At 36.5% G+C, this 64091-nt stretch overlaps 4 protein-coding genes and 1 long non-coding RNA gene across 9 annotated transcripts; 4 read left to right on the top strand and 1 right to left on the bottom strand.

Annotated features, from left to right (window-relative positions):
- Positions 1 to 3515: 3515 nt before the first annotated feature.
- LOC103445432 (GDSL esterase/lipase At4g28780) lies at positions 3516 to 8061 on the top strand. Its single transcript, XM_008384440.4, has 5 exons — positions 3516 to 4019; positions 4125 to 4252; positions 6280 to 6522; positions 7095 to 7347; positions 7662 to 8061. Exons 1-5 carry the CDS (start codon positions 3770 to 3772, stop codon positions 7892 to 7894), a joined length of 1107 nt encoding a protein of 368 aa, XP_008382662.1. The 5' UTR covers positions 3516 to 3769; the 3' UTR covers positions 7895 to 8061.
- Positions 8062 to 9192: 1131 nt separating this feature from the next.
- LOC103445562 (uncharacterized) lies at positions 9193 to 14827 on the top strand. Of its 4 annotated transcripts, none has more exons than XR_011571986.1 (18): positions 9193 to 9301; positions 9410 to 9502; positions 9591 to 9693; positions 9806 to 9874; positions 9963 to 10079; positions 10186 to 10259; positions 10586 to 10688; positions 10853 to 10895; positions 11167 to 11229; positions 11677 to 11906; positions 12498 to 12618; positions 12708 to 12811; positions 12985 to 13098; positions 13180 to 13350; positions 13438 to 13581; positions 13670 to 13815; positions 14071 to 14322; positions 14403 to 14827. XR_011571986.1 is itself a non-coding variant. In XM_029109933.2 (17 exons), exons 2-17 carry the CDS (start codon positions 9433 to 9435, stop codon positions 14220 to 14222), a joined length of 1824 nt encoding a protein of 607 aa, XP_028965766.2. In that variant the 5' UTR covers positions 9193 to 9301; positions 9410 to 9432; the 3' UTR covers positions 14223 to 14423. The 4 variants fall into 4 exon arrangements, 2 of the variants coding, with proteins under 2 accessions (XP_028965766.2, XP_028965765.2); XR_003776807.2 differs by having other exon boundaries at positions 9404 to 9502; XM_029109933.2 differs by having other exon boundaries at positions 14071 to 14423.
- Positions 14828 to 17649: 2822 nt separating this feature from the next.
- LOC103445434 (CLIP-associated protein) lies at positions 17650 to 27726 on the top strand. Of its 2 annotated transcripts, none has more exons than XM_029109931.2 (21): positions 17650 to 18508; positions 19442 to 19597; positions 19699 to 19761; positions 19872 to 19940; positions 20109 to 20262; positions 20774 to 20935; positions 21251 to 21348; positions 21819 to 21893; positions 21995 to 22063; positions 22169 to 22254; positions 22347 to 22464; positions 22562 to 22660; positions 22744 to 23092; positions 23345 to 25062; positions 25310 to 25411; positions 26265 to 26369; positions 26461 to 26535; positions 26614 to 26682; positions 26832 to 26900; positions 27051 to 27152; positions 27271 to 27726. In XM_029109931.2, exons 1-21 carry the CDS (start codon positions 18176 to 18178, stop codon positions 27430 to 27432), a joined length of 4233 nt encoding a protein of 1410 aa, XP_028965764.2. In that variant the 5' UTR covers positions 17650 to 18175; the 3' UTR covers positions 27433 to 27726. The 2 variants fall into 2 exon arrangements, with proteins under 2 accessions (XP_028965764.2, XP_008382663.3); XM_008384441.4 differs by having other exon boundaries at positions 23261 to 25062.
- Positions 27727 to 38771: 11045 nt separating this feature from the next.
- Positions 38772 to 43208, top strand: LOC103422208 (chaperonin CPN60-2, mitochondrial). Its single transcript, XM_008360249.4, has 18 exons — positions 38772 to 39011; positions 39135 to 39159; positions 39249 to 39380; positions 39704 to 39863; positions 39953 to 40128; positions 40228 to 40323; positions 40467 to 40571; positions 40739 to 40825; positions 40916 to 41005; positions 41110 to 41190; positions 41288 to 41356; positions 41477 to 41554; positions 41654 to 41749; positions 41894 to 41993; positions 42078 to 42181; positions 42418 to 42523; positions 42628 to 42706; positions 42804 to 43208. The coding sequence occupies exons 1-18, from the start codon at positions 38974 to 38976 to the stop codon at positions 42907 to 42909; spliced, it is 1728 nt and encodes a 575-aa protein (XP_008358471.3). The 5' UTR covers positions 38772 to 38973; the 3' UTR covers positions 42910 to 43208.
- Positions 43209 to 63003: 19795 nt separating this feature from the next.
- On the bottom strand, positions 63004 to 63931 carry LOC139188872 (uncharacterized). Its single transcript, XR_011572241.1, has 2 exons — positions 63342 to 63931; positions 63004 to 63236 (listed from the first exon to the last, which is right to left on the bottom strand). It is a non-coding gene; the product is annotated as an uncharacterized lncRNA (long non-coding RNA).
- Between the last annotated feature and the right edge of the window lie 160 nt (positions 63932 to 64091).

Raw genomic sequence — 64091 nt, 5'->3', positions numbered from 1 at the left:
AATTAATTTATTTTAATTAAAAAAATTAAAAACAAAAATTAAAAATATTTCAGCGCACAAAGCTACTTTGCACAACGAAGATTAATTTTTGTTGCACAAACTCTATCGTCACAAGCTTTGCAAGACGAACCATGCACGACCAAACTTTCGTCGCGCAAAGTGTTTTTTGTAGTAGTGAACACCTCGCTGTGTAGACGACGACTACTCTAGGCCTCCAACCGTATGGGTGAATTTTTTCAGTTGTGATGACTGCAATGGATATTATTAATGGAGATTGAATGGCTTTGTGCTTCCTAAGATATGTTTTTGTAGACACGTAAATTTTGATGAAATAATGACTCACCAACACATTAAATCTCGTCATGTTAGGGTTTACGTGACATGCACGGTGTCTCACAAGTCGTACACATGGAACGCGACTCATCAAAACTAGACGAGTCAGCAAGAATGACACATGTCGACATTTGGTGCAAATTAATTAAGAAATTATCTTTTATTAACTCTTTGATTAATTTTAATTTAAATCAAGCATGGCCAATTAGGATGAATTGTGATTGATTTATTTGATTAAATCAAAGATGATTTGTTGAAGTCAAAATCACAAATCAAGCCACAAAATCAACTCTTTGTTCTTTCATCAATTAATCAAATCCACAATCAAGCCACAAACAAGACTTTAAGAGCATATAAATACGAGACTCCAAGACAAAGTAAGCCCTTAGAAATTCATTCTCATAACCGGACGCTCAAACTCTCAAGCCCCCAAACACTCTCAAACACTCAGAAGGCTCATAAAGCTCAATGTGTTCTTCGTCACACACGTGAAGGACCAGCAAGCACCCCTACACATGCCAATTCTTCCATCGCCACTAGCCTAATCCTTGCGGCATCCGTTCATTTGAGGCCAAGTCTCTATGACCCTTGGATCAACAACCCTATACCTACACTTGACAACTCCGGAGATCGAATAAGAGGATTCAAATTCTATATCAAATATTTGTAGCCCTGAACCTTACATTAATATAAAACATTTATTTTATACATGTTTTCTTATTTGATTTATAGCAAGAATTTCGCGTTTAGACTTTTGTTATAAGACCATCTCCAACCCATGAGATAAAACTTAAAATATAAGCTTTAAACCCCCCCCCTTCCAAAACCATCTCCAACTATTGGGCTAAAATAAGCTATGGGGAGAAAATATATCTTTGGGCTAGATTCCCCCAGGAATTATGCCTGGCTTAAATTATTATGAATCTACCAAACTGTCATATTTCAAACCTTATTTTGTTTTTTACTTATAATCTAACGGTTATGATCAAATAAGATCAAATCTAAGGGTGAAAAAAAGATTTGATGGCCAAAAATTAAATCTAACGTTTAAAATAATTTAAGAAATTTTTTTTAAATCAAATTTAACTTAAAACTTTATAAATACGTATGTATTTGTATGATTTTTTAATACTTACGAAATTTAAATATTTTTAGATTAATATGTTCATAAAAATAAATTAGGATAATCTACATAAATTTGATTTTCAAAACAGTTACCAAAACAAAAAAATTAGGCTAAAATCATTATTTAATAATCTCAAGCTAAAATTTTAAGCCATAAGATCATCTCCAACTCATGGGATAAAGCTTAAAATATAAGCCTTAAAACCCCCCCAAACCATTTCCAACCATTGGGCAAAAATAAGCCATGGGGAGAAAATATATATCTGGGCTAAATTCCCCCCAGGATTTAAGTCTGGCTTAAATTATTCTGAACCCACAAAACTGTCATATTTCAAACATTTTTTTTTACTTATAATCTAATGGCTATGATCAAATGAGATCAAATCTAATAGTAAAAAAAAAACGATTTTACGGCTCAAAATTAAATATAACGTATAAAATCATTTAAGAAAATCATTTAAATCAAATTTAACTTAAAACTTTTTAAATACCTATGTATTTGTATGATTTTTAATTACTTATCATAATTTAAATATTTTTAGATTAAAATGTTCATAAAAATAAATTAGGATAGTCTACATAAATTTTATTTTCAAAAAAGTTATCAAAAAAAAATTAGGCTAAAGTCATTATTTAATAATCTCAAACTAAAATTTTAAGCTATAAGCGTTGGAAGAGAAAAATAGTTTCTGAGTTATAGCTTAAAATTTTCTGACTTAAATTTTTAAGCTTTATCCCCAGAGATTGGAGATGGTCTAAAAGGGTTGAAGTAGAAAAATAGTTTCTGAGTTATGGCTTAAAATTTTAAGCTTTATCCCCAAAAGTTGGAGATGGTCTAAAAACGAACTCTGTTACTGGTATTTAGAAAGATTCACTAAAACTCATTGTGCACCCGCATGCTTTGGAAAGAAAAAAAAAGCCAATTTTTAGAAGCAGCACTCTGTCATGCTTCCGCTTTTTTTGTGTCGGTCTCTACAATTTCGAAAAAATACCAGCTCTCTTTTGATCTGCCAACTACCTTCAAACTGCTTTCTTTTTAAGTCATTGCAACCCCAAACCAGGACTTCATCTACTACAAGCCTGCTCATTTATGTTTCTCACATGGCGCCCTAAGTTGGCACTGTATCGACTGAAAATATTGCACGTTTCCAGATTCCAGAACACAAAAAAGTGTGAGAACTACGTTGTCATTTGAAAAGGACTTATTCCTACCATGTCAGGCTGTCAGATAGCATCTTAACAAAAATTAAAGTGAAAAAAATCCCCTCAAATATGTCCTCTGCATGGATTTGTTTTCTGAGAAAATACAAGCTCAATAACGTTTGAAGATATATTTCGGTCTAGACTACGTAGGGGCCGCAACAATCAGCCAAGGGGTCATGAACTTCTAATATATATCTTGCAAAAAACAATATCTTCCTGCATGCAATCTAACTTATTTATTGATAATTGTATAAGAGTAATGCTAGGGAGACTCAATTTAGAGACTAAAATTGCAAACTAAATGATGTGTCACCAATAAAAATGAGCACGTCCATCAACGCTTAAGTAATAAACCAATCCGATCAACTTCCATGTCCTTTAATCTCCAAATTGAGTATCCCTAGCATTACTCATTGTAAAAAGAACCACAGATGCATAGTACACCAAGCAAGCCATAATTACAATCTGCCCAACAGTCAGCCCTTTTACTTCATTATTTTGTAAATCAAATAGCATTAGTTGCAAATTTATAAGCAGCAGTCTTGTTTTCATAGAATCTATTGTCCAAAGAAATGGTAGTCGTTCGCCGTTCGAAGAAAAAACAGGTAAATGGTTTAATAAGAACATGCAAAACACAACTCTACAAGTGAAAAGAGAGAAGTTTGCAAGATTCCGATGTATATGCAGATTCACGTGATGTGAGATAAAAATACAACCAAGCTACATCTAAGTTTTCCTCACATAGACTGCAATTGTATTTTTGGTGATTAATTTCACAAAGAAAAGTATATTATGGTGCATGCATAATTTGTCATATTCATATTGGGATTACCTAATAGTGAGAGTGTGCATTGTGATAGATAAGAATACATTACGTTCAGGATTTGAAACTTTCTAATATAACCAAAAATAAAAAATAGCTCATTTATTTCCATGGCCTCAACAAACAAAACAATTAATAATTACATATCATGAACCTCCAAAATCTAGCCCGCAGCTTTTCACAACTTAAACTCTATATAAAGGTACAACTCTTGGAACTGATCAGAAGCCATAACCATTCGTACCAACCTGGCCTCAACGAAGAGAACTTAACCTAGAGAGCAATATGTCAGGTACAACTCCCAGCTGCAAGGTCTTTGCTGCTGTCGCTCTGATAGTGGCAATGGCGGCAATTGCACCTGAAGCCGAGGCAGCTCGTGCTTTCTTTGTGTTTGGGGACTCACTCGTCGACAGTGGCAACAACAACTACTTAGCGACCACTGCACGTGCCGACTCTCCTCCCTACGGCATTGATTTTCCGACCCACCGCCCCACCGGCCGCTTCTCCAACGGCTTAAACCTCCCCGACATTATCAGTACTATGATCACCATCGATCTAGCTAGCTAGTTTAATTGAATTACATTTCCCCCATTTCTCTTTCATATACCAACATGAATCATGTGACATGTGTAATACATAGGTGAGCAAATTGGATCTGAACGCGTGTTGCCCTATTTGAATAGTGAGCTCACAGGAGAAAAGCTGCTTATTGGAGCCAACTTTGCTTCTGCAGGAATTGGAATCCTCAACGATACCGGGGTTCAATTTGTAAGTCTCTACACAAGAACATTACACACATTTTCTAATTAGTACTTTTTTGTAACAAGTTTTATTTTCTAAAAAGAGGAAATTAGTTATAGCTTATGCTCAAGCTAGCTAGCTCTACTTTATGGGTTAATTAAGTTAGAAACTACTGAAAATGAGAGTTTCCCCTTAAAACTTATTTTCTCTCACTTAAAACCCATCCTCTTTATTTTTTTAGACATAAACCCCATTTACTAGAGTCCAACTAAGCAAATTTCCTTAACAAGCTTGGTATGTCAGTTTTTATAATTCTCGTGTTCCTAAAATACCCTCATAGAGTGTAACGTGGGTTAGGTTTGACTTATAATTAATAATAAATTTTGCATTTTATTATTTTCAATGCAATTAAATGTCAAATAACCTATTATTTGATTAGGCTTTTTTTTCTCAAATTTTTTTACCAAAAATTGTTTTATCGTGAAACTAGCTTACCTTATTAGCATGCAATATATGATATAAATAAAAAAATATTATGGTGATTTACGTTGAAACATGGACAAAAATAATTTCTGTAAAAAAATTATACAAAATAATGGTTGCATTTTTTTCTTTCCATAGAAAATAATTTACCTATCTATATGTTAGTACTCACTTAGAATAGAAATCCTGTAAAAATAATTTACCTACCCCATAGGTGTGATATTGTAAATAAAAAATGTATATGATTAATTTGGATATTATAAGTAATAATATGACAGTATTATTTGTATAGGTAAATTAATAAGTAGATATGTAAATTAGTATGTACTACAAAAATGCAGACAAATTAGCTTGTAACATAAGAATGTATGTAAATTAGTGATTTTTTTTTCAAATATAGGTAAATAGTTTGTGTCAAAAGAATGTAGGTCAATTAGTTTGTATCAAAAGAATGTAGGGAAATTAGTGAATTTTTAAAATATAGGTAAATAGTTTGTAATACATGGTTTTAAAACAGGAGCTCAATTGCTCATTGCTAGCATAATTGAAGGTGATTAATAATAATATTTATTGACATATTTAGGTCATTGTGGCATAAGTTGTAAATATTTTATAAGGATATGTCATTTATTTGCCAACATGGCAGACTATTTGAATTTTGGATTTTATTTGGATGTTTAATATGAGGTGGGTTTTTGTCTAGACAATATCAGTTACAAGGGTCTATATCTAAACAACCTTTTCTATGTGAAACCAAAAAGAAAAATAAATGAAATCAATAAAAAAAATTTGAGAAAATTCTTTTGTAATTTTTTTTTGTCAAACATCATCTCTTCTAACCATCAAATGTGTGACGGATCATCTTTTCATCAGAGTATAAAATGATAATCACCGTAAATTTGTAATGTATGTCATGCATTGTTGCATGCAATCTGCAAGTCCAGCACGCGTGCGTATGGTATAACGACAACTAGTTGAGTGTTTCTACAATAATTGAGACTTTTCATACTTTATTATCCTTATGTTTTTTACCTAAAATGGTCATTGAGATTTGTATAACTCCTCACTTTGGTATTTGAGATTTGAAATCTATAGAAGTGGTCTTTGAGATTATCCACCATCAATCATTTTGGTCCTTGGGTGAAAAATTATGTTAAATAAGGATCAAAATAACAAAATTACTCTCAATTTAATTAATAATAGGCCAAAATGATTTTATCAAAATTGAGGGTATTTTTGTCATTCTATCCTTATTATATGAAGATTTTTCACAGAATGACTAAAATGATTGATTGTGGACAAACTCAGAGACCAATTCTATCGATTTCAAATCTCAAGGATCGAAGTGAGAAATTATGCACATCTCAATGATCATTTTGGCTAATAAGTCTTATCCTTATTATTGTTGCCTATATTTATCTTCTGCTTTTGCCAAAAAAAGAATTATTTGACTTCTGCTAGGAAAAGAACTCGAAATATTGTGAGAGTTTTATTAAATGACAAGTATAATTGTTAATTAATTAATTAATCTGTAATGTTAATTGTGTTTGTGTTCTTTTTATTTACTGCAGATTACCATAATAAGGATCTCCATGCAGTTTGAATATTTCCAACAATACCAGCAACGGCTGACTGCACTTGTTGGAGCCGAGCAGGCAACACGGCTGGTGAACAATGCACTTGTGCTCATAACGCTTGGTGGCAATGACTTCGTCAACAACTATTTCATCCAACCTTTCTCTTTACGATCACGGCAATACTCCGTCCCCGATTTTTCCCGTTACCTCATCTCCGAGTACCGAAAAATTCTCCTGGTAATGTACTTATGGTTAAACCGCGTTTTTAGTCCCTGTAAATTTCACAAAGTTCCATTTTCGTTCCTATATTTTTAAATGTACTGAACTTGGTTCTTGTAGTTTGTAAGGGAAGTGATTTGCGGAGACTCTTTTCTCCACATGCACTCTTTATTTTATTTTTTAAGCCATAACAAATCAAAAGAGAGGTGAAGTGCACAAGAAGAAATGAGAGTGTGAAAATGACTAATCTTTGTAAATCGTTTCAAACTAAGTATATATGTCACTTATGTTGATTATTTGTATGAAATTCGTCAAATTTACTTTCTCATGTGGTGTGCATTTGACAATTATGTATGAGAAATTAACGCAAGTTGGCAGAATTGGTTTATAATTCCACGTAAAATTTGTCACATTATTTATTGAGGAAATTGTTCTACACAAGAACTTAAATAAATTATTGTGTGGTAATGGAATATTATCATATATTATCATTACTTACTAATCATATGTTATAACATGAACGAATTGATTACACCACGTGAAATTTTATTTTATTTTTGTTTTGTTGCAATATTGTAAATTACATGCAGAGATTATACGAATTAGGTGCCCGGAAGGTATTGGTAACTGGTACGGGCCCATTGGGTTGTGTTCCATCTGAGCTAGCCCAGAGGAGTCAAAATGGTGAGTGCAACCCAGAACTACAAAATGCAGGAGCAATCTTCAACCCACAACTCGTCCAGATGGTTCAAGGACTCAACAAGCAGCTCGGTTCAGATATTTTTATCACTGCTAATGCATTTGATATGCACATGGACTTCATTTCCGACCCCCAAAAATTTGGTTTGTCCCCATAACCCTCAAGAACCCTTTGTTTGATGGCTCAGTCTGAACTCAACCATGCAATTATATTCAGATTAATGCCTCGATCGTTGCTCAATGAACTGATAAATGTTGATAAGGACTAGTTAAATCAGAGGATAGTTCAACATATAGTGTCGTTCAAGTTAGTTTCATCTAACATATAACTTACACAAAATTGACTTGGACTCAATTCCAATCGTGTCTGGTCTTGGCCACCAAACGGAGTGTTTAGAGTCTTTTAATCAATATTTGGTTAGCCTATGAAAGTAATGTATTTGATTCATCTTTGACAGGTTTTGTGACATCAAAAGTGGCATGTTGTGGACAAGGACCCTATAATGGGTTGGGACAGTGCAATAGATTGTCAAACCTGTGCCCAAACAGGGATCTCTATGCTTTTTGGGATGCTTTCCATCCAACTGAGAAAGCAACCAGGCTAATTGTGCAGCAGATTATGTCCGGGTCTAGCAAGTACATGAACCCAATGAACTTAAGCACCATAATGGCCTTGGACTCCATGACCTAATTAGTATTAATTTACAAATTAATTAACCTCTTATAGTGGTTAATTACCTGCTTGTATTATGCTATTTTGTAATGATTATGTAGTGTTCTTATATGTTCTGGCTTTGTCAATAATTGACATGGGAACTTAAGATGTAAGAGCTTAATTAATTACATTGTTTATGCAAATTGTCTCATAGCTTGCCATACAATTCGACTGCATTATATTTGCTGGTCTTATGCTAAGCTTCGTTAAGTGTTACTTCTCTTCTCAATGTTATTGAAGGAAGTCTCAAGTTTTATTTTCTCCTCCTTTGTCGGTTGATAAACCGGACTTTCGACAAACGTATTTATCTTCTTTTCTTTTTTAACAAATAAGGTAAGTATGGTATATTCATCTAAGTTACGGAAAGAGAGATCCGAATTTAGGCGAGAATAAAACACCCTACTCAACCCAAATTTTATTGTCGGAATTGAAAACACCATTCCAACTTCCACCCCTATGTGCGAGTGAACAAAGTTCCTAATAAGCGAGTTAAAATTTTCTGTTTTCATTTTGTGTGTGGCGAGTTAAAAATTTCTGTATTCATTTTGTGTGTAACTTCTTTATGACATCTATTATTGATTGACACGTATTCATAAACTTAACTCTTTAAGCCTATCAGAAACTTAACACGTGTATGTGTTGATTAATAATAAAGAGCACAAAATAAGTGCAGAATATTTGATTTAAAGGTAAATAACGGCCCAACGCTGTCACAGCCCAATAGATTTCCTTAGCCCGCTTTCCGAACCAAACGACGTCGTCAACGTCCCCTTCATCTTGCAGCTTATGGATTTGACCATGGTCTAAAATATCCATAATATCCCGATATTTTCATCGAAATTTCCGTGTTTTTGGACTACCGATATTTCCGATATCATCGATATTTTAGACCTTGCTAAGTTACTCATGTATCTTATCATGCAATGTATAAAGTGTAAAATATTGTATTAATTCATTATATATAAATGATTATGGTGTGTTTAAATTTCTTTCATTAATTACTACATATTTTCTAACTCACAATGTTTGACAGCTCGCTATATAATCAACTTAAATCAGTTATATCTATCATGCAATGCATTTCCTTGCAATTTTTTTGTGATAAACTAATAGCTAATTGACTAAATAAACATCCTGCAAAGTTTTAATAAAAATTTCCAAGTTTTTCTTATAATTTTCATTGTTTTTATTCAATTTTTATCGATATTGATAATATCTCGATATTTCCATCGAAATTTCCGGTTTTGAACCAAGATATTTGCAATATCATGGATATTTAATACCTTGGTTTTGACTTATTTCTCCGTCTTCGACGTCCGACCAACCCCAGCCTTCTTCTTCTTCGTCTTCTACTTCCTGCGCTCAGCTTCTGGAAGCTTCCCGGTGAGTCCAATTAATCTACAATTCCAGTTAGTTCACAAAAATAATTAAAATTCGATTATCTTAGAAAAAAATTATTGAAAAATTATATATTTTTTAACAAAGTCGCAGATTCAGATTGGTTATTCTGAAGCATGAGTGAAGGTGAAATTCCATCGCTGCTCTCCTTGTGCGTAGACGCAGTAAAAAACGAACTGGTTCGCGGTAATTTCCTTGAAGCTTTATAAAATTCACATTATTTTCATAAACCCTGCATTTACTTAAGAAAATGGTTAATTTGTCGGTTTTGTAGGCGATGATCTTTTACCGATTGTCAAGGAGCTTCCATGGGACCTGCTCGATGCTCTCGCTTCCCGGTTGCCTCCGTTGGGGTTGGAAAAGCTACAGACCGCGATGTAAGTAAGAAAACTAATCTAAAGGTTTTAGAAATTTTGAATTTTATATTATGATTTGGTTTTCAACATTCTGGTTATGTTTGGATTTTTATCCGGTTTTGTGTTCGAGCAGGGCTTACGGTGACTGGGATGACCGTGAGTTTGCAGATGAAGGACTCCGGAATGGTAGAAAGCGCGGAAGGTGGGCAAGAATTGAGTTTTTTTGGTTTGTTTGGTTGAATGTAGAGAGGAATTGGAAGAATTATGAAAGTGCTTACATTTTGTTGCAGGAGTTGGAAATTCAATGCGGCCTGGAGGAATTTGTCGAAGGTGCGGTGGCCCGAGCTAGACATTGGGATTGAACCGCTGGACTGGCAACGAATTTATTGGGAAATGCATCTTCAAAAGTATGCCTTTCTTGTTGTTTCTTGGTGAAAGATTGATCAGCGATGATTGCTATTGTTTATTCATGGTTGATTCGGCATGTTTGTTGTATGAAATCATAAAGAACAGTTGCCTAGATGCCGTAGCTGAGATAGCTTCACTGCCGTCATTTGATGGGCGCCTCAGTGAAACCAGGATTCCAGGTACTAGCTAGGAATTAGGGTGCTTGGATTTTGTATAATTCCTATTATTTGAGGTATCTGGTTGAGGTTCTGTTGAAAGTAGGAAGATCAATTTAAAGTCGAGCTTCTTTACAAGCTTGAATAGAAGCTTTACCTACTTACTCAGTCTGAAATTTAATCACTTGAATATGCATGTTTTGCTAATTGCCACAAGCAAAAGTACCATTTTCAATGTCTCATTCGAAACTCTCTCCTTTATACCTCCATTAGGAACCGTCCCCTGTTGCATTTCTGATGGTTGTAATAATCTAATACATGGTGTATTTCATCATATTTTTTTTGTGCAGAATCTATATTGGGATTGATAGGTTGTGAGGGCTTTGTGCATAATTCAACTTGTGATTATTCCGAACTACATCATCATTGCCAACAATTTGGTTATTATGCCAGGTAAGTAAGTATATTAGGAGTGCAAAGTTCTTTGTTACTCCAAGAGTGGAGAGCGGGCTGCGTGCTCAAATTTTAATTACTTCACACTTTGTCTTTTTCTCTGTCCTTTTCTTCTTCCTTTATGTAAAGATTATCTTATACTTTCTGTTCTTATCTTTGTTCAGATGCCTGAGACTTCAGAATGTTCTCTGTGGTGCAGAAATTTCTGTAAGTTACTCTGCTTATGTTCATATGCTAATCACAAGTCGAAAACACTTTTTGTATTAGTTATTAACATTTGCGATCAAAGGGGTAACTAAGTCTTATTTATCTATATTGGTGCTCCGATTGTGCTGTATATGTAGCTGAACCCATTTAGTTGGAACAGAAAATGGTCTGAGTTGAAGTCAATCTATGTATTACATGTCCATATTTCTAACTTAATGGCTTGAGTTTCTTTATCCGCTAGTCACTTTGCATTAATGCTAATCTGTTGCAGCATTTATTGAGGAACAGCCGATTGCAGAGATTGGAATTAAGGTGGATCAGATCAAAGGAGCATGTAAGCTCAGTTCTTTCTCCTTCAATGTTACTAAGACGGAATATGTATCCTTCTCAATAATTGACCACTCCCCCATAAAAATAGAAATCATTTGAAAATTTCTGTAGGGTGCCTCAACCAGTTTCTTTTAATTGCCTTGTCTCATGAAAAACGTTTCTTTGAGTGGATGAGATTGGCTAAAGTGAGCAGCTACTCCTAGTTTATATAGATGTCATGTGTTAAATGCATAGAAAGATACTGCTCTCACGCTATGAAATACATGTTGTACATGCTATATCAAAACACAAACCTCCTGTCATTTTATTTTAAAGCTAGCAGCCAACTCCCATATTCAATAAATGATATACAGATTTGCTGTTTATGTGTAGGCTAAATGCTTCCTTTCAACTTCCTAAGTGTTGATTTAATCAAATGTCTGATTCCATATGCATTTCTAATTTTCTACAGATTGCTGGATTATGCAAACTTCTGAGCCAGAATAGTGAAAGTTTAACATCACTTGAGCTCATTCACTGCAAGCTTTCTTCAGCTTCTATCGATGAAATTTGTTGTTCTCTATCCAGAAACAGTGTGCAAACTCACGGCATAAAAAGCTTCTCAATCAGCACATCAAACTTCCTTGAAACAAACCCACTTTCCTTACCTCTCGGACTAGTGTCGTTTTTGTCATCGGGAAGGTATGTCTGTTATTCAAATTTCAGGCATAATTTAAATCCATGCATTTGTTTTATATGGTGTGTGCTGTTATTGGTTGAAGTGACATGAAAACTTGAATGTAAATAAATAAATGGGCAGTAAAAAAACTTTATGCTGTATGCTTACTTCTTAGTATATAAATAAACTGTTGCATAGTTGGTCGTTAGAGGCTTTGGCTGTTTAAATAAAACTTTATTATGATCCTTTCAGGATTCTAGTCTTGAAGTTTTATGTATTTGGAATTCAGTTTTGATGACTAAGGTGTCTTTTAATGCCTGTTTTTCTTTGGTGCACTTAATATATAATTCTAGTGGCAGTTAAAAGCAAGTTTAACTAAAGATGTACAGATAAATAGGAAAAGTTAGGTCAATTACTTCTACCTTAGACCTTCATTATTTACAATCATGAATCATCTGCGAAAAAGTTAGAAATCTTGATTCATGCTCATTACTATAACACTTTTTTTGTTCTTTCTGAATTGTATATCCATGGGCATTCATTTACATTGATGATAAACTAATTGCTCCAATTGTACATTCGTGCTTCTGACATTTGTCTTCTTTTGCTATCAGGTCCTTGTATTCATTAAAACTCTCTGACAACCACCTTGGCCGGAATTTTGCAAAAATGGTTTTTGGCACTCTTATAAATGCTTCTTCTAGTCTATCCATCCTTGACCTTTCAGATAACAATGTAAGATGATATTTCATTAACAAAGGTATTTTACATTTCTTTTTGAATCCACCATAAACTAACATGAAACTCGATACAAAACCATGCAGATATCAGGCTGGCTTTCTGAACTCTATTGGAGATCACCAAGTGGCCCTCCCATACCTTTGGGAACTGGAAAGTCCTTGCAATCATTGCGAGTCCTCAATTTAAGGTATAAACTTATAATTACTTTTTGCCTTCTAAGCAAATTTCTATCCCTTCAAATAAAAATTTGTGGCAGTCATAAATAGATCACCGAACTTCAAAAGGTGCATCACCAGTGCTTTACATTGATTACCCTGGGCAGAAACCTGATTTCACTCCTTGTATAACTTGTACTTTTAGGGGAAATAATCTAAACAAAGATGATGTTGATGGCCTTAGATACGCTCTCGTTCACATGCCTAAGTTGGAGGTCTTGGATATTAGTGATAATCCTATTGAGGATGATGGAATCAGGTTGGTTGAATTTTCAATCTCCACATATGCATTGAGCATTATAAGCACAAGGTTTAATATTCTAAGTCATCAATGTATCAGGAGTCTAATTCCGTATTTTGTCGAAGCATCTGAAAAGTGCACTCCTTATGCTGATTTAATGTTGGAGAGTTGTGAACTTTCCTGTGATGGGGTGACTCTACTCATAGATACCCTTTCAACCCTAAAAAGACCATTGAAGTCTCTGTCTGTTGCTGATAACGACCTCGGCAGGTTTGTCTGGATGACACTGGCTTCGACATTACATATCATTACTTATGTTTCTTTCTCAATACTTAATGTGTCGATACTCTTATGTAGCCAAGTAGCACCAGCTTTGGGAAAAATCTTGTCTGCATCAATTCAAGTACTCAATGTTGAAGGCATTGGATTGGGTTTATCTGGTTTTCGGGAACTGCAAGATGGCATAACTAAGGATTTGAAGCTAGTTGAGATCAACATAAGGTTCAAAATGCTAGATACTTTTTCTTCTATTTTATATATAAGATTGTAGTTGACGCCAGTAGATTGATCTTATTTTTAAATTGTGTAGCAAAAACCGTGGAGGAATTGAAGCTGCAAAGTTTTTGGTAAACCTGATATCAAGGGCACCAGAACTTGTTACAGTCAATGTTGCATATAATCTTTTGCCTTTAAACTCCTTGACCATCGTATGCTCTGCCATTAAAGCTGCTAAAGGTATTTATTTACTGTACCGAGTTTTTCTAAGTAGCTAATGTCATCTGATTATTAACTTTCTGCTGCTGCCAGGCCTCATCGTCTATATTAGCATTACCAAATTATTTAGACCTTCTCTGTTTATCACTCTTTCGGTTCAAAGACTGTTAGTGAATAAATGAAAGCAAAGTGTTCATGTGAAATCGTAGTTAATAGGAAGTGAAATAATTTTATATGCCCTTGTTAAGCCTGTTGCTGAATAAGTTTATCTATTAGGTCATCTTGAACATCTGGACTTGAGGGGAAATACTTGGGATAATCAATCAGGTTATGCCTCTATGCTTGCCGACGCCCAATGTAATGGAAAGCCCGTTTTCATTCTTTCGTCTTCACAAACTGTGGGTGCACCCTATGACGATGATCCTTAGATGGGATGGCTATCACACTGTAGTTTTATTCAACACTTGTTATGCAAATGACCCCATTGGATGTACCAAAATTTCTCAGCTGTGCGGCAAAGTTATGCAGGTATTATGCTTCAGTTGTTGGTTCTTTTTAAGGGGTTTGATGTATTGTAAAGTCTCTTACTGATGGATTATCCTATTAAGTGATGTGGGACTGTTCGGAAACTTTGGCATGCTACATAAACCTTTTGAGTTGGGAAATGCTATAGTCGATCACCTGCGCCCGTTGAATCAGCCTGTGCGCCAGCGACTGCCTGAACCCTAACCTTAGCACGCTCTTCTCACGTTTGGAGCTTCGACGGGAAGTTGAAGACAGTTCTGTCTTGTGTAGCAAGTCACATAAAGAAGTGGTTGCCACTACTCACCACCACTATAAGATACAAGGGTATGGGCTTCTACCTATTGTGTTTTGTTATGTATCCATCACATCCATTGCTCAAAACGGAACCATCACAAAAACAAGCAAATTGTTGCTGCTAGAACTAAAGGGCATATGGTGGTAATGGTAACTTGTACAACACATTTTCAACCAGACGGTTCCGTTTATGGCACGAGCATTTCGACGATCATGGTCGATTTATAAGTAGGGTGGGTAGAGAGGGTTCGAACTTGGGACCAAGAAATTCTAACTTGAACCATGGGTGAGCACGATACAGTTTTTGTACAGACTAAACCTCAATCGAAAACACAACCCCTCAAACCCAAAACAACCAAATGAAGCGCAACGGTTGGAATCGTTTCGGTTTAAGTCCTCCATTGTTGCACATCTACAAGTTCTACAAGCTCATCCAATTGATCAAAAGCTTTGATAAAGAATAGCATAATTTAGTTTCCAAATCTCACCCAGCAACCCAAAAAGGCTGAACCAGCCAACCTGTAAAGGTCAAACCATTTATACAACATATTGACACCATCCCCACTTAGATAGGGGTATTTTAGTATTTTCATACTATTAACCTAACATAATTAAGCAAACAAAGCAAAGGTAGGCCACTTTTAAACCTATTATTTTATTTTTAACTTTGCGCTGTCCAATTGTCGAAAAGGTTGTTGGCTAGGCTTTGTCATCAAGTTAGGCTTTTTTATTTTCTCTCTCTTTTAATAAATTATTTTCCTACCATTTAGTACTACAGTTTAGTAATATTTCTCTTCATTCGTGATTTTAAGTTCGACTCTCGTCAAAGACGAATTTGAACCACATTATTACAAGCTCATTGTGAAGCTTAGCAATTAGCACACTCCTCATCCCCTTAGTATAAATAATATCATTTGTTAAAAAATAAATAAATAATAAATCTCTTTCCTAATCCTCTCAATTAACAACAATATTATCATCATATTACGATAAGTGACCCGTGAGCTAACAATTAGTTACTCATTTTCTGGTTCAAAGTTGTTATCAGTTTTGGCTGCATCATCTCTAATCATCGCGGGGGAGGACTTTCTGGAAGACAAAATATGGGGTCCCAAATTAATAATCTTTTGGACACACCAACCTTTTTCCCTAATTTAGAGTTGGCCCGCAAATTTTTGGACTATAGTTGGTTATTAGGATCGGAATTTCCAATTCAACTTACAATTTTGCTTAAGATTGTGTTCAGCATATGAGTTGGGCTAATTGGTTGCGACGCTTTGTCAGTTTACTTTGCACTTAAGTTCGAATGTGCTTCTACGTAGATTGGTTGTCTTGGAAAAAATGTTAGGTTTTGTAACATTTTTCATACAAACTACGTAATGGCTTGTTTGGTGCCTAAAATTGAATCTTATCTAATAATTTGTGAAATTCGAACGTTGAAGGTAGAGGTGAATGGTGAATAGGTTTTGTTTTGTTTTGTTTTTCATTTCGAGGGTATTACAAGAGAATTGGAATATCCAATGAAGACAATTTATCTATTCTAATGATGCTATTTTGGACAATTAGCTAGAATGATCAGTTTTCGACATTTGATTAAAGAAATGATCAATTCTCACACGAAGCTCTCACAATCTTAGAACGGGCCCTGATAGCGATAAGCTATTGCCTCTTGGTGAGCAAACATTACTCTCGTTTGCTAATTCCTGTTCTTTTTTTATTTAATGATTTTATTGTATTGTCTATTATTTTGATGTATTTTTTGGGACCATGGTCCATGTGAAAAGCAGGTAGGAACAAGCTTATGCTTTGTAAGAGGAAAACTACTTATTCCGTGGGTTTGCCATTCTAATGTTAAACATCTTATGAATTTTCATCCGTGACGAAATATACTTTCCCATTGTCAATGTGTTAACATCTTACCAAGGAAAAAATTAAAAATATTAAGTTAGATCGCATATTCGATACGCTATATTTCATTATCATATCACACATCATGTGAGAGAAAAAAGAGTTTAAATATTCTAACACCGAAACATTTTGTGATAAAACTTTACAGCTTATCAAATTGTACAAGTGATAACTAACAAGTTGAGATCAATATCAATGTTACTGAAAACTGAACATTTGACATTCGACCATTTAAGCTTTGTCGTAACCTCAATCTTAACAATTTATTTTATTGTACAAGTCGAATTGTTTGTTTACCTAAATTTTCAATGCCTTGCATTATTTGGCTGGAAAAAGAAAATGACATTCATACTTATAAAACATTATTATACCTAAGTATGCATTACATAATTCTAACCCCGAAAATGAAAAAAATGTTACAGAAAACTTTTAAAGAGTGTTGCTTTCCCATACCAACATCTGTACCGAGATTGGGCTGTCCCAAAAATCAGATTAAATGACACGGAAACTCAGATATGTTTAGAACAAAAAATGTTAACAACACTCTCATGTAGACTTTCGTTTTATCTTTTTTATTCTTGTTCTCATATTGTAATGTTGTATAATAATTCAAACCGTCTGCTTTTTGGGTATTATTTAGTGATTTTTAATTTGGTTAAATTTTTGCACAATTGATTATTAAAGAGTAATATAAAAATTAAATATTACATGATGAAAATGAGATGAATAAAGATAAAACGAAAAGGTTCAGGTAATATTGCTAGCATCCTCACTCTAGAAATCTTATAAATAATATAATATTAAAGTTTAATAACATAAAATTTTAAATTCTTATTAAAAAAAGTGAAAAAACCATTTAGTCCTCTATCAAAACAAAAAAGTGAAGAGCAGTAAAATAATTTCATAAAATAAAATTTTGCTGTTTTTTGTTTAAACATCACTTACAGGTGATTTTAATATCTGTAATTTAAAAAATTTAAATAAAAAAATAAACTTCTCTCCCTCTATCCACTCTCACATTTTTTTTCTCACTCTCTTCCTCCCTCTTTCAATTTAAAAAAAAACAAAAAAAAAATTCACGGCATAGTACAATGTTGTTAAATCGTTAATTATTTCAAAAGGTGAAAAAAATGTTAATTAACAATAAATTAAGACAAAAAATAATTAAATATGCAGAGACTGTGACAGTTCACTAGTAACTACAAACAAGTAAGAACTAAGAACACAGTGGTAGACTCAGTAAATTAATCATAAAACAGGGGTAAAGTCTCGAACCACCCCTCAGCCACATGCTTGTTTCTCCATCTCCTTCGGTTCCAATCTAATGAAAAAGCCAAACTACCCTCTCTCTAAAACTTTCTCTCTCTAAAATCTAAACCAAACATCATCAACCTTCAGACTCGGGTGAGAGAGAGAGACGACCCTGTAAATTCAGACACACTCATCCTCCTCCGCATTTCTCTCCGCATTTTCTCTCTCTAACTTTCTCTCTCTACATTCCACTTTCAGTCACTCACTCTCTCACTCCACCAACTCCAAACGCCCATTCCTCTCTCTCCCCCCCCCTCCCTCCCTCTCTCTTATGCCCTAACTCAGCACCTAATTCACCAGATCTGAGCCCGACCGCACCAGATCGAACCCTAAAGTTTCTCCGATGGAGGAAGCGCTGGAGCTCGCGCGTGCCAAGGACACCAAGGAGCGCATGGCGGGAGTGGAGCGCCTGCATCAGCTTCTGGAAGCGTCCAGAAAGAGCCTGACTTCGTCGGACGTGACGTCGCTCGTCGACTGCTGCTTGGATCTTCTCAAGGACAACAACTTCAGAGTCTCCCAGGGCGCTCTGCAGGCCCTTGCCTCCGCCGCCGTGCTCTCCGGCGACCACCTCAAGCTCCATTTCAATGCGCTTGTTCCCGCCGTCGTTGAGCGTTTGGGCGATGGCAAACAGCCCGTCCGCGACGCCGCTAGGAGGCTCCTGCTTACTCTTATGGAGGTATTCTTTTTACTCTCTTCCTGTTTTGCCCTCTGCATTTTGTCTTAATTTCTCAAATGTAGTGCAATAATAAACTCGTGGCGAAATCGTTGAGGTTTCTAATTTTTATATTGATTCTGAAAAGATGATAACATGGTAATTACACTTGAAAATGTGCATGAAATTGTTGCCCAACAAAGTTCGTGGATTTTAGCATGTAGTTAGAGGCCAATTGAGTACTTTTAGAGGTGTTTTGCTGTGCGGTATGGTTTACCTTATCATAGATACACCTCAATTTTGCACTGGCTATTGTTTGTTGTACTTCGCGTATTGGGACCAATCAGGTTGTTGCTAATCCATCTAGACATTATCAGATTTTCAATTATTGTGGCGCACATGGATAAACAGACTCAGTGACCCGTATCGTATAAATACTTGAACCACTTTGCAGTTGAAGTTTCTTTGAATAGCATGAAGAAATGATAAGATGGGTTGTCATTATACGTAAGTATTTGCCTGATTCGGCAGCCGTGCACTTTAGAGTTGAACCAGTTATGTTGGATAGTGGAAGTCATTTCATCATGTTACAATACAAATCACAGCACATTTTTAGTATGACTCACTATTTCAGTCTGTGTCTTAAAATAAGAAACTACAATTACACGAGACATGCACAATACAGTATATCTTATCTGCTGAGTTTCCAACAAAAAAAAGTCGGAACCATTCTGCTGTTTTCCTAGCCTAATTTGAGAGGAGATTTTTTAGCTTTTAATGCAATTAGTACCTCTGACAGCCCCTTCTTTGTGTTCGTACAGACGGTGGAGAACTGGAGACCATAATAGCTCCTTATCTGATTTATTTGAAATATCATTATGTATCCTGGTTTGATCTCAAATCATTGTTTCCTTTAAGGATTAAAAAGGATCAAATCTCGTTTTCTTTCTGCTGCAGGTTTCTTCTCCGACAATAATCGTTGAAAGAGCAGGATCTTATGCCTGGGCGCACAAAAGCTGGAGAGTTCGAGAAGAGTTTGCACGAACGGTCACCTCAGCAATTGGACTTTTTGCATCAACTGAACTTCCACTTCAGCGGACTATACTTCCTCCGGTATGTGTGTTGAATTTTATGAGCAAAACATATTTTCTTCCTAACCAGTTCATATGCTTTTGAGAAACAAAATAAAATTTTCAATGTTTCTTTATAATTAGATTCTACAGATGTTAAGTGATCCAAACCCTGGTGTAAGGGATGCAGCTATAGCGTGCATTGAGGTTAGTAACTTAGTAACTTAGTAGTATTGGATGTATATGCAGGAGATGTATACCAGGCAGGGCCTTCATCTGACAATTATTCTTATTTATGCTTTCTTTTCAATTTCCAGGAGATGTATACACAGGCAGGACCTCAATTCCGTGATGAACTTCAGAGGCACCACCTTCCTATGTCTATGGTGAATGTCTAAGATAATATGCAGTTTACTTTCCTATAATTCCTTGCCCCTTTATTTTTTTTTTCGAGTGCAATGACCAATTTTCGTAGTTTTGTCGAACTAATCTGAATGTCATATGATGCGGGTTGCACTTTGGGTTTCATTTTTCTAAACAATGTGCAACTGCAGCTGAAGGATATTAATGCGAGGTTAGAGAGGATTGAACCTAAGATTCGCTCGTCAGATGGACTGAGTGCTGTAGAAGCGAAGCCTGTGAACCTTAACCACAAGAAAAGTAGTCCAAAGGCCAAGAGTTCCTCGAGGGAGGCATCGCTCTTTGGAGGTTAGGATGCTTTGCCCTCAATTCTGGGAAGTTCAAGAGATTACTTACCCACTGATTTATTCGGTGATAAATTAACTGTAGTTTACATATGTGCATTTATAAAAACAATATGTTGGCAAATTTTGAAGAATCTTTTGTTATGAAGTTTCATGACCCAGACATTCCTTCATTGCCTTAAGTTATAGTTGCGAAAGCCAGTTCATTTTCTTTATACCATATGGTGAAGCACCATATGCATTTTGGTTTCGGGATTAAGATGGGTTGGAATTGAAGATTTTTGACATTCCAATTTCATATCTATGATGTGTTGGTACTGGATACTGTTGAAACATATTGGCACTGTAGAAAATGGCCTAGACAGTATTATTCTCAGTTTTAAAAGAATTTCTGCATATAGTTATTTAAATGGTTTTAGCTATGCTTGAAATATTCTTTGCATTATCTGTGGAACTGTTAAGATTGTTGAATAATTGATATCTGTTGAATGGCTATTCTCTTCTGTCCCATGCAGCGGAAACAGATGCTTCTGAAAAATCCGTAGACCCTATTAAAGTTTATTCAGAAAAGGAACTAATAAGGGAAATTGAGAAAATTGCTTCTACACTTGTACCAGAGAAAGACTGGTCAATTCGCATTGCTGCAATGCAGAGAATTGAAGGACTTGTATATGGAGGTTTGGTTCCCCACTCTATTGCAATTCCTTCCTTCCTGATCTTAGACATGCATGTTCAATCAACTTATGTTTTATCATGTCATAAATTATTTTGATTAGATAAAACCATTGTATTGTTGTGTCAGTATGGTCATTATATTTCTTTTGTATTGTATCATTTGCTTCAAGCTCCCTCTTTTCTCACCTTTCTTAACCCTTTGATTTTTTGATGAATGGAAATTTAATTTATTTGTTACAAGTAATATTGCTGTGAAATGGCTGTAGCTTCAAAAAGATTATTGGCTTGTAATAGTTTGAGTTAATAAATACATGTAGGTGCTGCTGACTACCAATGTTTCCGGGGACTCCTGAAGCAACTTGTTGGGCCTCTGAGCACACAATTATCTGATCGACGGTCCAGCATAGTGAAACAGGTGCGCTAATATATTCTTGTATTTTTCATGTGCCTGGTTATGGATTTATTCTTGCGCTTCAGAAACCCCTTTTAGGAGATTAGTTCACAATCAAATTTTTAGTAACCTGCAGCTTTCTGTTGTGAACAGTTTGCTGTTTCAATTTATATTTTAGCTCATTACTTGTGGGAAATGTTCGCTAGTTAGCACAAGAAAATATGTTTAATAAAAAATCCCCTATAATAAACAAATATTTATAATAAAACGCTACTGAAAACAGTTATATCAAAGTTTTAAAATAGAGGCAGACACTGGTTGGTTCTTGCTATTCTTTGCAGTTGTCAGTGAGATATTTGGATTAGAAACATTTAGCTCTTGAAAACTTTGCATAGATTGCGGTACAAATGTCAAAGGCAGCTGTTCATACCTTCTTAATGCTTTGTGCTTGTTCATGTGCCTTGGGGTTGCTGATTAGTTTTTCTTCTTGTTAGGCTTGCCATCTGTTATGCTTTTTGTCAAAGGAGTTATTAGGAGATTTTGAGGCATGTGCGGAGATGTTCATTCCAGTAAGTTCATTTTTTGCCAAAATCAATCCTCAAGTATTGACTGAAAAGAAAATTCCTCAAGTGACAATTTTTTTTAACTAATTTTATCATATGGTAATCAGGTTCTTTTCAAGCTGGTTGTGATTACTGTGCTTGTAATTGCAGAGTCTGCAGATAACTGCATAAAAACGGTAATTCTAACTCTAATGATCTTTTACTTTTTTTTTTGTTTCTGAGTAAAAAGAAAATGATTTCTTAAAGCAGGATTTTGGCACTTTATCCTTTTTCCTTATCAGATGTTGCGTAATTGTAAAGTTGCTCGCGTGCTTCCACGAATTGCTGAATGTGCAAAGAATGACCGTAATGCAATACTTCGTGCAAGGTATAACTCTCGAGATCAATTCATACACAGGCAGATGCAATGAGTTATGCATTTGTTTTTTGTTTCATTTATTAATTTATTTTGTATTGTAGGTGCTGTGATTATGCACTGTTGATACTAGAGTATTGGGCTGATGCACCTGAAATACAGCGCTCGGCAGATTTGTATGAAGATCTAATAAGGTGTTGCGTGGCCGATGCAATGAGTGAGGTATTCATATCAAGGATTCCTATATTTTTTTCTGACTTGTTTGGAGTTTTCATATGTATTAGGATTCATATGTGGTACTTCCTGTGTATATATATAGGTCCGATCAACTGCAAGAATGTGCTATAGAATGTTCTCAAAAACGTGGCCAGAGCGTTCCCGACGGTTATTTTCGCTATTTGATCCTGTTATTCAAAGGGTATGCCATTTTCTTTATCGCAAGGAGGATTGCATTCTATTTTTATGGGGAAGTCATTGTTTAATTTTTAAAATTGTGCACAGTTAATCAATGAAGAGGATGGGGGAATACATAGGCGTCATGCTTCTCCTTCCGTTCGTGATAGGGGTGTGTCACATACTCCGCAGCCATCTGCTGCCTCAAATTTGCCTGGATATGGAACTTCGGCTATTGTTGCAATGGATAGAAGTTCAAGCTTATCATCTGGCAATTCTATCTCATCGGGACTACTTCTGTCGCAAGCTAAGTCACTTGGTAAAGGTACTGAACGTAGTCTGGAAAGTGTGTTGCATGCAAGCAAACAGAAGGTCAGTGCAATTGAAAGCATGCTTAGAGGTTTGGATTTGTCTGAGAAACATAATTCAACTCTCCAGTCATCAAGCCTGGATCTAGGTACCTAATGACTTTGCCTATATATTATTTTTCTTTTATTGGAATATAACTTGTAAATTTCAGCATATGGAGTCATTAGATAGTTATGGGAATGAACTAGCTGCTCGATTTAGCAAATTTGATTCCGTTGTGAGCGGCTAAATTGTTCTCTTTTTACCCCTAGTGCAGGAGTTGACCCTCCATCATCTCGTGATCCACCATTCCCTGCTGCTGCCCCAGCTTCTAATCATCTCTCAAACTCTTTAATGGCAGATTCAACTACCTCAAGTATCCATAAAAGTAGTAGCCGCAATGGTGGATTGGTTTTGTCCGATATCATTACACAAATTCAAGCTTCCAAAGATTCTGGTAAATCGTCATATCGCAGTAATCTATCAGCAGAAGCTGTGTCAACTGTTTCTTCATACGCAATGAGGAGAGCTTCCGAGAGAACTCAAGAAAGAGGTTCGATCGAAGAGAACAATGACACTAGGGAGGCTAGACGGTTTATGAACTCTCAAATCGATAGGCACTATGACACGTCTCACAGAGATGGGAACTTTAGGGATTCACATAGCAATCATGTGCCGAATTTTCAAAGGCCACTCTTAAGAAAGAATGTGACTGGAAGGATGTCTGCAGGCAGGAGGAGAAGTTTTGATGATAGCCAACTCTCACTCAGGGAAATGTCAAATTATGTAGAAGGTCCCGCATCTCTAAATGATGCTCTGAGTGAGGGACTGAGTCCATCGTCTGACTGGAATGCTAGGGTTGCTGCATTTAATTATCTACGATCTTTGCTGCAGCAAGGCCCAAGGGGAATTCAAGAAGTGATTCAGAATTTTGAGAAAGTAATGAAGTTATTTTTCCAACACTTGGATGATCCCCACCATAAAGTTGCTCAGGCAGCACTTACAACACTAGCAGATATTATTCCATCTTGCCGTAAGCCCTTTGAAAGTTACATGGAAAGGATCCTACCCCATGTTTTCTCACGGTTAATTGACCCAAAGGAGTTAGTTAGGCAGCCGTGTTCGACAACGTTAGATATTGTTAGCAAAACGTACAGTGTAGATTCCCTCTTGCCTGCGTTGCTCCGTTCACTTGATGAACAGCGATCACCAAAGGCCAAACTAGCTGTTATTGAGTTTTCCATTGGTTCTTTAAACAAGCATTCACTGAATCCTGAAGGTTCTGGTAATAGTGGCATCCTTAAATTATGGCTTTCTAAGTTGGCACCATTGGCCCATGAGAAAAATACTAAACTAAAGGAGGCAGCCATTACGTGCATAATATCCGTTTACTCTCACTTTGATTCAGTAGCTGTCTTGAATTTTATTCTTAGTTTGTCAGTTGAAGAACAAAATTCTTTGAGAAGGGCCCTGAAACAGTACACTCCTCGCATTGAAGTGGACCTTATGAACTTCTTGCAAAACAAGAAAGAGCGACAGCGCCTCAAGTCTTATGATCCATCTGATGTAGTTGGAACATCTTCTGAAGAAGGATATGTTAGCGCCTCAAAGAAAAGTCACTTCTTTGGGAGGTATTCTGCTGGTTCAGTTGATAGTGATGGCAGCAGGAAGTGGAGTTCAACCCAAGAATCAGCCATGGTCACCGGCCCTGTTGGCCAAGCAGCTTCTGATGACACACGGGAGAACTTGTATCAGAATTTTGAGACTGGTTCCAACACTGATGTTCTCAATCCAAAATCCAAGGATATGTCTTACACTATGAATTCCATGTGTCAGAACTTCTGCTCCTGGACTAGCCCAGTGGATAAAGTTGATGGTAGAGTAAATTTAGAAAGCTTGTCTACTTCTTGCCTGGACGTTAATGGTCTTATGAGCTTGGACCATATAGGGGTTGCTGAGACTCTTGGGCATGATAGTGAAGCTCCCACCGACTTGGACCCTAATCAATATAAACTTACAGCTGTGAAGGTTAATTCTGCACCAGAATCAGGTCCCAGCATTCCTCAAATACTTCATCTGGTGAGTTCTTTTGCTTAACAAGCTCAAAATTTTCCTTAGAGAGTAAGTTTATTATCAGTATTTTGTTATAGAACTTTTTACTTTTCTAGGCTTTTATTATTGTGATGAATTTTTTTTGGATAATTGAACCAGTAATCTACTTCTCTAAACAGTCAACTGTTGTGACAAAAAATGTATTGATATATTCTTTTACAATCGAGCTTTAATGTCATGTTATTTCTTTTCTGTTAATTGAATGTGTGTATAGATCAGCAATGGAAGTGAGGAAAGCCCTACAGCAAGCAAACGTGGTGCACTTCAACAATTAATTGATGCTTCCATAACTAATGACCACTCTCTTTGGACCAAGGTTTGTTAGCCCTGACACATGACACATTTTCTGTCTTTTTTAACGTATGTGTGTAATGTTTTAAAAAATTATTTAAACATTTATACGAAGATAAGAAAACGGGAAGACCAAAACTTTGTGGGGATCTCTGTTGATGGCCCTCTTCTGGAACATTTGGTTGGAGCGTAATAAAAGAGTCTTTGAGGATTACAAGGGAGTGGGGGTTGAGGAGCTTTGGGATAGAGTAAAACACTGGGCAGCCCTTTGGGCTTCGGTTTCAGTGGAGTTTAGAGATTACAATTTCTCTTCTATTTTTAGGGATTTGTTAGCAGCCGTTAATTGATTTGGTCTAGCTTTTCCTCTGTTCAATTAGTTTTCTTTAGGGGTCTTTGCTAGTTTTCTTCTAGCTCCAGGTGGATATCTTTTCCACGTGGTTTACTTTTTCTCTTTTGTAATTCTTTCGTTTTATAAAATTCTTTCGTTTCTTTTCAAAAAAAAAAAGAGAAGTTGACAATTGTTTGGTTATTGATCAAAGGAGACGGAGAGAATATTACAACGTGTCCATATTTTTATTGTTTTACCTTTCTTTCATTTGTAGAATGCTTGTAAATCTCGTCATAAATTTTGTAACTTTGAAATGGTGTTAGCTTTCAGGATCATAGTAGCATTGAGAATTGGCTTAATAGTTGATACGTAGACATGGATTTCAATGTTGATCCTGTTGACTGCACGGTGAAGTCAAATGGATGAGGAAACACATTTTTTATTGCACTAGAGAAACAAACTACTTATACACATTTTTGTGGGTAAACTAGAATTCTGTAATGTAATTACTCAATCGTATATTAATGATTATTCTGTGGTGCATGTGCAGTACTTCAATCAGATTTTGACTGTTATACTCGAGGTGTTGGATGATTTTGAGTCCTCGATTCGGGAACTCTCTCTTTCCTTGATTGTTGAAATGCTTAAGAACCAGGTTTGTTGTTTATTTTTTTGGATACGTATTGCCTGGAAATTGTATAGCTCTTACAAATTGTATTCCTGATGTTGCTTTCATTTGTTTCCAGAAAGATGCAATGGAAGATTCTGTTGAGGTCGTAATTGAGAAGCTGCTTCATGTTACGAAGGATGTCGTTCCCAAGGTAAATTTTGTTGCATTAATTATTTTATTCTGGACTTACACTGTTTTGATGGCTCAAACTATACAATATTCCTGTCAGGTTTCAAATGAATCCGAGCACTGCTTGAGTATCGTTTTGGCCCAGTATGATCCATTCAGATGTCTAAGCGTACGTACTTACGATCCAGCTCCCTACTAATCCAGTTGTTTAGAAGTGAAAAATAAATTAAGATATCAGAAACCTTTGAGTTATGTTTGGCTTATTTCCCCTGTACTTTGTTGCGAGTACTGTTTGACATTCAGTTGTCGATGCTGCAGGTTATTGTCCCTCTGTTGGTAACTGAAGATGAGAAAACTCTTGTTACTTGCATCAACTGTTTGACAAAGGTATTACGCTTCCGGAGCTGTATTAGCTTGTTTATGAACACTATTGATTGCACACATTAAATTCTAGTTTAGGAGTTATTTTGCATCATGCCATTTCATGCGTAGTTTTTATGAACTATCTTGCTAAGGCTCTTATGTTCCATTCTTCAGCTTGTGGGCCGGCTTTCACAAGAGGAATTGATGGCTCAGTTGCCATCATTTTTGCCTGCACTTTTCGAAGCGTTTGGAAACCAGAGTGCTGACGTTCGCAAGGTAACGGTTACTATTTGTCTGATCCCTTAAACTACACATTGGCCCATGGGAGTCAATTATGTTCAGCATATAGTCATCTGGTGCGGGTGACTGAATTTTTTCATTTTATGTTATACAGACTGTTGTCTTCTGTTTAGTCGATATATACATCATGCTAGGAAAAGCGTTCTTGCCATACCTGGAGGGACTCAACAGCACGCAGTTACGGCTGGTGACTATTTACGCCAACAGAATTTCACAGGCCAGGACGGGCACGTCAATTGACACCAACCATGATTAGCGCGGTTTGTTTAGGCAGGAATTCTGGGTTTCCGGTGTTGCGTCGTTCATCGTGTTGTGTATTTTTGTATATTGTGTGAATGCATTTTGACTTCAAATTTTTTGTAATTTTGTTATCTTCACATGCTTGTATGTTCTTATTCTTTCGTCAAATTCTCGTGTTTGTCTGGTTTGGAGGTAGAAGAACTGAAGAGTGCAATTTGTGGGAAGCAATTAGCGTCACAGCGCACATATTGTAATCGAAATTTCCCAAACAGCGTTTATATATATATAAAAGCAAAAGGTTTTGGAATTACCATTCATTTATGGAACGAATTTTGTAAATTTTTGGTTCTCTGTTTGGCCATTTTCGGTGTGGATTGGGTGGTATTATTGGCGTTCCAAAATAATCATTAGATTATATGTTAGATTAGAAAGCTGACAGATTCGAACTCATGTCGTGATGTAAGGGTAACATTCCTTTTTACCACTGTAGTAGAGGATCAGGGATTACAGAGAGATAATTAGGGTTTAGTGATATGTTTGGTTTTGTATTTGAGGAAGGGTGATGCTATCTATACTCCCTTTTTTACCTTTCACTCACTCTTTTTAATTTCTGGTCGTCAGATTGAATGAATTGAAGAAAATCAATAAACAAAAATTAACAACGGTGTGTTAAAAATAAAAACAGGTGTGAATAGCTCTACTCTTGAGGAAAAGTTTCTTAATGCATAAGGATCCATTAATGTTGATCTGGGCTATAAGGATCTATTAATCTGCAGGTGCCTACTTTGGGTTTTGAACTATGTTTGATGTTGATCTGGGCTCTATGGAAGCATTAAGCATAGGAATGATGTCCTATGGAACGGCACTGTGGTACCACCACAAGAGATTGTGCTTAGAACCGAAGGTTGGAAGCAGGAATACCACAAATGGCACAAGCCAGCAGCAAAGAGGTCTGTTCGAGAGGTTTAGAAGTGGCGGAAGCCTGAGGAGGGTTGGATCAAGTGCAATTTTGATGGGGCCTGGAGTCAAAGTGGGCGTCGGGGAGGTTTTGGGGTTGTGATGCGTAACCACATGGGGGAGTTTATTGCCGCTGCTGCAGGTCCAATTGAGAGACCACAATCTGCCCTGCACGCTGAGTTCATTGCAGCTCGCCGTGCTATGTTGTTGGCAAGGAGTCAGTGTCCGGAGGAGGTGAAGGGGATGCTAGTTTGGTATTGGACGCCATGAAGGGACAAGGGACTGACTGTTCAGTTTTTGGTCCAATAATAAATGATTTGAGGTGTTTTCTTGTGAGTTGGGCGTCTTCGGAGATCAGTCATATCCAGCGGGAAGGTCACTCGGCAGCGCATTGGTTGGCTCGGATGGGGATTAGTAGTGATCAGGAGGTATTATGGTTTGAGGAGCCTTCGGACTTAATTCAAGATATTCTATCTGAGGAGGGATTGTAATTTCATTTTTTATTGTTCATTTGAGGATAGGTTTATTGTTGTGTGGGATGCTCTTTTTCTTTGACCGGGTTGAAATTCCTAACAAGATTTTTATCAAGATCCATTATGCACACTACTCTCAGTTTGTACGTATTCTAATTTGCTTAATGAATATCGTACCTTTGTTTCAAAAAAAAAAAAGAAAAAAAAAAGATCCATTAATTATAAATTAGGGTCATACTAAATCTACAAAGTGCTATTGAGATTGCATTTTTGAAAGAATTTAGAACCTAAATGTTGGTGTGAACATCTAAGTTCAAATAGTATATTGTAATTTATTTATTTATTTTTTTTTTAAAGATCTTTTTCTACAAAAGACTAGATTTTTATATTTTTTTTATGTCTCCATGTAAAGAAGAATACTGTTAACGCTTAAAATTGGTAAGGTTAACAAAGATTAAGATAGCCGTGTATTAGCCGGGCACGGGATTTGCGAATAATAAGAAATTGATAGTAAGATTCAAGTGGTTCACTCTAAAAATTGAGCTATTGAGTCTCTTGGATTGATAGACTACATGATTACAAATAGGAGTCGGCTCGATACTGTATAATTTATCTTTCAATTCGTTGTATTCCTTCTAAGAAGTACTCGTCCTTATATTGGCTTTTCTCTTAGCCTTAAAACATTTGAGCTCAAACCTATCACTTCCTTTGCATTTAATGCACATGTTTGACTTGCTAGTTGTCCTTCCACCCTTTAGCCAACATGTCGCAACGAGGTGACGTTTGTGCATGTTCACTTGCGGGTTTTCTTGGTACAATGCAACCGAGCGCCTTGCTTAGCCTGAGGTTAGTGGAAACCCATACCCAAGTGCCCTATCTGTTAGTCTTATGTCCCTTCGTAGGCCTTCGACTCCTCGACTAGCTACCACGTGGCTTAGAGTTGATGTTTGAGTAGGTCTGCCCTTTTATTCCTGAAAACTCATACCACAAAGTTGTCAGTGCACCAACTTACCCCAAAGAGGTCGGAAAGTACTTAATGGGGAAGCAGTCGCCTTAATTGTTGATAGGACATCTGGAGGCCACGGGCTCTTGAGGCGTTCGACTTCTTCCTTCTAAGTTCATCAGGCCTTAACCTTCTTTGTGTTCCTTTTGCCCGGTGTTCCTTGGGCAAGTGTTCCTTTAGGCCTCTTGGGGTCAGAATGGATCCTGCGTTAGCAAATACATAACAAAAATATCATAGCTCTATATTTTAACAATAAAACCCTAAATCTTCCTCTAGTTATTGATCATGTCGATTCTCATATGAATACTCAACAAGTTTCCCACAACAATTTTGAAAAAATCATGAAGTTTGTCACAGGACTATTAAAAAAGATCTTCTTCATCCCCTACACCTTATCCATCTTGATCTCAGCGTTTTACTCGTGGGGATGTACGTCTGGTTGCTGGTCAACCTGAAAAAACTCGGCCACAACTAGGGATGGCAATTTGACATATCAAACCCGTTCCCCGTAGGTAACCGATCTGAACTGTTCAGTTTTGGGGATTAAATTTCGGGTATTTTACGGTTATGGGTAACCATCGGATAAATTTTTTCGGTTTCAGGTTTGGTTATGGTTATTGGGGTGTCCATCCCAAAACATACCTGAAACCGAACTGTTTTGAATTAATAAAAAAAATCAATATTTATTATATCGATAAGAGAGTTATCAATAATCATTAATAATATAAATTATATTCTTATCAATTGATTCAATTATTAATAGTATTAATCTCGTTTTAACAATATTTATCACATGCATTGTTTGTACCAATTGTATTAATAACACTATTTAGTATTTAATATTTAATCTTATTAATATATGCTGTATATGCATTGTATTAGTAATCTATTTAATTTTTATTTAAAATTTATTATTTAATTATTAATATAAAAATATAAAAATATTATAATGGGAAAACCGTTGCCCAATAGAAAATCCGTTACCCAATGAGTTCGGTTATGGGGAAAACCTGTTCGGGGATTCTACGGTTTCGGGTTCAGGAAAAATAAATGGGTTCAGCTATGGTGATGACACATCCGAACCCGATCCACCTCATTGCCATCCCTAGCCACAACACAATTTCACACTTAGGGCACATTTACTAAGTAATTAGAATGGGGAGAATTGAATTCAGGAGGAGTTAAATTGATGAGGAATCCAAATCAAATTCTTATAGAAGTTGTTTACTAAAATGTCTGAAATGGGAGTAGGACTAACGCTGACACCATACTAGCAGTTTACCAAACACCTACTTTAATTACTATACTGCCATGTTCTAAGTAAACTCTTTTATGTGCTAGTTAATAAATTTTAATTCTCAAAACAACATATACGTAGACTTGTTTGAATGAGAACAATCAATTACAGATTTTTCCATCATGAATAGGTGGCTGCGGTGTTGGGTGGTTGCGGTGGTCAGGGAGAGGTGGGAGTGGCACTGGGCTGGGGTGCTGCTGCTGCATGTCTGGGGGTAGTGAGGGGCAATCTTGGAGTTTTAAAATTCAAGTGGGGGTATAATGGGTGAAAGGCTTCTATTTCGGACTTCTCACATGCTCCTGAATTGGATTACCACCTATAACAAGGGAAAATGATCCTCTCCGGATCCCTTCTACCGAATTCTCCTCATCAAATAATTCGGACCCTTGAAATTTGATCCAACGGCTACAGTTATCATAACTTTTAAAGTGAGTCCGTGTTTTTAGCCGTTGGATCAAATTTCAAGGGTTCGGATTGTTTGATGAGGATGATAAAATGGAAGGGATCCGGAAAGGATCCCTTTCCTATAACTAGGGAGTCCAATTCCTCCCAAAAAAAGGAATTCAATCCCAAATTCATATGTCCTACCACCTTTTTGATTCCCTATTATTTAGTAAACATAAGAATACTCCGTAATCGGAATTCAATTACTTTTTTTTTATTACGATTATAGTAGTTACATAAACATGCCCTTCATATACTTGTTTATCCCCACCTTCTTAGGGCCAATTTGGGATTATTATATTCTTTTAAAAAAACTACTTATGTTGTGCTTTAAGAATAATCAGCTGTAAAGTAAAGCAGATGAGCATTTGGTTAACTGAATTTTAAAAGTGTTGTAAGTTTGAAAAATAGTGTAAAAGCATTTGGTAAATTTTAATGCAAATAGTTTTATATAATGACAAAATGGACATAATAGTAGGGGTGCAGGCAATGACAGCAATGGCGGGGACAGTGGTGGTAGTGGTGCTTGCAGTGGTGGTGATGGTAGCAGTAATGTGGAGGTATGGTGGTGGTGCTAATAGTGGGATGTGGTGGTTCGAGTGCGGAGGTGATAATGGTGGTAGTGGTGGCTATTGCGGTTATGGTGGCAATTGCGGTTATGGTGACGGTGGTGGTAATGATCGTAGTGACAATAGTGGTAGTGGTGATTGCGGTTGTGGTCATAGTGGTGGGGTTGTGGTTGTGGTTATGGTGGTGGTGGCGGTGTGGCAATGATAGTGGTGACAATGGTGGTAGTGGTGGTTGTGCTTGTGGTCACAGTGGTGGAGGTTGTGGTTATGGTGGTGGTGGTGGTGACAACATTAATGGTGGTGGTAGGTGGTACCGGTTACTTTGCTCTCTAAGAGATGGAAATGTGTGGAAGACTATATACGTCATTTTCAAAAAGTTAATGAAGGCATTACATCAATTGAAAATATTCATTAAAAGCTTAACTCAGCTTTTTATTAAAGTAACTTTTAAAAGCAACATACATGTTGCTTTTAAAAGCTACTGTCTGTGGGTTATTGCTTTTAAAATAAGCAAGATAATTTACTTTTATCAAACACATTTTTTTAGTACATCGATATTTACACTAAGGGGAGATATATATATATATATATATATATATATATATATATATATTACTTTTATCAAACACATTTTTTTAGTACATCGATATTTTACACTAAGGGGAGAGAGAGAGAGAGAGAGAGTTCGGCTAAGCCACACAGTGAGCAACCTAATTTGGTATCGGATTCGCTATTTACGAGATTCGAACCTAAGACCTCTTATTTCCGAGTGAAGATGAATACCATCAAACACATTTTAACTGCTTAACTTTAAAGTAAAGCAGTTTTTGGTAAAAAAATAAAAAATAAAAAAACCAAACGGGATATAGTCCTCTGCTCCTCGGAGATGTTATCGGTGATGTACCTGTCACCTAATTTGCATTACACAACCACCAATCCAAAACCGAAGACCGCTACAATGGAATCTCCATGAATGTACGCCTTCTTATTTGGACTTGGAATGGATATTTTTTCTTAATTCGATCTTAGTTATTTGAGAAGAGGATTCTCTTCGGATTCACTTTGTAGGGATCCTAGGGATCCCCACATCCTAGCCGTTCATCATACATCGTGCGACCAGTTTTCGTTAGGTATTATTTGTGTTTAATTTTAAATAAAAAAGTCAAATAATTTTTGACCACACGATGTACGATGAATGGTTAAGATGTGAGGATCCCTAGGATCCCCACAATTTGAATCGGGATGGGATCCAAATCGTTTTTTTTTTTTTAGCAACCTCCTTGGTTCTTATGTTATGATGTTTATTGTTTAACATGTTATATTTGATGTTTAAATTCCATAATATCTACGAGTACGTATTTTTGTTTTATTCTACTATTCTTTGAACTCTTGCGTTTGGTGTGAAATAATTTGTTGAACAATGTAAACAATCACACGTCCAAAACTTGACAATAGGAAATATGATATATAATGAATGATTTCAATGCTAATAACATTGAAATCTTTTGTGATAAAATGTCACAACCGTTAAGTTAGCAATATGGTTAATAAATGCATATTTGCGACAATGTCAATGTTGATTGGTGGAAGGTGCAAATCCGTCCCTATGAAATCTTGACAAAATTTGCCCATGAAAAATGAACAGTGAGAAAATATAAAACATGTGTGTTGGCCCCGTAAAAAACAACAAGGATCACGACATGAAAACTATTCTTTGGTCTCTAGAATCTCATGTGAGATTGCTGTTTAGATTCAAACACACAAACGGTACGAATATTGTATGTTGGCCTCTTAAAAAGAATTGTGACATGAAATACATAAGAAACCCACTCTACCACTGTTCCTATAACCCCACACAGTTATACATATGATCCAAATTAAGATTTCGGTGCATGTATATATTGGTTATGAAAAGGTGAATGCTAAAGGCACAGCTGTGTATTGACATTTTAGGATCATTGTTTGGTACAATCATTCCAAAAATAACTTCAGACTTCTGCACAATCACGCCAAATCTCTTAAAAGATTCTTGTTTAGTGTATTTTGCGCCTCTAGAATGAAGAGTCTATTTTTTTCCTTTTTACGCCTCTATGTGGGCGGCTCTGTTGTCTAATATACGAGATATTTTTGTTTGTCAACAGTTGTATATGGTTATGTCTGTTTCTCTTATCGTTGATTGCGTATAATATGAGATGGAAAACTGGCATATCTTAGGAAAACTAATGAAAATGGCTTGAAAACTTTAAGTTTTAATGATATGGACAAAATAAAGGGTAAAGTGAATAGTACCAGATTTGACTTTTTAGTGTAAAAATGTGGTTTTTCATTAAAGTGAACAGTACCGTGGGTTTTTCGTTAAAACTCCCTTTACTTTTTAGGTGCCTAATGGCCTGGTGGAGTTGTGAGCTCTTTTTTTCTTTCAAATTTTGTCATGCCAAACAACAAATGGTTTATGGCATCAACAGATATTTAATTAGTCCAACTACAGTGACATCTAACCATCACCATTAATGTCATATAATGATCAGGCAGAGTTGTGCATGTCTTTTTTTCAAGGTTTGTCAACCAAAACAGCAAGATGAGAAACTAATAGCACTACTATTTTACCAAGAACATAGAAAATGTATGCCTACGAATTTCTTTTGTACTAATAACGTTACTTTTTCACATGACTTGTTACGTGCACTCACTCTTTAGAGCGAAAACGCATTATGCATTTCCCTCACACTCAGAGCGTTATTATGTAGTAAATGCGTTACATGTTTCGCTTATACTCATAGCGTAATCGCATCACATGTTTCACTCACATGTCAAATGTAATGTACGATGTTCCGTCATGCACACACCTCGTTATCACTTAAAACAAATGGTTTAAAAGTAGGCGGAGAAATACAATTAATCTAAAAGCTAGTTGATGTACTACGAAAAACAGATAAAACCATAAGAGATGTTCAAATCTTGTTGTAAGCGAAGAAGATAGATCTCATAAATAAACTGCAGCTTAAGAAACAATATTCTTCATTACGAATTTATATTGACCATGGATTTTGAGACTCATTGTCCAGTCTAGAAGCTATATGATTCCTAAAGAAGTGAACCAGAAAAGGTGAAATTTCAAAGTATGGAAGTTGTGTACCGTGTTGGATCACATGGTAATGGCAATATCTTTGTACTTCTGATTTGGGTTATTAAATTAGACGAAAAGCAAATTTGAGGCTATAAATGCTACAAGGCGATTTCTAAAATCTAAATCACTATGATCTGATTTATGAAGTCGAAGATTCGAACTTAAGTGGAAGAGAACGAACATACTAACCTTATCAACTGACCTAACTTGCATCTTCAATAATTAAGTATACAACAATTTTCTTTTACCATGCTGTCATCCATATTTCAAATTTATGTAATACATGCCCCCGAAAGAAGGCAGAAGCGTCTGATTTATGCATATCAACAATTAAGGAAATAATCACCATCGTTAGATTTTTAAGATTTCCAACTGAATCCAAGTGATATTCTTGTGTATCCCCCACATGGCCACTTTTATCCTTTTCCCCCTTTTTTTGGTTTTTGGCATCCATTTTCTCCAGTTTCTGCTGCTGTTTTTTATAAATAGATTGGAATTGCAGCATGGAAAAAACCATCTCTCACTGCTCTCTTCTGCCTCACAATCATAGCAGAAATCTCACCATTCTTAACATCTCTTGCAGAAATCTCAGCTTTCTCTTGAGGTACGTACTCAACCTTTGTGTCTTCAACAATATTTTTAGGGTTTTTTGGTTTAGCACTTGACTTCGAAAACAATGTAAACCGCAAGTGGCGGTGATAGTGCGTTCCTCTTTCGCCCACTGCATTTCGAGTTTAAACGATCTCTCTCCTCTTAGTGTTGTAACCTCGATTGTAATAAAAAAAAATTAAAAAAAAAGCGAAGTTTCAACCTATTTTTGCAATGATAGGACAATAATATGAAGTTTTCAAGGCTTCAAATTGTATCTCTCATATGATTAACCTCTGATGTGCATATGCTGGGAATATTGGTCTTTTTTTGGTTCTCACAACTTTCTTTTTAACTTTCGTTTATTAAGTTATTAATTAATGAAGATTTTTTAACACCAGGAAAGCACAGATTTGAAAGAAGAAAAATGTTGAAGAGCAAAAACGCAACGACGAAGATAACGGCGCTAGTCGTAGACGATAGCATGGTCAACCAAATAATTCACCACAAACTGTTGGAAAATCATGGCATAGAAATCCAGGTTGTAGGGAACGGGAAAGAAGCCATTGATGTCCACTGCTCAGGAAAACAATTTGACCTTATTCTCATGGACATGGATATGCCTGTCATGAATGGCATCGAGGTAAAGTTCCCCTTCTTTTTTTTTTTCATGTAAATAAAGACACAAAATCCTGGAAAGTTTATACTAAATTTACTTGTTAAAGTTACTGGTTTTTTTTTGGTTTGTTTTTCCTTCTGAATTATAGGCAACAAGGACGCTGCGTGCGATGGGAATTCGAAGTACGATTGCAGGTGTTTCGTCGCATTCGTCTCTCAGTGAAGACGCACAAGAATTTATAGAAGCAGGCATAGATGATTACCAAGAGAAACCATTAACTCCTGCTAAGCTAGTTTCCATCCTCCAAAAGGTTAATCTCCATGTTTGAATTTCATGGATTAATTAGTATTAAGAAGGTAAAAAAAATGTCATGTACTCAAATGTAACCCTCTCCCCATCAAGTAGTTATTGAAATCAAGATTCTAAAAGACGATAGGCGCTAGTCGGGTGGCGGGCTGGGGCCTAGCGCCTAGGCGGGGCTTAAGCGGGCGTCTAGGCGGATGCATTATATTTCTTGTAAATAAGTGTCTATTTATACTTAAAATATATATAATTTCATCATAAACTACAAAATAGAATGACATATATATTATAAAGTATTGGAACATAATGAAAAAATAGGAAACAAGCATATAATGTGTGTTCATTTAAGTATTCAACAAGTCTCTTACAATTTATTGAGAAAAATAAAATGCAAAATGAAAGTTATCTATTTTCTGTCTAAGTGAGTCACAACTTAGGCGGGTGCCTAGGATGGTTTGGGCGGACTAAGAGGGTGCCTAGGCGGTCTAGGCAGGCGCCTCAGCATGTCTAGGTGCCCTTTCTTATTTTTCAAGCGCCTAGGAATTAATCAGGACGGTGGCCAGCCGCCTAGTGCTTAGGCGGGGCCTAGGCGGTGATTTTTATAACTGTGTGTTTAAGTGTGATTAACATTTGAGAGCAGCTGATTAATCAATATAGAAAGTTTTGCTTTTCCATTTCTTTCTTTCTTTGTTCCTTTGGTGTGTTGCTGTGCCATGATCTTTTTTTACTTTGAAAGGAATTTAACTGCTTTTTTAATTAAAAATGGTAATTGATTAGGCGAGTCAAACTACACATAAAGCTTAGTGGTCGAAATCTAACGCTCATACTTTTAGAGAGCTACTAGACCTACTCTATTGTCTTATTTTCCATTAAACTAGTTGGGCTAAGCACTAACCCATAGCTCACCATTTTTTTAATTACCAATATAATTACACCGAAGTATTAATTTTCAATTCTAACACCATTCTCATACAATATGAAGCAATCTTAATTAGCAGTTGAAAAATGACAAATTAAGATATTTTCTCCATACAAAAAAGTCTACGAATTAAAGGGTTGAAGTGTGATTTCGTACCAATGAGGTTGATTTTCATGCAAAAATAATATTCAGAAGAAATAAAAGAAGAATAAGAAAAATGCTCACATCAAAACTCAATGAATAGTACGCGGCGAACGAATTTCACCCAAATTTAAAATTATTCTAGTATTTCTGCAATCAAGAAATAAAAAACATGAGTTTGAAGACGATTTTGTAGAGTACGCTGGCAGTTCTTAATTGGTTGGTTTAAGCCCCTATTACCGCCCATTAAGCGAATTAAGGAGATGTGATGGGGGCAACAATTAAGAGTTTCCTTTAGGGAAGCCTACTGTGGCTTATGATTGGGTCACGATAATAAGGATTATTATATGCGGGATTATTCCTTATCTGGTTTTGTTGGGCAAAATCCTCCATCAGGCCTTGCTAGGTTTGAGAGGATCTTGGTTTTATTGGGTCACGATATATGATGAACGAACAAGATTGCAGGATCCTAGGATTCCTAGGAAATTGCTCAGGAGAGGATCCTGGTTCAAAATTTTCTTTGAAAGTGTCCTTTGCTAATCATTTGGCACTTTTATTACTTTAAAAGTTTATCACCCTAACACACTTTTCAAATTTTATCTTTATTTAATCTTTCCTAAGAAAATAAAACTTTGTTTAATCTTGTGGGCCTAAATTCTATTTTCAAATTCTTTACCAAACCATACGTTTGAATAAAATACCTTTGAAAATGCGTTTTTTCTACGTGGCATATCAAATTTAATTTTGCTATCCAACTGTTTCCTCCCTTGAAGATAATGTTGAAAGTATTTAATATAAATACATGATGTGAACGAATTTATGAATTTCTTTTGACTACACGATGAATTGAAAAGAAAAAGAAAATTCAGGTAAACAGGCCTGCGTAGAAAGCCCACCAGGGTCTTGGCGTTCGGCAATATTTCCTAGTTACTGGACCTTGCCGTCCCCGACCCGTCCCCAAAACCCTAAACCCTAACATAAACCAAATGCTTCTAGACCCTTCTCCTGCTGCTCAATTTATACTCTCCTGCTCTCCCTCTCTCTCTCTCTCTCACCTCGCTTTCGCCTGATTGCCATCTTCTTTCTCTCTCTAAGGTGCTCTGCAACTTCATCAATCATGTATCGCTTCGCCACTAACCTTGCCTCCAAAGCCAGGTATGTAATGCCATCTTGCCTTGTGTCAAAATTCGAACTTGTCCCCAAAAGTCACCGTCTTTGATTGTTTTCTGATCTGGGTCGCTCTCATTTTTCTGACTTTTCATTGCTTTGTGGTTGCAGGGTGGCTAGGAACAGTTCTCGACAGGTACTTGTTTTTCCTTATCAATTTGTAGTTGTGATTTGTTATTGCTTTAAGTGTGTTTTGATGTGGAGTTTTTGTTGTTTACTGTTCAGATTGGTAGTAAATTGATTTCGAGAAGGAACTATGCGGCGAAAGAAATCAGATTCGGTGTTGAAGCCCGGGCCGGGATGCTTAGGGGTGTGGAAGAGCTCGCTGATGCTGTTAAAGTCACAATGGGGCCAAAAGTGGGTGACTTTATCATTCTCGATTTGCTTATATTGATTGATTGCATATCTTGTTATGATTGGGAACAATGATCTGGATATTGGTGGGAATTTGTTGCGTTGAGTTATTGTTAAATCTTGTTGATCTATGGATGTAATTCCATTTCACTTCCGTATGTGTTATCTTATGAACTCTGAGATTTGTTGGATATCGTATTTTGTTTATTTATTTTGGTAATTCCTGCAATTTTAAGTAGCGAATGAAGTTTGTTTCTTTGTTTCCTCAGTCTTCAGTTCCATCTGACTTATTATGATGGTTTGTTGGTGATGCTTGATTTTCATAGGGACGCAATGTTGTTCTAGAACAAAGCTTTGGTGCCCCTAAAGTGACAAAGGATGGTGTCACTGTAGCAAAGAGTATTGAGTTCAAAGATAAAGTCAAGAACATTGGTGCTAGTCTTGTAAAGCAGGTTGCAAATGCTACAAATGATGCAGCAGGAGATGGTGAGAGTTCTTTACATTTTGTATTCAAGTGTGAAAAATTTTGGCTGATCAAGAAGCCATGATGCAAACGTTGTTACTTGTGTTTGCAGGTACCACTTGTGCTACAGTCCTTACCCGCGCTATATTTACTGAAGGATGCAAGTCAGTGGCGGCTGGAATGAATGCTATGGACCTAAGACGGGGCATTTCAATGGCAGTTGATTCCGTTGTTGCAAACTTGAAGAGTAGGGCTCGGATGATCAGCACATCTGAAGAAATAGCTCAGGTTTATTTTGTTTTAATTTGAGAATTGAGAGAATTAAAATGAATGGCTAAATTTTTAGCAATGACTTTGTAGCTCATTTGAATTCTTTTTCCTGAATAGGTTGGTACAATATCAGCAAACGGAGAGAGGGAAATTGGTGAGCTAATAGCTAAGGCTATGGAGAAAGTTGGCAAAGAGGGTGTTATTACCATAGCTGTAAGTTGTTTCCTTTGAATCTTTCTCTTTCCAATATTTTTCTGTGAGTAGTATCGTATTATGGTGTGGTGGCAACATTGGAGCTTCTCTGCATTCTCCAGACAATCTTATGCGAATGTTGTTTTCCTGTTGAATTGTTTTAGGATGGAAAAACACTGTATAACGAGTTGGAGGTCGTTGAAGGAATGAAGCTGGATAGGGGTTACATATCCCCTTATTTTATCACCAATCCGAAGAACCAAAAATGTGTAAGCACTTTACCATTATTTGTCAGCACTTTACCATTATTTGTCACTTTTCTAGTTTCATGGTTCTTTGAAGGATGTTTTCTTAAATTGTCCAAAAGGTTAATTATCACACTTTTTTTTCAAACTGCTTCATTGTGATTACTAACCAGAGGTCTTGATTTTTACAGGAATTAGAAGACCCACTCATCCTGATCCATGAGAAGAAACTCTCAAATCTAAATTCTATAGTGAAAATATTAGAGTTGGCCTTGCAGGTTAGGGTTCCTTCGGTGGTATTGTTGGAATCTTTTGAATGTGCTATGTGCTTCTCTGATTGAATTGACTGATTTTATGTGTTTTCTCAGAAACAAAGACCTCTTGTGATTGTTGCGGAAGATGTGGAAAGTGAAGCTCTAGCGACACTCATTATAAACAAGCTTCGTGCTGGAATTAAGGTGATGTTTATATTTTTGTTGTATACCAACTGTTTCCACTGTTAAAAAGTGTTAACTGACTATTATTTCATTGTCCTGATATGATTCTGTTGATGGGTTTGAAGGTTTGTGCAATTAAAGCCCCTGGATTTGGAGAAAACAGGAAGGCAAATTTGCAGGACCTAGCCATTCTTACGGGAGCCCAGGTAATTAATTTGTTTTCTTCACTTGTTCTCAAAAAGTTTCATAATTGTAAGGCTGACACGTGAACCACTTTGTTTTCTTTTTCTTTTGGGGTTCTAGGTAATAACTGAAGAGCTTGGTCTGAACATCGAAAAAGTGGGAGTAGAAACACTTGGAACATGCAAAAGGGTGAGATGTATACCTCAAGTTATCAACTGTTGTTTTAGCATATGTTACTAATCGTGGTGTCTAAGTTTCTGATCTAAATAAGTTGAAATATTTAATGACATGTGCGGTCTGGTATTGTAGATTACGGTATCAAAAGATGACACCGTCATTCTTGATGGGGCTGGTGACAAGAAAGCCATTGAAGAAAGATGTGAACAGGTTTTATGCTGATTCTTTCTCTTTAATCTATTCAACCAACCATTTCGTGTTGCATTGTGTTTGTTAACGTGATATGGTGGACCATGATTGTTGTGACAGCTGAGATCATCAATTGAATTGAGCACTTCTGATTATGACAAAGAGAAGTTACAAGAGCGCCTTGCAAAGATTTCTGGTGGTGTTGCCGTCTTGAAGGTTGGTTTTCCTTCCGAAAATTGGCTAATGTTTTCTGTCCCTTCTATTGGTCTAGAATTGAGGGTGACAGATTTTACTTCTAAAACATCTTATTCGAATCACTGTTTGTACTGAAAACAAGTCTGATTGAGATTTACTTTGTAGATTGGTGGAGCTAGCGAAGCAGAAGTTGGTGAAAAGAAGGATAGAGTAACTGATGCCCTAAACGCCACCAAGGCTGCTGTAGAGGAAGGAATTGTACCTGGTAAGTTGTCTTCTAGAAACGTATTTGAGCTTGTCTTGTTTGATTTACGTTATCTTATGGTAATTAAAAGCTCCCAACGTGCAGGTGGTGGTGCTGCCCTTCTTTATGCCTCAAAAGAGCTGGAAAAGTTGGTGACTGCCAACTTCGATCAAAAGATTGGTGTTCAAATAATTCAGAATGCTCTCAAGGTATTAATAAAGAAATGATTCTCTTATATAGTTTCTCGTTCTCTTGGGGTCTTGTTGTAATGCAAATAAACTTAGTTTAGCTTGAAGCTTCATCCAAGTCGTAATAGTTTCATAAATTAGGAATTCCAAATTCTATCGAATTACCAATTAAAAAAAAAAATACTTAAAGCTAAGTGATCAAGTGCTAATGTTTCATATACATTCTAATCTTATCATTTGGTTTCATTATCTATTAGATGCCTGTATCCACAATAGCTTCCAATGCCGGAGTCGAGGGGGCTGTTGTCGTTGGCAAACTATTGGAGCAGGACAATCCTGACCTTGGATATGATGCAGCGAAAGGTTGGTTCTCTTTTTAACCATCGAACAAACATGAATAAAGGGTGGCTTCATGTGTAGGTCTAGGACTACAAAAATTTTGCTTATTCATTCTCTATTCCTTTCAGGTGAATATGTAGACATGATTAAGGCTGGAATCATTGATCCATTGAAAGTCATTAGAACCGCCTTGGTAGATGCTGCAAGGTAATCCATACAGCCTTAACTCGCCTACTTTATATTGTTAATTTCCTTTTAAGCTGGCTGTAATTCCTGAAACGCCTGAAAATTGTCACCGTTGCAGTGTTTCCTCGTTGATGACCACTACTGAGGCTGTTGTTGTCGAGCTTCCCAAGGACGAGAAGGAAACCCCTGCAATGGGAGGAGGCATGGGAGGCATGGATTACTAGAAGTTCTATACCTGATACTTGTTCTGGCTCAAACCTTCGTTGATTATCCTAATTCAACCTGAGTTCTCCAATTTCTCAATTTTATAGCATATTCTTTTTGAAAGGCATTGGAGGCTGAACACGATTGTAATCTTAGTGAGAGATTTTAACCGTGCAGTAGCATTTTACACCAGTTTTAGTCTCCGGTGGGTATTTATTTCTCATTTGACAAAGGATTTTGTTTTCATCAGAAACTTTGTTAGTGTCAATTGTTAGTGAGGAAAAATTTGGTAATAAAAGTAATATGAATTCGTGGTTAATGTCGTATTAATTGGTTAGCGCTTGAGCACTACTATTGAATAGAGGGTTGGTAATTTTTACTCTCGTTTTCTTTCTCATTCATGTTCTTGTTTATGTTTCTTTTTTCTCTTTTAATTATCTAGTCTAAATGATAGATACAAGAGTGAATGCACACTTTTTTCTTCATGCACATTCTTGTATATTTTTAGTCTTTTTATTGAATAAAGAGTGAAATGACGATTTAGTCTTTAAAATATCATCTCAGTAAAAATTAGGTTCCTAAATTATTTTTTTTGGTAAAATAAGTTGTTAAATTTATTAAAAATTGCTAATTTCATTCCTACTATTATATTTAAAGCTATTTTATTCATTTTTTTTGTCAACTACACATTTTATATTGTAATACTGTTATTTTCTTGCCTATATACTCTTAATATTTCATATAGGTTGCAAATCTAATGTCTAATTTACCTTCCAAAGTTAACTCTATACACTATTTTTTTTATGAAAAACTATCAATCTATCTTCTAATGTGTATCACATGCAACTAACGTAACTTAAATTGAAGGAAAATTGGATATAATATTTTCGAATCTAATATTAGAGATGAAATTGACAGATTTTTATAATGCAAGGATTGATTTTTTTTTAAGAAATAGTTTAGAGACCTAATTTTCACTCGGACGATAATTCAAACACTAAATTGTCCTTGAATAAATCATAGATGAGGATAGAATTAACCAGAAGTGTACAAAAGTTGAAGTGTGCGGTAATTTTTGCCCAGAACAAAAATAAGAGTGCACTGAGAGACGGGAGTATGCGAAAGTCACTTTCTTGGGGAGTAATTTTTGTACTCATTTTAATTTTTCACGCTCTTTTTTTTTGGGGGGGGGGGGGTTGATTTTAGAGAATTAAATGACAAAACTAAACAGATTGAGTGCACAAATAAAAAATTGTGCAAAAACTTAAAACAAACTTTGTAGGCAATTGAAGGTGAGTGTTGAAGATTACAGGCACGTTTAGAAGTGATTTTAAAATGACTGAAAGCGTTTTTTGGTGAAATTGTTTTGGGGTTCCAAAAGCACTTAAAGTGCTACAAGTTTTTTTTTTTTTTGGGGGGGGGGGTTGATTTTAGATAATTAAATGACAAAACTAAACAGATTGAGTGCACAAATAAAAAAGTGGTTGGAAAATTGTGCAAAAACTTAAAACAAACTTTGTAGGCAATTGAAGGTGAGTGTTGAAGATTACGGGCACGTTTAGAAGTGATTTTAAAATGACTGAAAGCATTTTTTGGTGAAATTGTTTTGGGGTTCCAGAAGCACTTAAAGTGTTGCAAGTATTTTTTTGGGGGGGGGGTGATTTTAGATAATTAAATGACAAAACTAAACAGATTGAGTGCACAAATAAAAAAGTGGTTGGAAAATTGTGCAAAAATTTAAAACAAACTTTGTAGGCAATTGAAGGTGAGTGTTGAAGATTACGAGCACGTTTAGAAGTGATTTTAAAATGACTGAAAGCGTTTTTTGGTGAAATTGTTTTGGGGTTCCAAAAGCACTTAAAGTGCTGCAAGTATTTTTTCAGTATCCACTTGGAATTTTACTTAGGATTGGTTTCAAAAACATTTTCACTAAAAGTGTTTTTAGTTATTTTAAATGCACTTCCAAACAAGCCCTACATTTTTTGTGGATTCTATTATCATTCATAAGAATACAAAATGTTAATATGTATTATTCCAAAGAAATAAATGAATAAAAGTAGAGAATAAGGACTTTATTTTCTTTTTTGTTCCTTCATATCATATAGATGGATAGAGGATACAGGGTGGAGGGTGGAGGCATGACATTTTCACAGATTCACAAGTTGGATGTAGAATCTGGGAATAAGGAAAAGCTTATGTTATGTGGGCATCAAGCACTTGGTGTTGGTGACCACTTATTAAAGGCCAAGAAGACGCAAATTAAAGCAGTTTAGTGGTGACAAGTGAGCAACATGGGTAGCTCACCCGTTTGGTGCTTATTTGTCGGCTCAGCTCACCAACATGGCATGCTCTCTCACTGCCACGTCTGCATGCCTTCCGAAGAAGAAGGAAAAGGATCCCCTCCGGATCCATTCCTCCTAATCCATCAAATTCGGAGATTCAGGTTGTTGAAATTTGATCTAACGGTTAAAGTTATTGTAACTTTTAAAGTGGGCCCCTATTTGTAGCCGTTTGATCAAATTTCAACGATCCGGATTTCCAAACTTGGTGAATTAGGAGGAATGGATCATCGGATCCCTTTCTGAAATAGGAGACTCCTTATTTTCATGAGAAATTTTCTTCTTTATTTTCTTTCTTTAGCTTCATGTATTTGAAGATCTTTAGTAAAACTTTATACTTCCCTTGACACGATGCTACACTCTACAAGTTTTAAACTAAGCATTAGAAGAACTTTTATGGCATGAGCACATTATTAATGTGACTTATGTGTCAATGTATCCTTATCATGAAAGTTATTTTCTTTTAATAAGCAACTTAAGCAAGTGTAGAATCGAAAACTTTTCAAGTAGTCTTTAACATAGGCAATTGAAAATCAAACATAAAATCATGTATCACAAGTTTGATACAAAAAGAGAAGTGAAGCATAAAGGAAAGGTTTTAAGTTGTAATGTTTAAATTGTAGGGATTGTATGGTCCCAAACTTAAGTACCATCCAAGGAGTGTCCAATGTTAGTGATCAAGGATTCAAGTCGGCCACAAAATTTGCTTTCCTGAAAACATGTTTCCAAGAAATGCTAGTGAACGAGTTTTAGAGCTTCCAATTGTATTCAATAATTGTTTTTAATCTCCAAGGTGGTGCGGATTTTCTCTGTATACAGTCTATAATCAGTTGAACCTCCTTCAACATAATATCCTTTTTTTTCTTACGAGAAACAATAGAGTGATATTTCATTTATTTTCTCCACAAACAAATATAGAGGTGTTATTTTGGTAAATTGCTTCAGTGGCTAAAAAATTAATTTGAAGCGAGTTTGCACAAACAAACAAGAGTCAACCCCCAAATAGCCACGAGCGGAGCCATAAAGTTTTACCTGGGTGGGCTAAGCTAATTTTTTATGTTTTGGTCAATTAAAGTAAATTGCATAGAAAGAGAAAGCTATTACAAGGTAACTCCAAACGAGAGTTCAAAATGGCCAAGCAAAAGCCTAATTCCATAACAGAAAATTACAATGAAATAGGCCCAAAGTGAGCAGCCCATAGAAGCAAACAAACGGAAAAACCTAGACATGAGAATGTAAAGCAGCCATCTCCGCCAAAATAGTCGCACCACCACCTCAAATCCGTCGCCACCACCAGGAAGACGGGCCAAATAACTAAAAAATGAACGGAAAATGGGGTAGGCAAGCTATCCGCACTAAGAGCGCTCCCATAATCCTACCAAATAGTGCAATATACACTTTAAATACTACAAACCACCAAAGTACGCCTCAGGAGGAGACACCAGGCGAAACGACTAGCAAGGGTAGATGGTTGAAGATTGACGGTGAGGAGCGATGTTTGGAGAGGAACAAGGCATAGAAAGCAGATATGAGATAAGCTCATAGAAAACTGAGACCAAGCTTAGGGCAACCTAAGACACAAAATGCTCAAAATGAAAACAACCGAAATCTAAGTGCATAAAAAGAAAATCCAAATCACCAACCATGGTGGTTTGAAGAAGGGAAAAACTGGGGGGAGTTGGAGGAAAATGTGAGAACCAAGAAATAGGGAGATATGGGGGATAGGGAGGAAGAAAAGGGAAGAGGGAAGAGAGTGAGGAGGCTTGGATACTAGGTTGCCGCCAACCCTATGTATGAACAAGGGGCCAACGGCAAGAAGGCTTTTAGAAATTTAGGTTTTTTTTAGAGAGCGAGAGAGGCACGGTCCTAGAATCCTTTCTCTAAAAAAATGCAATATTTTTCTACATTGGCTAAGCTAATTATTGAAGGGTAAATCTTGGCTCTTAACAAGATTTTCTGCTACAAATCAATGAAAAATTATTATTTTACTACAAACTTGAGTATTACGAACATCTAATAACCATAGTGAGAATTGAGAATAAAACATTGCTAGCCTACAAACTTGGGTGGACAGTGAGCTATATTAGATCTAAATTTGAGTGGGCTACCAAGTGTCTGTGCTAGTTCACATTTTATAGGACAAGGATCCTCTCCTGAGCAATTCCTTAGGAATCCTAGGGATCCCGCAATCTTGTCCGTTCATCGTATATCGTGTGGTCAGAAATCATTTAAAATTTAAAATTTAAAATTCAAATATGAATAGTACCTAACGAAAACTGACCGTACGATATAAAATGAACGGACAAGATTGCGGGATCCCTAGGATCCCTAGGGAATTGCTCAGGAGAGGATCCTGGTCCCATTTTATATATATAAAACAATGATTAGGATTTTTCATTTATTTAAAAAACTACCTGTAGCCCATGATAGATAATAGCTAGCCTACCACACATGCACGAAACTACAGACGTCACTAATACAAACCTATCGCATAATACTATACACAACAAATCTGTATCGTCAACCACCCTGATCATTATTGAATAACATATCACATAAACTATGGTAAAAGAGTGAGACCACATAATTAATATCATCATTGAAATACAAAACCACATACAAAACTCATGGCTCAAAAGGAAAAACCACATAACTCAATACCACTATCCTTAAAATTAATGGCAAAAATATGAGAGTATCCCTAAGCGCTACTCCTTTTGCAGCAGGCACATAAAACATTGCCAAGTTTTCTAGTGCTCACGGGCGGAGCCACCCACAAGGCTAAGGTGGGTTATAGCCCAGGGTTGGTTTTTTTTTGTAAGTGTAGTGATATCCACTCATTATTTTTATTTCTCACATATTTCTCAGTTTTCGACATTCGGATTGCATGTAGCATATATAGCCCACTCAATTCCAATACAAATTATTATTTCATGTATATTTAGTAAAGGATAGGTAATAAATAGGGTAAATTATAAAAAACTACCTCAACTATTGGGCCAACCACAGTTTCATACCTGATCTTTAAAACATTTCAATGTCATACTTTATCTTACGAATTTGTTGCAATGTCATACCTCCGTTACTTTGTCTGTCAATTATCTGTTAAATGTTGACGTGACTTATGTTTGGTCCCACCCTCTCCACATATGGACTTCCATGTAGATTTCCTGCCAAAAAATGTTCATGTCATTTTAAAAAAATTTAATTTTTTTTTTAATTTTTTAACACTATTTTTTCCCGCCAAACCTTTTCCACGACAGCTAAAAAAATATTTTTTTTTAAAAAAAAAATCATTTTTTTAAAGGGTCCAATTTTGGAATAATATAACCTAAAATATCCAAATCCCACATCAACACATGATTTAAGATGAACACAAATCCCACATAAACACATGATATAACCAAAAGATGAACACAAATTCCACTTAACAACTCAAAACATTGGCAAAGACCAAAAGATGAATTGTAATTCATATAGCATCCTTAATCCATTTAACATTTACAAAGATATGCATTAGACATCCTTAAATATCCAAAAATGCACAGTGCACTGATTAAAAAAACCTACTGAAATCCATCCAGCAAAACAGTGCATTTCCAGGGTTACAAATCAGTTCAAAAAAACCAAAACAAATTCAATGTTTGTGATGTCTAATTTCAAAACCCATGTACCATAATTTAAGTTCCTATTGCACATAAAACATGATGCAAAAAACAGTAATTTGTTACAATTTCTGGCTTCTTTAGGTCTTGGTTTGCTTTGTCTTTCTTTGCTTGGTGGCTCTCGGTGAATGAGCTTCAGGATTTGCAGATGAACCATCCCTTGTTTGTGATGCCTAATTTCAATGTTCATTACAAAAGGTCAGATGCAAAGTAAGGTTCTAAACTAAACTTGATGTTGTAAACTACAAAGGAGAGGATTAGGTTTTTACCTTAGATTTCCTTGTCTTCTTTCTAGGTGCAGCTTTGGCTAATGATGATGCCCTCCCTTATGCTGATGTGGATACCTAGAACAAAGTATAAAATCATTAAACGATTAAAGAATTAAAGGATTAAGGATTAAAAGATGAAATGATTAAAGGATTAAAGAAAGTACAAAATGGTGCCTGTTTGTCCCTTAGAGGAAGATGTCGATGATGGGTCCTTAAATTATGTCATTCTTGCTTGCATATCGTACACTTCAAAGCACCTTGTCCTTTCCTTTCTAGCTGAAGTGGCCCAAGAGGATCTTCAGGATTATTTGGTGGGTTTGTGGGAGTTTGTTCACCATCTTTCTCCTATTCACCAGCTTCTTTATTTCTCTTTTTCCTTGGTCTTCTAGGTTACCTTGTATATAATAGAGGCAAGATTTGTGGGTTTTAGTATCCTCCCACAATGACATAACATTCATTGGCATTATTAAGTGAGAATAAACTTCCAAGTACCGTGTCTTTGAATAGTAAGCATCCACATAATCCTCAGGTTTTTCTCTCTTAAAATGGATGGCAGCTATTGCATGGTTGCAAGGTATTCCCCTCAAGCTATACTTCCTACAAGAGCATGTCTTCTCAATGAAGTCCACCACATATTGTTCCCCACCTCCAACATCCACTTGAAATTTGGTCCCTCCTGACAATTATGCAATGCATTAGCCACTTAAAAGTTTGGCTTTCTCCAACTTTTTCTTAATCTTAGGGTAGAGATCTCTTACTTGCTTCATCATTATACCTCATGTCATTTGAATTCTTTTCATCAACATAGTGTGAATCATTTGCAACATAGTTATAATAGGTGTTTGCCTTGGCACTAGTATGACTGCTTTGAAGGATTCGCACAAATTATTCAGCAACATGTCACACTTTGGATAGGTTTCAAAGTGTGACTTCCTCCATTGAGTTACAGGTTTCTTCACTAGCCAATTGTAAGCCTTCTTATCAAGTTTCTTCACATCCTTCATTGGCTTTTTTAAGTGTGGAACCGTTGTTGTTTTGGCAACTGCCCATAGAGCATCATTTAAAGTTTTCCCATTGAATAAATTCCTATAGTTTGTGTACAAATGCCTCACACAGAATCTGTGGTGGCATTTGGGAGAACCTTTTGAAATGCTGGAATTAGTCCCTTTTGCTTGTCACTGATAAATGTCCACCCATTTTGTTTTGGAATATCCACATCATTAGCTAAGAGTTCTAAGAACCAAATCCAAGCTGTCTTATTTTCCATTTCCACCACTGCATAAGCAATAACTCATGTCTCATCGTGTGGATTAATACCCATAACACATAACAATTGCCCTCCATGTAAAACCTTTAAGTGGCACCCATCTAAACCTATCAAAGGTTTACATCATGCCTTAAAGCCTTGTTTGCATGCCCCCAAACAAACATATATCCTCTAAAACCTTTGCCCATCCAACTTCAACTTCATAATGCTTCCAGGGTTAATCCTCCTTACTTCTTCAGCAAAATCCCACAGTTTTGTATATTTCTCTCATGTTTCCCTTCTATAATCTTCAAAGTCCTATCCAATTCCCTATAAGCCTTCATCTTTGTACACCCATGATTCCACTCAGATTCCACAGTGGCTAAAAAAGAATCTGTAGGCCATGTAGGATTGAGTTTTATCCGATCCAAGTACAAATCTGTGAGTAAAGGAGAAGTCATGTTCTTATTTGCCCAAGTCCTCTAACAAGTGTGGTGATCAAGGATTGTCTTGATTTGGATGCTATTTGATCCATGCATTTTGCCAGCAGCACATATCCAATGGCAATCATTTGTACACTTTGTAGTAATCTTTAACTTCTTATTCCTGGGAAAATTAATTTCCCTATTTCCTTTCACTAACACTATGTTTGGATGAAGAAATTTAAGATTACCAAGGAATTTTAAAATGACGAAAATTGAATTGACGAGATTTTATTTTCTAAAATTTGTGAATTTTCTTGTTTGGTTGGCCTAAAAGAACAATGGAATTGAATACGGAATTTGTTACTTTTAAGCTCCCAATCATAGAAATTGGGAAATGGCACCTATGTATATGGAATTTAAACTTGGGAATTGGAGGTCCCAAATTCCAAGTTTTTTTCTACGCGGAAATTCTAAATTTCTATGTTTATGAATCTGTTGATGCACAAAAACGGAGGTCTTGGAACAACGTAAATTCGACCGTGAATCTGTATGAAATGTAAATAATACAAGATGTATCGTGGTTCACCCCAAGGTTTGGGCTACGTCCACACTGATTGTATTTCTCTGAGAATATTTGTGAGGGAGAAAATGTGAGAGCTTTGCTCTAGATATGAGAGACCTAGGGTTTGTGAGGGTGAGGATGCCCTTTTATAGAATAAGGGCTCCTCCCCTAATTACATATTTGCCCCTTCCTTTATTACATAATTACATTTACGTCCCCTAAGTATTTATACGAGGTCTAAATACGAGGCCCTAAATATGGTATAAACAGTAGTCCCCCAAGTCTTCAGTCAAGAGAGTCTGTTGGCTGGAGACTTGAAATTCAGTCCATGTGTGGGCCGAAGTAACTAGATGCTGTCTTGAACTGATACTCGATATGAGGCAGTGCTCAATCTGAAATGACGCTCAACTAGAAGTAGCACACGTTGCGAGGCTACTCGGCTCATGGCTTATGTTGCCTTGGTTGGCTCGGCTTGCGGCGTTTGAAGGTGAGAGAGTCCCTTTTATTGAATAAAGGCTCCTCCCCTAATTACATATTTGCCCCTTCCTTTATTACATAATTACATTTACGTCCCCCAAGTATTTATACGAGATCTAAATACGAGACCCTAAATATGGTATAAACAGTAGTCCCCCAAGTTTTCAGTCAAGAGAGTCTGTTGGCTGGAGACTTGAAATTCAGTCCATGTGTAATTCAGTCCATGTGTGGGCCGAAGTAACTAGATGCTGTCTTGAACTGATGCTCGATATGAGGCAGTGCTCAATCTGAAATGACGCTCAACTAGAAGTAGTACACGCTGCGAGGCTGCTCGGCTCGTGGCTTATGTTGCCTTGGTTGGCTCGGCTTGCGGCATTTGAAGGTGAGGGAGTCCATTTTATAGAATAAGGGCTCGCTCCTCAATACATGAATGATGGGCTAGAGTTGATGATCTCTAATGATGGTGAGGGAGTCCCTTTTATAGAATAAGGGCTCGTTCCTCAATACATAAATGATGGGCTAGAGTTGATGCTCGTGGCGAGGTGGTTACTCAGTAGGCGGCGATGCTTTCTAATGATGGTGAGGGAGTCCCTTTTATAGAATAAGGGCTCGCTCCTCAATACATAAGTGATGGGTTAGGAGTGATGCTCGCGACGAGGCGGTTGCTCAGCTAGCGGCGTTGCTCTCTAATGATGGTGAGGGAGTCCCTTTTATAAAATAAGGGCTCGCTCATCAGTACATGAATAATGGATGCTCTCTAATGAAAGTGAGGGATGCCTTTTTATAGAATAAGGGCTCGCTCCTCAATACATAAGTAATGAGCTAAGTCCCCCAAGTATTTTTCATGAGGCCCAGTTGAGGCCTAATATATGGTACATAATGTAGTCCCCCAAGTCTTCGGTCAATAGAGTTTGTTGGCTGGAGACTTAAAATTGAATCCATGTATGGGCCTGATGCGAAAATAACTTAACACACAAATTAAACCCTCTTGTATCAATTGTAGTAAAGAATGTAAGTAGGGATCGTTCTGGACCGGGGATTAGGAGGGCTTGATAATGACCTCTAAACTGACTTAAAAACATATAAACAAAGTTAAAAACACTAAACTAGACTCAAAGAATTCAAAACAAACTCAAAGAACTCAAAACAAGCTAAAAACGCTCAAATCTGCCTAAAAACACAAACTGGGCAGATTTGGACTCTAAACACACTTTTGGATGAATTTTGGTTTTAACTTGGTTCGAAATACTTAAAAACACAAACTAAATCAGTTTCTAACTAATATGACTCAACAAGATAAAAGGGGTTTTGGTTTTGACGAATTTGAAAACAATACAAGTAAATTAAAGAACTAATGAAATCTGCACGAATTTGAGTAGATTGAATGGATGGAAGGCTAGCTAGGAGGTTCTTCTCCACACATGACACACTTGCAAACAAAACGATTTCCAGTTGCTTTTCAATAAACTACGAATTCTCAACGCCCCAGATTAACTGTGAATTGCACTAATTAACCCTCAGATTTTCCTAATTTCATTGAATTGGATGATTGCATACAACAACCCAAAGCATTCCCCACAAGTTCCCTACATGAATTGCATAATAGAGATACAAGCAAGAATCATTAAGTTCTATGAAAATCATAAGCATTGACGAAACACTTGTAACTATGAATTGCATGAAACTTATGGCAAGAATTTACTTAACACGGTTGTGACGAGCAACCTTTACTACTTGTGAATATAAGTTCATAACGATTAGGTGAAACTCCCTTATATCCTCGCATCAGATTTATGCATGAAAATTAAGCGTGCACTCTCAACCAACATACACAAATCAGTTTTAATTCAAATAGATAAGTAAATTGAATTCACAATTTATGAATCACAACTGAAAGTAATCAAATCATATTGCAAGCATGAACATGGTTTCGAATTCCCCCTAGCTAAGGGGGGTTTAGTTACTCATAATTGCAACAAAATTAGAAAATAACAAAGTAGACATTGAAAGCAAGAACGAAGTACACCTAAAACGCTCCAAAGTTTCAAGCTTGAAACGCCAAAGATCTTCGTTTTCACCACCTTGTTGCAGCACAAGTGTCTAAGGATGTGTATGGATATATGGAAAGGTTATGAATGTATTTAGGATTAGTGAATGTCCCGGCCAAGGGAAGAGAGTGTATGGAATTGTGTTTTAAGATATATGGGAAATGGATGGATGAATGGATGGTGCTCACGGCCAAGGAATGAAAGTGTAAGTGTATGGAGTTGTGAGATGTGAATGTAGTGTCTTTGGATGGATTTTTTTTCCTGGTTATGGTGAAGGGTGAATGTATTTATAGGCTAGGGAGAGGACCACCATCTAATTAAGGTGGTAGTGGTGTATGTTGTGGTAATGAGTGGATGTAATGGGTGTAGTGGGTGAGTGTTTGGTAATGAGTGAATGTAATGGGTGTAGTGGGTGAGTATTGTGGTAATGAGTGGATGGATGTTTGGTAATGAGTGGATGTAATGGGTGCGGTGGATAAGTGTTTGGTAATGAGTGGATGTAATGGGTGTGGTGGATGAGTGTTTGGTAATGAGTAGATGTAATGGGTGTAGTGGGTGATTGTTGTGGTAATTAATGGATGTAATGGGTGTGGTGGATGAGTGTTTGGTCATGAGTGGATGTAATGGGTGTAGTGGATGGATGTTTGTAGTTGTAGGTCAACACACTTGCACACGCACATGCTGATTTCTAGCCTTCTAATCTTCGAAAACGTCCATCCTCATGTCCCCATGCTTGCACTATCCAATCTTGGGCCAAAAATGCTCCAAATAGCACTTTGTTGCCAACTTTGTTATTTGAACCTACAAACACACGAAAATAGCTTAAAGTACTAAAATAACTAGAATTAAACTAAGTAAATGCCAAGAAACAAGCTAACTAAGTTGCAAAAATATGCTCTTATCAGGGCCGAAGTGGCAGTTGTTCGGAGGCGGTATTTGTATACCCTGCATTGAAGCTTTGTAGGTGAAGCTTTGCAAGTGAAGCTTTGAAGCTAGAGCTCTGTAAATGAAGCTTTCGAAGCTGGAGCTTTTGTAAATGAAGCTTTTGAAGCTAGAGCTCTGTAAATGAAGCTTTTGAAGCTGTTTGACATGAGTGATGCTCATGAATGTTTATGTTGATTGACATGAGTGATGCTCATGGATGTTGTCATGAGTGATGCTCATGAATGTTAACATGAGTGATGCTCATGAATGTTTATGTATGAATAACATGAGTAATGCTCATGTATAATTTGGAGTACTGGACGTACTTTTGATCACCTGATTGGTGGCATGAAAGAGAGTACGGGTTGTACATTTCATCACCGAGTTGGTGGCATGAATGTCTATTTGCCAAATGATATTAGAGTATGGGTTGTACATTTCATCACCTGGTTGGTGATAATAGCAGCAGGTTGCCGAATAATTTTGGAGTACTGGGCGTACTTTTGATCACCTGGTTGGTGGTAATAGCGGCAGGTTGTCGAATCATTGTGGAGTACTGCGCATACTTTTGGTCACCTGGTTGGTGATAATAAAGGGTCTGGCTCTATTGGGCATATGGGCCTTCGCCCTCCACATGACATTGCAGCCCATTATTTTGGGCTTTTTTTTTTATTTTTTATTTATTTTTTTTTATCCTCTGATGGGGTTTATACATATTACCCTCTGATGGAGTTTATACAGATGTCTCTAAAAAATAAATTACATCATTCGGGTGGGGTGTTTATTTCTTGCTTTTGCAGTGTTTTTTCTGCTTTGCTTTTCTTTCGTTTTCTGTTTTGCTTTTGTTTTTTCACCACTCTCTCTGTCTCTTCACGTGGCAGACAAAATGAATCGTAATCATAGGAAAATTTTTGCTTTTCTTCTTTTCTCTTTTCCTTTTCCTTTTCACTTTTGCTTTGCACCTCTGTCTATCCATGTGGGTGGTCGATTAAATCCTTCAGACTCATCATTGCTCTAGTCCACTCATCTTTGACCACCATCTCTGAAAGTACAAACCCAAAGTCCTTAGGTGTAGACCGGATCTGTGATTGCAAGCGGGTCAACCTGGGTGAATCAAGAGGCGTCGCTGCCTCTTTCTTCAGATCTTCCTCGTAGTTTTGGCGAGAACGTGGTTGTCTCTCTCTTATTCCAACTCTTTCGATTTCATGCAATTCCTGAGCTTTAAACGCCATTTCCGAGTTTAAAGTTCAAAACTTTGGCCTCCAACCCCTTCTTGCGCTCCTCAACCTCCTGCTGCCGTGTCTGGAGTGAGTTCCGCTCCGAGTAAAAACCATCATGGAACTCCTCGAACCGAGTCTTGAGCGAGTCAATGCGGTCCAAGAAGTGTTTCCACTGCAGGGCCGGATTCCTCTGCTTCAACTCCGGTTCATCCAAACTGGACAACATCGTTTCTATCGCTGGCGTCTCTGCAACTTCTGAAGAACTGAACTTAAATTGAGAAACCCACTTCACAGCAGCCCCCCACAGCTCCAACGTCTTTGACAGTCACGACTCACGAACGGGGCGGGTCAGGTTTATGAGCGAAAACACCGGATGGGATCCTTAACGGCATGGTTGTAGTCGTCAAACTCCTGAACATGCACCACCTTCCTATTTCCAACCCAGGCAAAGTCCTTGCCATTTGAGGATCGTACCATCCGAAACCCCAACGTAGGGTCTTTTTCCACGACAGTCAAAGGCAATGCTTTCAGAGCCAGCAACCCTAGTCAGTTCTATCTCAGGTAGTTTCCGAGGTTGACGGACTTACAGGAAGCTGGTTTGGATGTTAGAATGGCGTTAGAAGCTATGACAGTTAGGAGTAAAAACAACAAAAGAAATGAGATGGTCTCATGGCTTATGGCTAGCTGCTGAAATTATGCAGATTAGTGTTGGGGGACGTCGTGTCCTGCAGCTGCGGATTGCTCATACGACGTGTCGTCCATGTTTGTGCCTCCACCATCGAGGGTAAAATGGGAATCAAATAATTCGACACCCCAACAGTCGAAACACTATCTCACTTTCTCTTTCAGATTTCTGGTTTAGTTGCTGTTGTCATGGGTTGGTAGAGCTGACAAGATCTCACCAATTTTGTTGCGTTAGCCGTGCAAAGGAAGAAAAGATCCTGCTAACTTCTGGTTTAGCTGCTGCTGCCATTTGTTTTTAACTTTGTTCGGTCTTTCTCTCTCTCTGTCTCTTTCTCTTTGTAAATTGGAAAGAGAGAGAACGCCTGAAAATTGGGTGAGGAAATCGCATCGCTGAAATCCTTGTGCATCTGCAAATTCTGTTTTCTCTGAAATCCCTGGTTGCAGATCGAGTAGGATCTCTGGTTGTGCAGATTCACGGTGGAGGTGAAAACTTGAAAAAGAACCGACATAGCTTTTCGTGTCGGTTCCCACAGATGGCGCCAAATGTTTATGCACAAAACCGGAGGTCTTAGAACAACGTAAATCCAACCGTGAATCTGTATGAAATGTAAATAACACAAGATGTATCGTGGTTCACCCCAAGGTTTGGGTTACGTCCACATTGATTGTATTTCTCTGAGAATATTTGTGAGGGAGAGAGTGTGAGAGCTTTGCTCTAGATAGGAGAGACCTAGGGTTTGTGAAGGTGATAAGGCCCTTTTATAGAATAAGGGCTCCTCCCCTAATTACATATTTGCCCCTTCCTTTATTACATAATTACATTTACGTCCCCCAAGTATTTATACGAGGTCTAAATACGAGGCCCTAAATATGGTATAAACATAATCCAAACAAGAGAATTCGTGCATGTCAATTTACAAATTCTGACTTTTATCCAAATTCCAAGTTTATTTCCCTCATTCAAACATAGCGTAAGGAGTACATGATGACAATTCTCTTAAATTGCACACTGTCTCTAAAAATAAGCCCTAGAGTAAGCTATCTTCAAACTCTGGATAATGCTATCTTTTTTTGCCTCCTTCCTTATCTTCAGAGTGTACATTTTCGAGATCATCAAAATTATAATCTAGTTCATAAACCAGATTCACCTCCTCATCTCCAGCTTCTTCAACCTCTTCTTGCCTTTCCTCTTCTTGTCTTTTATTACTTTGCCCATATTCTCCTTCATTTAGTTGCTCTTCTTATCCTTCAGTGCTCTCCTCAGTTTGCCTTTTTTTCTTTTCTTAGATTGCCTTCCTTTCTTTGCTCATATTGCAACTCATCTGCTTACTGAATCCCATCAAACTTGACAAATTTTGGGTTATCTTCATCACTCTTATATTCACTCTCTATAAAGTCATTGTCTTCTTCAGCATCTTCTTCATCACTTTCTTCATTGTCTCATTCAAAATCGGCAAGTACATCAAATAAGGTATCACTTTCTTCCCCATCACATTCTTCATTGTAATATTCAACATGTACATTTCCTACATCTTCTTTACCAACTTGTACACCTTCTTGAGGAACTTGTACATCTTCTAGACCACCTTGTTCAAAAACTTGTACATCTTCTAAACCTCATTCTCGAGCAACTTGTACATTTTCAACCTCATTCACGCATGTATCACCCACCTCAATCACACTTGTACCAACCACCTTAGCCATACTTGTACCAAGCACCTCTTCTTGGTGTAAATCATCATTCGAGCACATAATAGCCACCTCTTCTTCAACAGACACCCCCTTATTATCCGAGAGTCCTTCAGTAGCTAGCAACCCCTTTCTTTTTCTTGGTTTACAAGTTATTGCCCTAACATCCCCTTCTTCACCACTTAATTCCTCAACAACCATTCTGCTTGGACTGGTGCACTCCAAAGACTCCATAAACTGTTGTTCCTTGGTAAGTCTTCTTCTGCAAACAATTCTTCAATGTACATGTCTAACACTCGAGCTTTTGGAACAAAGTTTCACATCTTCTGTACATCGGCATCACTCTGAATAGGCTTCAAACCATTACAAATGGCCATGTGAGGAATCTTGTAGTAGTAGTTCATGAACATCTCACTATATCCTAGAGATTCTACCATATCATATATCATGGGGAGTGACATTAAGTCATTGTCGCAATAATCTATATATGCAACTTTCCCCTTATAGTAGTAGTCATGATTGAGTTCTCCACCATGATGCAAACAAATGGAAAATAGGCATGGACAACCTAAAATTCACAAAAAATAAAAAAACAAAAAAAATCTAGTTAAAACCTTAGTTAGTGCAGCCAATAAACCCTAGGATCACAACTCACCCCAAATGTAAACAAAGCAAAGGAAAAAGCACAGGAGAACCCAAAAAGACCCCATTATCCAACAAATCAGTAATCATTTGAATAAACAAAGAAAAGACTACATCTTTTTCACCAACAAACAAAGCACCAAAAGGATCCTAGTTAGTGCAGCCAATAAACCTTAGGACCACACCCACCCCAAATGTAAAACAATATCAATTCAACAAATTCAACAGTCAATAACAAAGCAAAGGACAAAGCACATCACAAAAAAAGCACAAGATGACCCAGAAGGATCCCATTATGCAACAAATCAGTAAGCATTTTGAATAAACAAATTAAAAAAGGGAGCTTTAATGAAAAGGGCTAGGGCCAACAAATATTTAACCAAAAACCATCCCAAAATGTTCTTTAACCAAAAGGGCTCAAAGTTTAATAAAAAAAACCATCCAAAACTATTGTCCACGGGTGAAACTGACAAGCCCAACCCACTACAAATCTACACTTCCGTAAATACCCTTAAATGATTCAATGTTGTCTTAACTTTTCACCAACCTCAACCCAGCATGAAACCACCATAATAACTTTCTGTCTTCCTATCAAATCGAATTCCCCCATTTCAAAACAACCAAATCAAAGTTCAAATCAAAGTTGAAAAAAGAAGCATTCATCGGAACAAAGCCGTTGAAACAAGTTCAAAGAAGATTAATGGTAGAAACCGACGAAAAAGTGTCTGGAAAAAAAAAAAGAACCAAAACATAAAACTGTTTCTGGAGAACCCAAAACATAACATTGTTTCTGGAAAAAAAAAAAATCAGATATAGTGTTTGTTTTGTCTGTGCACAAACAAACACTATATCTGGAAAAAAAAAGAACCAAAATCCAGAAATAGTGACTTAAATTCAAGAAACAGCGACTTAGATTTCAGAAATAATGTTAATTAAAATCCATAAACAATTTATTTTTACAGTCTAGAAACAGTGACATGTCGTTATTAATGAATAGCATGCAAATCTCAAATTTATTTTCTGAAGAAACAAACCATGAACTCCACTGACGAAGAAAAATTGAAAAACAGTACCTCGAATACACTATGAATAATAACGACGATCACATTTCAATGAAATAATACAAAATATAAATTAAATAGCATGATGATCTATATTTTTGTTTCAAAGAAAAAAAAGAAGGTCTGCAAAACAACGATGAACTCCATTAACGACGAAAATCTGGAACTCAACCTAAAAAAGTTAGGGGTAAAATCGACAAATCATAATTTATTATAGTTGGGCCATTTTTAGTTGGATTACATTAATATGAGCCATGTACTAATCATTAAACAAAACTTATAACATGGTTTTTGATTAAAACTAAAATTTTTCAAGCCCTTTTCATTAGTTTTCCTATAAAACAACCAACCCATCTCCAACAAACAAAGCACCAAAAGGACCCTCCATTATCCAACATTAGAATAAACAAAACAAAATCACCCAAATTAGAACAAGCATCAATTTTTTTGTTAAACAATTATCCAAAGCATAGTAAACAAACTACATTTTTCTCAACAACAATAAACAAAGCACCCAAATGACCCACATTTTCCAACATATCAGTAAGCATTTCGAATAAACAATCAACAAAACCTACCAGTCACCAACAAATATTTTGGAATCAATAAACCCAGAAGAACAAGAATAAAAAAGGGAAGCAATAAAGCACAAAACGAATTGAAATTTGTACTTACAGTAGGTAGGCGTTGTTTTCTTGGGATCCTCGTGCAATTCCACCCCATTTCGAATCCTTCGAAATACTATTAAACCCTTTGAAAACCAGTGGAACTTAGGGTTTTCAACAAGAGCGAACAAAGGGAAGGTAGGCGACGACGAGACGAACTTAGGGTTTTTGCTAAACGAACTATTGATCGCAATTTGGGCGGCGATGTGGGGCGGGTGGTATGAAATTAGGGTTAGGGTTCTTCTTTGATTTGGGAACTGGAGTGAAATTGAAATGGAATTGCACGGTTTATGAGGTAATTTTTTTTAAATTTTTTTATTAAATTTTTTTTATTAAAATTTTAATTTTTATTGTAATATACACGTGTCATCCTTTTAAATGATCCATGTGTTTCAGAAACCAACATGGAAGTCCATATGTGGAGGGAGTAAGACCCAGCATAAGCCAGGTCAACATTTAACGGAGGAATTGACATACAAAGTAATGGAGGTATAACATTGCAACAAATTCGTAAGATAAAGTATGACATTGAAATGTTTTAAAGATGAGGTATGAAACTGTGGTTGGTCTAATAGTTGAGGTAGGTTTTTTTTTATAATTTATCCTAATAAATAATACTTTTTATGCTAAAAATAATAAATTAATTCTTTCTTCCCTCCCCCCTCCTTCTATCCTATTCGTTAAAGAAAAATATCATTTACCCTATGCGATTTAGCCTCCGTGCTTCTTACTCAAGAAAAGAAAATGAATTTTCTTTTAGTTCACAATTAAATTCCTATCTCCGCAATTCCGTACTTTTCGTTGCAATTTCCCAATGAATGTAGCATTTGATACATTCTTAATCGCTTTATTTACTTATTCTTGATTTATTTAGTAGGTTAATTATTTATATGATCCTTGAAGTTGTTGATTAGGGTTATGATTTCAAGAATTGTTTATATTCAGATAGCCCACCTAAAAAAAAGTCCTGGCTCTGCCATTACTAATGCTAGCAAGACCTCATAATTCAACACAAATATTTCTAAGAAAGGTGGTAACACACATCCCTTTTTAACTTCCTTATACACTCAAGATGAATCATTATTCTGATTGACTTCAAAACCATAGCCAGACCCAAAAGGAATGTGACTTGATAGATTGTATGTTATAATGGTGCCAAAACAGGTTGTCTTGTAGCCCTCTCACTCTGTGAGGGGCCGCCAGAAGAGTCCTCCAAGCGAGAGGCATTGCATGAGGAGCCATTGACCAAATGACAGAAGAGACCAGAACACTTATACATACGTATATTTGTGTCTATATATAATACAGTTGTTTTTTTTTTTTTTTGTCAATATTAATATATCAAATATATAGTAAATAAGATTTTAGTTATGGTGGGAATAGAAAGCATATATATGATCGCAGTCGCAGCACATGGGATCGTAAAATAGGCCTTATTGCGATTTACTTTTATTAATATCAGATGCATTGCATGTCAGGAATTTTAATTTCTAGCGTGCTCTTTCAGATAGGCAATGAAGAAGAAGAAGACGACATAAGGGCATTTTGTATTTTTAAAGCTTCAATTTTTGTACACTAATGCTATGATTTCACGCTACCGTCATGCTAACACATGATGAAAAAAACCGAAGTTTCATCGTAAAATCAATTAATAATATGAGTAAAAACACAATTACTTATAAGAACATACAATATTCCTATTCCCATCAATATGTGATTAATTCTCAACAAACAAATCGATTTGTTCATATGTTTAGAACCTTTCATATGGTTTTTTGCCTAATACTAATCACAATTTAGTCCAACATATATTTATGTTTCGCTCAAGCGTGTGCTTGATTAAGTTCTTAATTAGTTTAGGCACTGAATAGCGTATGCTATTATTCCTATGTAGAGATGAGTGGCCTTTGGAAATAGCACTATACAGAGAGACAGACAGTACATTTGAACCAGTTGAATAATGTGTACCTGTTCCATGTTCAATTACCAACCGCTCCGTCCCACCACAAGTAGGAGACTTGTCATCTAAACAAAGCTTTGAGTTCGATAACCAAATCCGAAATTATATCACATAGTTTTAGAAAGAGCAACTTACATGACGCATAATACAAATTGATATTGTATTCATACCATGTAAATTTTTGTTTTGTTTAACAACTACAATTATTTTCAACGGTGCAAATATTATATAGACAAAGTTTCATCTCAACGATACAATATTATTATATAGACAAAAAATTATGGGTAAATTACACAGTACCCCTTCAAGTTTGAGGTCTATTACAATCGCATACAACATCTTCAAAATATTTCACTTTCATACATCAACTACTATTTTATTTCAATATAGTACCTCCATTACATTTTTCATCAATTGATCCATTAAATGCTGATGTGGCTACCACATATATGCCACTTGGCTGCCAAATGTCTGTCATGTGGCAAATAAAATAATTTTTTTTTAAAAACCTGAATTTTCTATAAAAAAAAATTGAAAAAATCCCTCACCCCCCCCCCCAAGCAACTCACATCAAACCTGCAAGAAGAAGAAGAAGCCCCAGTTCATCCCCCTCAAAACCTGCAACAAGAAGAAGAAGCCCCCCAAAACCTGCAACAAGAAGAAGAAGAAGAAGAGAGAGAAAAAAAAAAGCCCCAGTTCGTCCCCCCAAAACTTGCAACAACAAGAGGAAGAAGAAGAAGAGGGCGAAAAAAAAAACCCAAGTTTGTCCCACCCAAGCCACCCCTTTCTCCCATCCCCCATCACCCCTCCAAAAATCTCTCATCACCCACCCCAAAAAATTCCATCCGAGATTAGGTGGATTTACCACAAAACCAGTCCAAAAATCATCTCAAACTCAAAAGTATTTTCAAAACTCACCCACATTGAAAATCACGAGATCCTGGCGGCGGGGGAAAGGGAGGTGGGTTGTAGGTCGCGGTGGGGCGAGCCGGGGGGGGGGGGGGGAAGGGTTCTGGGCTTTTTTTTCTTCCCATCTTCTTCTTCTTCTTCTTCTTCTAGATTGCAGGTTTTTTGCGGGTGGGGGACGAACTGGGTTTTGGGTTTTTTTTTTTTTTCCTTCTTCCTCCCTCAGGTTTTTGGGTTATGGGTTAGGGATAGGGGTGAGGGATAATGGGTTTCTTTTTTCTTTTTGTTTTTTTTGAGAAACTTCAGGTTTTTTTAAAAATAAAAAATAAAATGCCACGTGGCAGATATTTGGCAACCATGTGACATATATGTGGCAGCTACGTCAGCATTTAATAGATTAATGGATAGAAAATGTAACGG

This window comes from Malus domestica, chromosome 10 (genome assembly GCF_042453785.1).
Source record: "Malus domestica chromosome 10, GDT2T_hap1".
In the NCBI taxonomy this organism is placed as follows: Eukaryota; Viridiplantae; Streptophyta; class Magnoliopsida; order Rosales; family Rosaceae; genus Malus; species Malus domestica.
Note: the sequence above shows the minus strand (reverse complement) of the source record. Positions and strands in the feature narration are given on the sequence as shown.

Coding starts and splice junctions, on each gene's coding strand:
- LOC103445432 (XM_008384440.4), top strand. CDS start 3,770: ATGTCAGGTACAACTCCCAGCTGCAAGGTCTTTGCTGCTGTCGCTCTG. Junction 4,020..4,124: donor AAACCTCCCCGACATTATCA/GTACTATGATCA, acceptor TGTAATACATAG/GTGAGCAAATTGGATCTGAA. Junction 6,523..7,094: donor AGTACCGAAAAATTCTCCTG/GTAATGTACTTA, acceptor AATTACATGCAG/AGATTATACGAATTAGGTGC.
- LOC103445562 (XM_029109933.2), top strand. CDS start 9,433: ATGAGTGAAGGTGAAATTCCATCGCTGCTCTCCTTGTGCGTAGACGCA. Junction 10,260..10,585: donor CAGTGAAACCAGGATTCCAG/GTACTAGCTAGG, acceptor TTTTTTGTGCAG/AATCTATATTGGGATTGATA. Junction 10,896..11,166: donor TCTGTGGTGCAGAAATTTCT/GTAAGTTACTCT, acceptor AATCTGTTGCAG/CATTTATTGAGGAACAGCCG.
- LOC103445434 (XM_008384441.4), top strand. CDS start 18,176: ATGGAGGAAGCGCTGGAGCTCGCGCGTGCCAAGGACACCAAGGAGCGC. Junction 19,941..20,108: donor ACCACCTTCCTATGTCTATG/GTGAATGTCTAA, acceptor GTGCAACTGCAG/CTGAAGGATATTAATGCGAG. Junction 26,683..26,831: donor ATCCATTCAGATGTCTAAGC/GTACGTACTTAC, acceptor TCGATGCTGCAG/GTTATTGTCCCTCTGTTGGT.
- LOC103422208 (XM_008360249.4), top strand. CDS start 38,974: ATGTATCGCTTCGCCACTAACCTTGCCTCCAAAGCCAG. Junction 39,012..39,134: donor AACCTTGCCTCCAAAGCCAG/GTATGTAATGCC, acceptor TTGTGGTTGCAG/GGTGGCTAGGAACAGTTCTC. Junction 41,006..41,109: donor AGCTTCGTGCTGGAATTAAG/GTGATGTTTATA, acceptor ATGGGTTTGAAG/GTTTGTGCAATTAAAGCCCC.